The sequence below is a fragment of the Amblyomma maculatum genome, chromosome 9 (assembly GCF_055883805.1).
Source record: "Amblyomma maculatum isolate TAMU_Amacu chromosome 9, ASM5588380v1, whole genome shotgun sequence".
Taxonomy (NCBI): Eukaryota; Metazoa; Arthropoda; class Arachnida; order Ixodida; family Ixodidae; genus Amblyomma; species Amblyomma maculatum.
Genome location: NC_139352.1, coordinates 84,867,819 through 84,939,907, shown reverse-complemented (window position 1 = coordinate 84,939,907; position 72,089 = coordinate 84,867,819). Strand labels below are relative to the sequence as shown.

The following is a 72,089-nucleotide window of genomic DNA, read 5'->3' as shown; positions in this document are numbered from 1 at the left end:
ATGAAGTTCGCAAGAAGCAGATATGCCATGGCCATGCCGCCGCGGTTATATAAATTAATGTCAAGTGCGTTGTGTTTGTTATAATGACAGGAATACTTCTGAAGGAGGGAAAATACCCCTCTCCCTTTTCAAGGCGAAGGTCTTTCTAGGCTCATTTAACGAAATCTCGTGCGCGGGTGAGGTGCGCGAGATCTGTCATATTCCTCGATATGTGTTCTTGTCTAGCGTTGGTGCTATCTGCAGCCCCACACTAGAACGCTCGCCAATAAACGCCACGCAACAAGACCGACCGTGTGCCGTCCAAACGCACATTTGCAGGAGAATATCACGGAGACAGCACATTTACTTTCCTGCAAACGCATTCAATTATATGTAGCACTGCAACGAACGCAGATAAGAGGCAAATGATGAAACGCAAATTATAGGAGAGGAAGGGTAGACTTTCATCATTCTCCTCTTAAGATATACCTAAGAGACCCTCTAATTTTTAGAGCGCAGCACTTGGACATCCGTTCCTGCGTTTCACGTCATCGCCGTCGTCATTGCCGTTGCCCCTCGTAGCCAACTTCGCAGCCGGGGCGCGCTGCTCTAGCTGCACGCGCTCCTGGCGCCATTTCTCCCGAAATGTGTAGCCGCCCTGCCGTGGTGGGGCAGTGGTTAAGACGCCCGACTACTGTGCCGCAGTGCCCGGGTTCGCTCCCGACCGCTGGTGGCTGCGTTTCGATGGAAAGAAAACGGAGAGGCGTCCGTGGGTTGTATGATGTAAGTGAACGTTCAAGATCCCAAATGTGGCCAAACTTATGGCTACGCATTCTTATTAACTCCATTATGGCTACGCATTCTTTCTGTCCACTATTACAATCTCACCTTCCTCCCCTCCCTTACGGCTTACGGCGTTGTTGTGTTGAGGTGCCCGCAGAAACATTATGACAGCTAATGCGTCTTGCCTTTCCTGTGAACAAATTATTATTATTATTATTATTATTATTATTATTATTATTATTATTTGCCACTGCCTTTACCACGTTCCTCCTCGGCCTTTTCCTCCGCGACGGTGACCATGTGATAGTGCGCGGTGCTCTCTGGTTGCCGAATTGCCTGCTCGGCATTAGCGGATGGCAGTGCGTGCACTCCAAGCTGAAATGCAGAGCCATCTTCACTTTACTCGCCAGCAGCGTCAGCGGCCTCAGTCAGTCGCTGCTATCTCTTCACCGTTCAACGTTGCTATGCACACTCGCGCTGCCGCCCGTGACCTACCGATAACCTAATTGCTCTCTTCGTTCCTCGCACAATGCCGCCCCTATGCGGCGGTAATCAGAGCGCCAGAGCGGGTGGGGGGGGGGGGAACTTCTATTGCCCGGAAGGGGTGACACAGAGTTCCGGTACAGCTCACAGGCGTCTAGGGAGGCCGACGTCACCCTAAAGGGCAGGGGTTAGTAGAAGAAGCGGTTTCCCGCTTCGGATACCAGACAATGCATGAACCGCGGCCTTCTATGCTTCAGCATCTTTGAATAAACTGTAGCCCGGGGAGTGGCTGCACTCCAAGAGGATATGATTTAGAGTTCCTATGTCATTGCAAAATCTGCAGAGTTGGTCTTCCGGATTTCCTGTTTGCGTGAGATATATCCAACTGGGAGACATGTAATTCTTGGCTTGCAGGCGGCGCCAGCTGACTGCCTCTGCGGACGGGAGGGACATATTTGGGGGCTGATATTTCCGCCCTCCTAACTTGTAGTGCTCGATGACCTCGTTATATAAAGCATGTCGCCAAGGGTACGGTTAATGCTTTCGGTGAATCCGTTAGCTAGCAGATAATAGGCGATAGAGGTTCGATGAATTGTATGGCACTTGCTGAACCGCGCTTTAAAAACGTTAGATAAAAAAAGTCACAGTGTCTTAGCCGCAGTTAAGCTTAGGAGATTGCGAAAGCAATCTATGGAACCGGCGTGTGACAGAATCAAATTGACTTACTCTCCGGGCATAGACTGTGCACCTTTGGTCCTGTACATCTCCGTTGAAAGCAGTGAAGCCGGGCTTTGCAAGTGACCCTGCCCGCCTCTTCTTACGACGTTCACCTTTCTCTTGAGGTGATTCTACCGCACGCCGTTTCTTCCTGGCCTCGTTACTTTTCACCCTAGACGCACGCAGCTTTTCAGGTCGCTTTTGCCGTTCCTCTTAACTTTCTTGAGCACCTTGTAACAGTCTAGTTGCATTTTTGCGCTCCGCACTGGTTAGAAAGTACCTTGATAAGCATGTAGATACAGAGTCCTCACCATTCAGTGCAGACATTAAGTACCACCCCGTAAGTCTTAATCTGCTTCAGTGGCTTGAGAAGAAGCACACATTCACCCAGCCGCATCTTGAGCACGACGTCTGGCTTGACGCTCTTCACGTTGTTCCTCCGTCTCCGTAGCTCTCTGTCGCTTCCTGGCTTCCCACTGGCTAGCCGTCTTCTCCCTCTGCTTCTCAGACAGTATGGCGAACTGTCTTACAAGCGCTGAAATTGCAAGCTTTATACAGCGCAGCCTCCCCTCCTCTACTTACCGAAGAGAGAAGAGAGGCGAAGTGTCTCTAATGGAAGACGACACCACCTGTTAGATCACAGCGCATCTAGTCGGAGAAGCGCGAAACGCCAGGCGTGGCTACGAGCCACGCTACGCTAAAGAGCCGATTTGGTAGCCAATCTTCACCTCGTTTATGACGTCACACCACCTGTTAGACTACAGCGCACCTAGTGGGACAAGAGCGAAACAGAGCCGACTTGGTAGCGCAGCTTTCGCGCTGGTATGACGTCAGTTGTCACGTGGTGTAAAGCGTAACTACCGGACCGCGATACGCTGAAGGTTCGAAACCTGGCGTAGTATTGTTTTCGCAATAAAAGACACGTCCTCTGTCCGTGAGTAGTTCACAAGGTGCGCGTGGCGATGGACGAATCGCTGCAAAATTAATGAAGCTACATCGAACGCCGTGGATGATGGAAAGGCAACGCTTTAGCATGTCTCCTCAGGTTGTCAACCGCGACGATGGCCCACCAGTTTTCAGTGGCATGTACGGAAGCAGGGTCGTACAAATACTAACACGATCAAAAGGGCGTGGTCGGCATGGCAAACGGCTGCAACTCGCCAGCAGAACGATTAGGAGGGGGCTTCCGACGTTGACAGGCGAGGCGAACGTATGTGAGGACGAATTTGTACATGCCCCTCCAGTAGGCGTAGGCGATGGTATGTCTTGAACAGTCCCACACTGCAGTATGTGGGTCAGCGTGGAAAGAGTCTCAGACTTGCTAGCATAGGTGGCGGGGAATAAACAAAACCCATTTGCGGCCATAAGCACTGTAGTTGCGGCTATAAGGAAGGTTGTCGCGAATGGCGAAGTGTGATGCTTTGCAGAAAAGCTCACTCGATGGAGAAGCAGCCGATGGATCGGAGAGAAGATCGATAATAGTAGCGAGCCAGGGGTCTCTTCGCTGCGCAGAAGGCATGTCCCTGATGTGAAGTGACGGTGGCGAGTCGTCCGAGGTTGAAAGGCTGAGCAGTGAGGAAGAGCATCGGCGTTTTGCAGCTTGTGGCCAGAGTGGTAGACTACGTTGGCATCAAATTCCTGTACATGAACAGCCCACCTGGCAAGACGGCCGGATGGGTATTTCAAGGAGCAAAGCCAGCACAGTGCATGGTGGGCTGTCACACCTTCATAAAGGGCGGCCATAGAGGTGAGGGCAGAATTTGGTCAGAGCCCAAACTATTGCCCAACACTCTTTGTCAGTGACCGAGTAATTTTACTCTGCCTTCTTAAGCGTTCGGCTGGCACAGGCGACGACGTATTCAGCAAATACAGATTTCTTCTGAGCGAGTACAGTGCCGAGACCGACACCACTGGTGTTGTGTGTACTTCAGTAGGGGATGTCGGGTCGAAGTTACGCAGGACGAGCGGTGTGGTGAGGATGCGGCGCAACCTATTCAAGGCGTTGTCGCAAGACGGAACCAGGGCGAAACGTCGGTCTGCCCGACAGAAGCTCTGTCAAAGGGGCAGCAATGGAGGCCAAGTTTCGAATTAGCTATGAAAGTAGGAGCACAAGCCTAGGAAGCTGCGCAGGTCTTTGACAGATCTTGGTTTGGGAAAGGTAGCGATAGCACGAAGTTAAGCTGAGTCTGGAGAAACCCCTTCATTGGAGATAAAGTATCCTAAAATGGTCTGTGGACGGGCGACAAAACGACACTTCTTTAAGTTGAGCTTCAAGCCGGCATTATAAAGCCAGGTCAAGACGTGCTTCAGGTGGTAGAGAAGAGCGTCAAGTCAGAACAAAAAACGACAATGTCGTCTAGACAGCAGACGAAGGTCTGCCGTTTAAGTCCGCACAAAATGGCGTCCATCATTTCTGCAAATGTCGCATAAGCATTGCAAGTACAGAAATACATTACAGTAAGTTCGTACAGGTCGTCTGGAGCATCAAAAGCGGTTTTAGAGCCATCGGCGGCTTGGATGGAACAAACCTTGTTTTTAACTAGCACAACAGGCAAAGCTCAAGGGCTGATGGAGGGCTGAATGACGCTGTTTTGGAGCATCTGGTCTACTTGTTCTTCAATACCCTGTCTCTCTGTGGCAGAGACACAGTAGGGTCGCTGTCGCAGTGGCGCGTGGTCTTCAGTGTCGCTCCGAGGAGAGTTGAACTTTGGCCAAGGAAATTTTGATGGGAGTCGAAGGAGAAGCTGAAGTGCTGGAGTAGGGCAAGAAGTTGGGCTCGCTGCGGCGTAGGAAGACTGGCGCCGACGAAGTGGCAGAACAGGTCTGTGGAAGAGGCAGTTGGTACAGAAAGTGGAGGGCTGAGCGCAGTCATGGCGAGGCGCGGCGTGTTGTCATTCTCTTCACGAAGAAGGGATGCAATGGGTTGTAGGCTTCCGAGACGCAGATCGCAGAGGAACCAGCAACGGAAGACATCACTAGAAGGAGCGTTGTCTCACACGGGCTCGGGCAGAGAAGAACACCTGACTTCAGCGCGACCGCAATCAATCATAGCTTAATGTCGCGACAAGAAATCCCAGCCTAAAATCACAATGTGTGAACAACTTGGCAGCACGATCTACTCAATTGTATAAAGGCAATTCTGGCTCACTACTCAAGCGATGCACACTGCTAACGGCTTGATTTGCTAAGCGCTGGCCGTTCGCAGCGAACGTCCTGCAATTGGCGTCTTCACTTTCTTTAGAGCTTCAAAGTTTTGCGTCCATTACCGTAATTACAGCACCTGCGTCAGTTAGGGCCATGGCAGAAAAACCCTCGACTAAATGTTCAATAAGGTTGGCTGGTAATAGATGAGGACTTCGAAAGTTCGACGGTGTCGCAGTTCTCGCCTCAAGAACTGCGGCCTCTTATTCTCCCCAAGTGAAGTGTTCGGTCGATGTCCCGTCGGAGAGGTAGAGCGGCTTCGCAGCGGTGGTGAACGGCGGTCGGAGATGGCTGAGAGGTCGGAAGAAAAATGACGGCTTGCTGGAGGCTCAGTAGGCGCGTAATACTGAGGCGTCGATGGCCATTACCTAGAACTTTGGATAGGTGGTGCTGACACTGAGAGACGGTTTCGGCAATAGCGGAAAAAATGTTCAGCCAGCCCGCATGTGTAGCAAATTGGCCGTTTATCTGTCGTGCGCCAGATGTTGCGTGGTCTTGGCGCCGGTCGAAAATAGGGTGCTGGCGCTTGCACAGGCACTGGCGGTAGAGTGTAAGTTGGCGACCAAGGTCGTGCAGTGATGTCGTCGTAAGTCAAAGAACCAGCGACAGGGCTTGGGGTGACATTGTCATAGGTCACAGGAGCGGCGACAGGTCTTGGAATGGCGTCGGCGCAAGTCAGAGGAGCAGCACCGACAACCTATGGCGGATGGGCAGATGGAAGCGCCTCCACAACCTGCTCCTGGATAGCCAACCGCATCGTCGGGGCAAAATGGTATGACTGCACTTGAGGACAAGGAAGCAAGAAACGTTGACGCGCCACATCTTCAAGAATAAAGGCTTTAATTCGCTTCAGCAATGATGGATTGTCTGCTGCAGGCGTCAGTCCGGCAAGCTTGGGGCTGACGCGTCAACACCCTCTGTCTGCGCTGCTCCTCGAAGTTCTGGCAAAGCGTGAAGACGTCATTGACGGTACGCATATCGAGAGCTGACATCTGGAAGGCGTCGTCGTCGATACCCTTCAAGATGTGAGATTTTTGCAGCCTGTGACATGTTGGCGTCGAAGACTTCTTCAATATAGCTTGTAAAGCTTTTGCCGTCCAGCTGCGACCATTCACGCAAGCGCTGCTCGGTGCGCAATAGCGATGTCACTGGAGACAGCTCACGGAATCTTCTATCGTCTTTATCAGATTTTAAATTTTATTCAATGCCGACCCTGACTCTCCATTGTGAGTGTTTTACCTATTGGAAGCATTTTGAGTCTTCAGTAATATCAATTATAATAATTCACCAGTTACATACAGTTAACCTTCTTAATTAGCATATCAGACACTGCCTTTTCATTCTGATCATTTTGCTCCTTTCAATCACCCTTTATCTAATTTTCAATTCTTTAATTCTCAATTAACTAATTGCAATAATATAAATAACTCATCATTGCCTATCACACACCAATCAGTCATCAATCATAACAAATACAAATGACCATGATATGGTCATTTTAACGCATCCCCCGATAATTTCTGACGCGCGCGGTGTCGACAACTACAACTTCATCATCATCATCTGCCTAATTCCATATTCTGCAACTTGGAAGGGACTGCTTTGCAGACCCTACTAGATATATTCAATGACGTACAGAATTCTGGTGTCATGCCGGGCGAGTGGAAGCATTCTAATGTTCTTCCAATAGCGAAGTCATGTCATCCTCCAGTATCTCTCTCGGCCTTTCTTCCGATTTTCCTTACGTCTACAATCTGCAAGATTTACGAAAATATTCTCGCTGCTTGCTTATCGGGGGTTTAGAAGAACTTCTTGTTGGGCGAGTTGGTGCATACTATTGTAGAAACAAGTTGCGCACAGGACACACACAGGAAAAATAAACACAGGTAAGCAGAAAGAGCGCAAACTATCAACTGGTTTATTACTCGTTTAAGCCTTCTATTGGCTACGCATTCTCTGTTGATATTGAGGATTTGTTTTATTCAGTGCCTCATGAAGATTTGTTTATTGCAGTTAGAGAATGCATTGAAGTGAATGGCGAAGTCATATTTCAAAACTCAGCCGGTGTGTCAGCATACAGCTTCATTTCCTTGCTAGAATTTTATTTGCAAGCCGTCTTTATTTCTTTTAACGATGATTTTTATATTCAATGACAAGGCATTTGCATTGGATCCTGCGTTGCACCGACCCTTTTGCAACATATTTTTAGCCGCTATTGACCAATCCCTGAATCAGGGGCTTACTAACCAGGGGGTACTTAGGGTGTTCAGATACGTTGACGATTTTTTAATTGTTTTATCTAAACAAAAAACTTTGACTCGCTCTCATACAGTGAATAGCATTTTAACTCTTTTTAAACGTTATGGGAAGGGTCTAAAGTTTACGCATGAACTTCCGACGAAAGGTGCGCTGCAGTTTTTAGATCTTAGCCAGGAGTTTAGTTTTTATCACGTCTGCTGGCACTACGCTCCAAGAGCGCAGAAAGGGCTCCTTCCTTATGATTCTGCTCATTCTAAGATGGTTAAGAGAACCATAGCCAGCTCGCGCTTATAATCTTCTCTCACGAAGTCATGCCCGCATGCAATGAAGACCAGTTTGGATAACCAGATAAAGACGCTGATTTCGGTCGGCTTCCCCTGTGAGGTCATCTCAGCTGTGGCTGAGAACCTTCTTAAGAAGGTGAAAAAAGAGAACAGCGCCAACAGTACGGAGCGATTGCCCCGAAGAAAGACTACGGTCGTCCCGTATATGCACAAGGTCACCCACAACATAAAAAAGTGGCAAACAGGCATGGCATCCCTGTGGTTTTTTCAGCTCCACGCAAGCTCGCAGGGTTATGCCCTAGGATCAGTGCGGAAGGCGCTCGACGAAGAGCATGCGATATTAAACATGACGAAAGATTTGTAGAATGTGCCACGGGCGTTGTGTACCAGATCCCACTCAAGTGCGGACGTGTGTATGTGGGACAGAAAGGACGCTGCGTCAATGAACGCGCAGGGGAGCACCAGCGTTCTATTAGAAATAGGGAAGGAGCAAATTTGCCTGCCCATTGCATTGCATGCGTCGGTTGTGAACTAGTGTTTAAAAGCATTAGAATTCTAGGCAGGAGCAATGATAAAGTAGCCCGTGAAATTCTAGAGGCGTATCATATCAAGAAAAAAAGGCGATAATTGTGTTAGTCACACTTATGTTTCCCTGTACAATTTGAAAAGGAATTTTTTGAGCGGTTTTGGATGATTGTCGCACAGGTTGTGATTTGCCCTCTTATTCTTTCCGCACGTATCTTTTTGTAGGTATTCGTGTACACTGCCTATAAATGCAGGCTTAAACGAGTAATAAACCAGTTGATAGTTTGCGCTCTTTCTGAATACCTGTGTTTATTTTTCCTGTGTGTGTCCTTCTGTGCGCAACTTGTTTCTACAATAATTGCTTATCGGGGTGGTTTGAATCCCATGATTGTTATCCAGAATTCCAAATCGGCTTCCGCCCGCAAATTAGAACGGAGGACGGCCTTACTACTTTGGCTGCTGATGTGCTTCACCACTCTCCGCACAGTCATCTTGTTAGAACAGTGATCACTACAGACATAACAAAAGCATATGATAACATCCTTCATACAGCCATTCTTGCTTCCCTTCAAGCTCTTGGTCTCCCTCACCGGTTCCTCTTCTCCACTAAAGTCTTTCTAACGAATGGAACGTTCAGTGGTCGTGTCAATAGAATGCCATTCTATCACTTCCTCTCCAACTGAGGAGTGCCCCAGGGCCCCGTTCTCGCCCCCATTTTATTTTATGCGGCCTTTATCCCACTTGTTCGAGCCCTAGAGACCATCCCTTCTATCCGCGGGCTTGCGTACGCCGATGATATAACCTTATAGTACTGTCACCCAGATACGTCTGTCCATCAGGCGGCCCTCCAGCATGCGCTGGATGCCTTGCCTTTCGCCTCCCTCCTTTGGGTCTAACTCTCTCGCATAATAAATCATGTTTCATTCGCATTGGAAATAAAGCTGGCTTACGGAAAGTTCCACTATAAACTTTTTGTTAGATGCTTCCCCGATTCCTCAGGCACAAACTGTTCGCAATCTAGACACCCCGTGGCTGACAGCCCCCGCAAATCCGCTCACGCTACTCTAAGTCTGATTCGTCATATAGCTATGCACTGCTTGTTCGCTCTGTCCTCCAGCCGCGGATAATCTACCGGGCACAATTTCAACGTATCACCCGCCCACAGTGGGATTCCCTTCAGGCTATCAATCGTGAGGCTATGCGTGCCATAGCATGTCTCCACCGTCTAAGACCTACACTAGTACTTTAGGAGTACGCCCAACTGCATACGCTCAGTGAACTCGTTCATCAGCGGATGGCGAACAGAGCTCGCAAACAGTCTTTACAACTCCATCGTTTAAAGACACTACCTCCATGGTCGTACTGCCAGCTCACGGACAATCGCCCCACTGTTTCTTCGTTGGTATCATCCGCAGAACTGCCTGAAGGGTGCATATTATATACCGATACATCACATACTGCAGAGCGAGGAGGTACGTCTGCATATAGTCCCTCATCCGCATCTGAAATCTCACGCGACATATACCGTGGATACGTGCACCCCTCTAGCACTGGAACTTCAAGCCATTTACAATGCCATTTATTCCTTTCCGCCCGTTCCTACATTCAATATAGCTCATTTTTACACCGACCCTATCACTGCCCTTAAACAGCTTAAGTCCGTTCGACGCACATTCCAGATAACTGAGTCTATTCATCTGCTCTGTGCGAAGTACCGATGTCCTGTGCGCATACACCGGATTCGCGGTCATGCTCGTGATTCACATAACATTCAGGCGGACGCTATGACACACATTAACACATCAGACGACCCACCACATTCCCCTCTTCCCTTGGATCCGTTCCTGTCCCACGTTTCCGATTCACAAGTTCTGCGCCAGCGAACACGCGCTCTCATTCCTCCGTGGTCGCACCCTCTCCCCCGTAATCTTACTCGGCATGGCGAAGCATCAGTGCGCCGGATTCGAGCAGGGGCGGCTCTGACCCCATCTGCACGTCATCAGTGGCGTAAAAAAGATCTGCCAGTGACTGACAAGTGCCCTCACTGTGACGCTGCACCTTAGATTTGTGATGTGCGCCCCTTGTTGGGGACATGCCCAGCAAAGGCTCCGGTTAGAAAACGGCTACTCATGACGGTGGGCCTGCGGTGGAACCACGAATGTGATTATGAGAAGTGAACAATGGACAACCACTACACCGCCAACCTCTGCGACTACCTAAGTGAAACTGGACTTCACTCCTTCTAACGTTCTATATCCTGCTTTCCATTCACCAATTCTCAACTTAAGCCTTGTGGCAATCTTCTCGAATACAAATAGAATATCCACTGCAAGGCGAAGGCCTCTCCCATATTGCTCCATTTGACCCGGCCCTGTGCTGACTCCGTCCACTTGAGCCCTGCGAATTTCTTAGACCTCATCCGCCCGCCTAACTTACGGCCACCTTCTGCTACGCTTTCCTTCTCTCGGAATCCAGTTATCCAGTTTCTTACCCTAAGGGAACATCGGTTATCCTCTCTTCGCACACATGTCCTGCCCATGCCCATTTCTTCATCTTGATTTCCACTAGCACGGCCGCTCGATGGAAGCGCACTGGGTGCGGCCTGCTGCGTCGCGCCGCCGTCAATGGGCAAGCGCGTCCTTGGGAAGTTTACAGTTGCGCCCGCTATTTCTGCTGAGGGCGCCATTGTTCGGGGACACGTCACCGCCAGGGTCGCCGGCTTTGAGTGCGCGGTTTGCTTCCTTTCTGAACGCGTTCGCCTCGCGTCTGCGTGGTAAACGCAAACTTTTTTGTGTGCGCGTGTGCAAGCGCGGTAACGATGAGACGGGATGCGTTTGTTTTTTAAGGCGAAAGCCGTTCTAGGCTCATGGAGCGAAAATTTGTGCACAGAAGCTGTGCCTGTAATCTGTGCGTCGCATCTGTGCACTGGTGTGTCAGTCGCAAAAGCGGACGTGCAAGGAGGGAGATTAAGAATGAAAATGATTGATGATAGGTAATCATTAAAAGTTATAATTAGACATTGATAGAGGTAATGACTAATGATAATGACTAATAATGGTTAATAATGACTAAAATGATTTGTAATGACAAGCATATCAAACTATGACATGTAATGACCGCAATTGATTAGAAATGAGTAAAAGTGCTTAGCGATGTGTGGTAAAGACTATAATAGCTAGGCATGACTCATCATTACTGCTAATGACTACGAAATGACCAATGTGTGAAACGACGACATATAATGACCACTGCTGATTCTAAATGAGTAACCTGCTTAGTTATGACTTGTAAAGGTTGCAATGACTACGCAGGCAGACTCATCATGAATGGGAAACGACCAATATATCAAACGACGACTTGAAATGACGAACTGTGGCAAACAATGAGAGGCAAATGATAAGAGAAGGGTAGGCTTTCGCCGTCCTCCACTTAAGAGACATCTAATAAGAGACCCTCTAATTTTATCTGTTGAGCACGCTTCAGACAAAGGCAGCAGCGAGGAGTGGAAATGCACTCGCTTCCTCTGAAATGAAAGCGGCGCTGAGGTTAAAAATTCCAGATGCTGAAGCATAATGCCCTATCGGCTGCCATTGAATTTGCTACAATGGACAGCAGAGTGGACTTGTTGGTGATTAATTATAGGTTAACCGTGCAAACAACGTGACGGGAACACAGGAGAAGACGGCACAACCGCGCTAGTTGTGTCGTCCTCTTTTCCTGTGCTCCCGTCACGTTGTTTAATCTATTTAGTTACCAAGGAGCTGACCAGCGAACTAGGATTTTTAACGATGTGTTGTGAAGCAAATGAACACGATGAGGTAGCACCAGAAGCTTTTCTTGCAGGTTATGTTGCGAGGACATATCAGAAAAAGTTACGAAGGTTTTTTTTTTATATAAGCATGCAATTTGTTCTAAATTTTGCAGCGCTAGTCTAAGTGGCCTTGCAAGTAAAGGAGCCTGTGCATACAACATTTGCTTATACTGTTGAGACTATTTGAGGCGATGCGATAAAATGAAAATCCGGCGCCCGCTCTGTAGCGGAAAGTTGGAAAAAGACCTCTCTGGTAAGAGGCACCTTAGTTGGTGATATGACCAGACACCTTTGGCGCAATGAGAACACATGACATGTTCAATGTGGGAGGAGCTGCCAAACCAGAGAGAGTCAGTAAGATGTAAGGGTGAAATGGGAACTACTGAAAGCGGGACCCTTAGATCCCAAGTCAAGCACACTATACTCCCATAGGGCACGTTCGTACGGCTTCGGTAAAGAGGGGCTTTATATAGCTATGTGTAGGGTGCTATTTCATATATTGCGGTGGCTTAAGGCTGCATTCTAATGATATGCGACAGAGGCAGCAATTACGGGATACGGTGAATAAGCAGGTAGCAAAGTGCAGGCACTCTAACGAAGCTCCTCAAGGAGACTTAAGAACTCCAAGTTTTGTTTATCACTACCAGGTTGTTGCTTAATGTACGCGATATTTGGTAATGGTTTTGAGGCGACATGTCAGTCGAGCAAGAGCCTGTTGAAGGAAATATAGCCAACTGGACCATTTACAGGTTAATAAAAACCAAGGACAATAGAGGCTTGATGTACCCCGCAAAGAAAGTAATCAAGCTTTGTCAGCTTACGAGCACCTTCATTAAGAGGATGATGAAGTCTGAAGAGGTCCGGCGAAGTAGCAAGCTGCGTAAACATTTGATTTCATCATTGTTTTCTCACTGTACACAGTACCTGCAGCTAATCTATGAAAACAGTGATCGTGCCTATGCTGAGGCGCTATGCAAGATATTGTTAAGTTGCGGCACCCACTGATAGCGAGCTGGGCTGGAAATGTCAACTCAACACTGGAGCGACATTTATGGCTATGACATAAACCTCTCTCATGAAAGGTTTGCAATCTGCGATTGGTAATTTTCTTCTTTTTTTGTGTGTGTGGCCATTTAATAAGCGTACTCGGCTGCTCGCTGAATCTCGGCTGCAGTTGCGCGCTGAAGCGTGAACAGTGTTGTGATCGCAGCTAAGAGTTTCACAACGGGAACACTCGATGCGCGCTCTTTCATTGAAAATTACTAACCAGCAAAAATTGTACGGGTTTGCGAGCAGCCAATAAAAATGGTAATAAAAACTTTCGGCGCATATACGTAGCACCTTGAGGCAGACCGGCTACTAAAGCGCGCTTAGTTCGGTCCTGCAAAATGCGGGAAGCCATGACAAATAGTTTCCTGGCGTAAAAAGTTTAAAGTCTCCAACTGAGTCGAAGAACCCAAGTTATCATGTAGGTTTAACCTAATAAACATCTTCATATTTCCAACGTAACATTTGTCAAAATAAGATAGAAAGGTTGGTTACATGTCGCATTTTCACAGAGGTTGCTCACAGTAGGACAATATATCTTTATTGGATAGCGCTGTCAGCTGAGAACAGGTTATCAATTTGTGTATAAAAGCTGTATGCAGGAATGAGTAAATGGTATGAAAATGACACACGGAATTCGCGACATAGTTAAGTGGTTATGCATTAGGCTACCATGGCAGCTGAACAGCTTCGAATTGTTCACAGCCGGGTCACATTTTAATGTGACGAACAACTGAATCCGATGCAACATCACGGTAATGCGAGCTCTCCAATCGAGTGGCCTTGACCCACCATCACATTAAGTTTTTCGGGGTACACTCCAGTATGCATCGTTGCCGAGCAAGCGCTAATTGCTGACACGGTCACGCTAGACATGACAGTATATACTAATTCGTGTTGCCAAATTGTGTGAAGCGGAGCCCTTATATACTTACAATAAAAGGCTTCTACCACGCCGACGCCTCCCTGAAAGCGCAGTCAGGCGCAGCTCTCCGCGCGCGGTTGTCCGCGAACGGTGGCGCCGCGGCGGTGGCGACGGGAAGTAGGCGCCTCCCGCCGGTTTCGGGCGACGTAGCAGGCCGCACCATGTGCGCTTCCATCGAGCGGCCGTGCCACTAGAATGTCAGTAACTTGAGTTATTTCTCTGACCTACTCTGTACGCTTGCTATCTCTTGAAGTTACCCCTACCATTATTGGTTCCATAGCCACCTGTGTTGTCCTTAACTTGTACCATTTTCGTTATCCACCACATTTCAGCCCCATAGGTGAGTACAGATAAGATGCAACTGTCGTATACTTTCCTCTTGAGCGATACCGGTAAGCTGCTAGTCATAATCTGAGAGTGCGTGCCAAATGCGCTCCATCCCAATCTTATTCTCCTTGTTACTTTCCTTTCATGGTCCGGATCTGCGGCTACTAACTGCCCTAGGTAGGCAAATTCGCCTACTACTTCCAGTGCTTCGCTATCTATCGTAAACTGCTGCTCCTTCCCAAGGCTGTTGCACATACCTTAGATTTTTGCATGTTGAATTTCAAGCCCACCTTTCTGCCTTGTATGTCTAGGTTATCAATTATTCTTATGCAGTTCATCCCCTGTATTACTTTGCAAGGCAATGTCAACAGCAAATCGCAGATTACTGAGATATTCTTCATCTACTCTTATCCCTAACTGCTCCCATTCCAAGTCTCTGAATTATTCCTCTAATAAAGCAGTGAACAGTACTTGGGAGATCGTGGCACCTTGCCTGAAACCTTACTTTATAGAAATTTTCTTACTTTCTTTATACAGAAGTATTGTTACTGGGCAGCCACAACATATATCTTTCAGTACTTTCACATACGGCTCGTCTACACCATGTTTTCGCAATGCCTGTATGACCGCTGAAGTTTATACCGAGTCAAATATTTTTTCGTAATCAATGAATGCAATGTGTAAGGGCTGGTTATGTTCCGAGCATTTTTTATCCCTTGGTTGATGGTAGGGATATGATCGATAGTATAATACCTTTTCCGAAAACCTGCCTGATCCTCTGCTTGATTGAAGTCTAAGGTTGTCCTAATTCTATCTTTGATTACCTTAGCAAATACCTTATATGTTACATATAGTAGACTAACTGGTCCGTAATATATCATGTCCTTAGCGTCCCCTTTCTTATGAATTAATATAATGATTGCATTCTCCCATGGTCCTGGTGCCGTCGATGACACCAGACATTGCGTATACGGGGTGGCCATATTTCCTAGCACAATATCCTCCCGTCCTTCAATAAATCTGCATTTACCTGATATTCTCCAGCTCCTTTTCCACGTTAAAGAACACCAGGAGGTCGAAATTTCTGGAGTCCTCCAGTGCGTCGTCTCTCGTAGCCTGAGCGGCTTTAGGACGTTAAACCCCACAATCCAAACCAAACCAAACCTTTCCATAGGTTCTAACGATTTCTTAACCTCGTCGTTCGTCACTGGTGGGACGTCTGACTACTTTTCCCTACTTGCAATCTCATTATTGTCCTGACTATTTTGGCTACTGTAAAGATGAGTATAAACCTTCTCGCCTACTTTCACCATCTCGTCCATATTCGTGATGACATTTCTCGCCTTGTCCCTTAGCGCATACATCTGATTTTCGCCTTTGCCCAATTACATCTTTACCGCTTTAAGACTAACCCTGTTCTTTGCAAGGGTGGAAGAACGGGCTAAAATTTCTCCATGTTATACTTTTTTATATCGTCCACTTTACGGTTATCGATTAGCTTTGATATATCTGCCAGTTCTATCAGATCTGTTGGGTCGGAAGCTTTCATACTTGGGTTTCTTTTAATCAAATCTTTCATCTCTTTACACAGCTTACCGGTATTGTCAACTATCCTACCACCTACTACTACTGTGCGCTCAATAATTACATCACTGAAATTGTTCATTCCTTCTAGGATATTGTCGTCATGCTTTGTTAGAGCTGAATATCTATTCTGTAGCGAGATTCTGAACTCCTCTGTCCTCCCCCTCACCGCTAATTCTTTGATGGACTTTTTTATTACTAACCTGATTCGTTCGCTTTTTCAAATTTAGACTAAGTTGATAACCTAACCATCCTGTGGTTACTGCATCGCCCTTTCCTGCTTCCCTCCACGGTCTGCATAATGGCGGGGATAAAAGACAGTATGGTGTCAATTTTATTTTTAGTCTTGCCATTAGGACTTTTTCATGTCTCGGGTTCTAAGTTAAGTTAAATTGGTTCACAGGAAGGGAAAGGCGCAGTAACTGTCACACTTGCTCTGTGGACACCCGAACCGCGCCGTAAGGGAAGGGAGGAAGGTGGGAATGAAAGTGGACAGAGAGAAAGAGGAGCCGTAGTGGAGGGCTACGGAGTAATTTCGACCACCTGGGGATCTTTAACGTGCGCTGACATCGCACAGCACACGACGCCTCTTCGTTTCGCCTCCATCGAAACGCAGCCGCCGCGGTCGGGTTCGAACCCGGGAACTACGGCACAGTAGTCGGGCGTCTTACCACTGCACCACCCCGGCGGGGCTCTCGGGTTCTTCCGTTTGCTGAAAGTATTCATTACTCTTAAGGTATTGCGTTATGCAAACTCAACTAGTAACTCCCCCCAGCTATTCCTAGAATCAAAGCCATAGTTACCCACTGCCTGGTCTCCTGCCCGCTTCTTCCCTACCTTGGCATTGAATTCGCCCATTAGTACAGTAGACTGCGTCTTTACTCTTCGCATTGCCGATTCTACATCTTCGTAGAAGCTTTCAACTGCCTGGTCATCATAACTACAGGTGGGTGCATAGGTCTTTACAACCTTCAGTTTATACCGCTTATTAGGCCTAATTACGAAGCCTTCCACTCTCTCAATAATACTATAGAATTCGTCTATATTACCGGCTATATACTTATTGACAAGGAAACCTACTCCTAGTTCTCGCCTCTCCGGTAAACCTCGATAACACAGTACATGCCCATCCTTCAGTACACTATATGCCTCATTCGGCCTAACCTGACTAAGCCCTATGATATCCCATTCCATACCCTCTAGTTCCTCCAACAGCACTGCTAAATTGGCTTCATATACTAGCGTTCTCGCATTAAACGTTGCCAAGGTCAGTTTCCAATGGCGGCCTGTCCAGAGGAGGCAGAAATTCTTAGCACCCCCCGCTGCGTCAGAGGTCTGACAGCAGCCGTGGTCTGTTGCTCCGCAGCCGCTGGTGACTGAGGGCCTGGGACTCAGGACTATTCATGGTAGGTGTCGGCCAAGTACTGCATTAGGATGGCCAACTCCTTTTCTGCTTAGGGTGTGCGTTGCCGGACGTGTTCACAGGCATCAGGTCGCACCCCAACATGTTTATGCAATTCAATTGACGCGCGTTTTTTTTATCCGCTGGAGAATTGCGCGACAACGGGATTCGAACCACGGTCCTCTTGCATGCGAGGCTGATGTTCTTCTTATATGCCACCGCTGCCGTTCCACAACTATTTAGTGTTCCTCTATGCAGCGCACTACGTACGGTGGCGCGCTTTACATCAAGGAACCCTTTAACTCTTTAAGGGGCTGTATACGCACCGGACACCTGAACGGGTGGCGCCGCCTCTCGGCGCATCACTCAAGTGCTGGCATGCCAGCGAGTTGGAGTGTGGTGATGTTTGTCGTTGGTTTGTCTGTTCGAAAGTGCGGGTGCCAACTTCCTGACGAATTCGGTTCTCCGTCGGCAAACGTCAGCGTGTTTCGCTACCTGGGCATCGCACTGAGAGCTGTCAAGACAGTGCGGGATGATCATGTACAACCTACACGAGGGCTCCTGCGTATGAAGCAAGAACGGCGAAAATTGGCAGGTATTCAAGGACAACCCGTCCGCGGGCGAAGAATAATTTTATCTTTCGAAGCGTGACTGTGGGCTTGAGAGCTAACTCGGGGAGGCGTTGTCCGGCATGCGGCGCCTGCAGCTGACGGGCGTCCAGCCGACGGTGTCAGCGACAGGCATCCTTAGCACGGATGTTCAGAAGCCGTTGGCGCATGCTTCACCGAGGAGGTGCTCGGTGTAGAAAGGAGCTCGACCCCCGCAGGCGTGCGATTAAGAGCGTTAGCTCGAGTTTTACAAAATTTAATCCTAGGTATTCCATTTTCGTACCAACGTCTACATCATGAAACCACGATTCATTTTGTACCACTCGTTGTTGCTGTGGAAGAAGGAAGAAGAAAAAGAAAATACACGGGCCTGCTACTGGCTCTGTAGCTGAGCCACCTCCGCTGCCTCGTGCAGACAGAAGAGAAAAAAGAGAAGAAAGAAAAGAAAGACGCGCGCCGCAACAGCCGCCGTCGTCCATCACCGAAGCGGTGGCGGGTGCAATGACGGCCTACAAATGATAAACATTCGGTGGCAGGCTAGTCCCCGCCGCAAGCGGCGGTGACTTACCTGCCCCAGCCCCCTGTACCACTCGTGCCTATCTACGGCCACTGGTTTACCGGCCACAACCCCCAAATGTCGCACCCTACCATGGTTTCGAGCAAAAAAGGGCGTCTGTCGGAGTCTCTCACGCATGTTAGGAATCAGATCGAAACACAGATATGCGCGTCATATGTTGGAATTTCGTTTGACACCATTCGAACCCTGTACGTAAAAAGGGTGGATCCCAGTTTAGCCACTATTGTTCAATGTAAGTGACCACGCACACATCACTTTCAGCTGGAGTATATAAGGCCTGTCGATATATTAATAGGTAAAGCAGCGGGAGTGGAGTTGTGGGGAGCTCTATCACGTGGTTTTGGGGAGTCATGAATTCGCACATGGTGTACTAGGAGGCAGACTCCACTATGGGCGGTAACGTACAGTACGCGGTAGGTAAGAAATTATCAAGGCGAAAACCTTTAACGGCCCATACGGTCGGCCACGATTCTGTCACGTACTTCTGTCTCACTAAGCTAATGTGACCTTAAATCAAGTTGAAGCTGAAAGTTTATTTTCAAACAAAAAATAACTTACAGAATTATACAGAGATAGGTCCCATGATACAAGACCGCAGGTGGGACCTCCCATGGTAATATATCTCGATAGGCAACCTAAATAATAATATTATTGTAAGAAAATTTCTACTATGAAGCAACACTGAAAATAAATAACGAAATACATAGTAAAGAGTGCATTGCCAACAGATTTAATTACAAAAATCGAGTACAGAAAAAGGCAAAAAAAAACTTCCGCAACACGAAAGATAAATCACAAAGAAATCACAAATTAAAAATAAAAGCTTTTAATTTGATATGAACAAAGAAAGTGCACCAGTTTTCTTAATGTCGAAATTCAAAGACTTCCATGGTGGCAATTTCGAAAATTTAGTTAGGAGGAGTCTGGTCAATCAAATTGATGACGTTATCGACGTAACTTAGTAGTAATGTTAACAGAACATAAATTGTTTAATAATTATTAAATAATTATCAAAATACTATCTGCACCAGGGATCGAACATCCATCTCTCGGACCCTGCTATGCCGCAGTGGTGCAGTGATTAAATATCCAACTGTTCGGTCGGAGTACCCGGGTTCGATCCCAACCTATGGCGGCTGCGTTTCGATGGAGGCGAAACGGAGCTTTTTGTTGTTGTGGCTGTAGGAAGAAGGAAAAAAGGAAAAAAAAGAAAAAAAAGGAAGGAAGGAAAAAAGGCTCCCCTATGGTCCTGGCTGTAGCCGACAATCAAACAAAGCTGCTTACTTCCAGCTCCATAATCACCAATTCCACCACAGAGGCAGAGGAGGCAGCCATTGCACTTGCTCTCATCTCTATATCTGCCACAAAAATTATCTCAGACTCAAAATCTGCTATTCTAAATCCCGCACCGCTGCTCGCATATTACGCTTCTGGCAGCCCCGGCACCCCATAACCCTTATCTGGACGCCAGCACATGCTGGCCTCTCTGGCAACGAGGAGGTTAATTCCCTACCCGAGGTCTTACTTTCCGGTCTAGAGGAATGGAACCCCCTCTACAGGCGGAGGAGTGCCTGCTCTCCTTCCGCGATATTCTCTAGTACTACCGAGACAAACGAAGGGAATATACATCCCCAGCCCCCTCTCTCACCATAGCGCAGGCCGTACACTGGCAAAGCTTGCAGACTCGGACTGCTCCATACCTTACACTACTACATGCCAGATACCCAGACCAGTTTCCCTCATCCTGCAGACTCTGTGGCAAACCAGGACACTTCCTACACATCCTTCTTACATGCCCTACCTTTCCTCACCCCCATCACCGAACTTAGCAGAGTCCTACTGGGAGTCTCTCATGAAAAGCGCCTCAAGTCAAGACCAACGGAAGCTCATTTCCAGTGCTATGAGGAGGATTGCTCTTCAAGGATTTTCTTTTTTCCTTATGAGGGTGTCTCCCATGTAGTAAGGGAGCACCCAAGTGTCATGCATTGGGCTTCGCCCCCAATATTTGTTCCAAATGGCAATAAAATGTTTCTACCACCACCCGCCTCGTGCAGACAGAAGAGAAAATAGAGAAGAAAGAAAAGGAAGAGGGAGAGAAAGACGCGCGCCGCAACAACGGCCGTCGTCCACCATCGAAGTGATGGCGGGCGCAATGGCGGCCTACAACAGATAAAAATTCGGTGACAGGCTAGCCCTCGCCGCAAGCGACGGTGCCCTACCTGTTCCAGCCAGCCCCATCAGGAGAGTAGCGGCGTCCGTGTGCTGTGGCAGGTGTTGTGGCAATAAGAAGAAGGAAAAGAAAATGTACGGTTCTGCTACTGGCTCTGTAGCTGAGCCACCTACGCTGCCAGGGGGTGAAGGGTGGTAGCTCCTGGCCCTTAGGGGCTGGTACCCCTATTGCAATAACCTGTGCCACTGGGTCCCAGCGCCCCAGCCCCATACCTGATTATGCTCCCAGTATGACGCTGGAAACTGGGCGCACTGGGACGCGGCATACTGGGATGCTCCACACTGGCGGCACTGTTCGCCCGGAGAAAAAAACGCGAGGGATAAAAATTAAAACGTAACGAAACAAGTTAGGTACATAAAAAACGCCCAAAAAAGTAAAAAAAAAAGAAAGAAAAAAAAGTGCACCAAGCGCGTTTCGAACTTGCTGCATACTGCTACTGGCTCTGTAGCTGAGCCACCTCCGCTGCCTGATTGATTGATTTATAGGAAGGGAAAGGCGCGGTAACTGTCTCACTTGTTTTCTGTGGACACCTCAACCGCGTGGGAGTGAATGTGGAAAGGGAGAAAGGGGAGCCGTAGAGGAGGGCTACGGAGTACTTTCAACCACCTGGGAATCTTTGACGTGCGCTGACATCACACAGCACACGGACGCCTCTTAGTTTCGCCTCGATCGAAACGCTGCCGCCGAGGTCGGGTTCGAACCCGGGTACTCCGGCACAGTAGTCGGACGTCTAACTACTGCACCTTCCCGGCGGAGCGTACTACTGCGACGGGGTTGCAAGGGAAGAAAGTAAGTGAGAGTGAAAAGGCGGTGCCCCGTTACTCCAGTTTCGACGCACGCTGTTGTGGGTAAGTTTCGTGGTGTCATGAACGCTCGGAAGTCATGTCTGACGAATGCCAGCTTAGGGGGGGGGGGGGGTTACTTCTGGTCGGTGTCACTAACGCGCTCACGTTCTTGCTCACTCACACGTGAACGTATCCCAGGTACACTATCATGTCCAAACACAAGCACAGCATAAATTTGCGAGTTTAAATAGATCCACTTTTGACACGAAAATTTCCATTTGCCTGTTTGATATAACAACAGACGGGACCGGCCGAGTGCAATATATCACTTAGTAAAGACATAAAACTCACCAAAATCCTTAGTCGTAGTAGCGCTACAGTTCCGAGGAAATTAGTACGTTATAGAACGCTGATCAGCAGTACATGGAAATTTTTTCGCGTTGGGCTGTCGACTTCACTATCGATCTAGTGGGTTAGGCGGCTGTAGCGCAGCTCAACACGACGAAATTTTTGGAAGGGAGCTCCCGATAAGGTAAAGCTAGCCATTGAATGCCTGCCCAGATTCAAAGGTGGCCTGGGGCTGACCGATCTGGATATTCTCGCAAGGGCTCTGCACATCACGTGGACATTCAGAGCCGTCGAATGTGACATGCCGCTAACAAAAAATTGGCTTTGACTTAGCTTGGTTAAGCCTGGTAATTGCGAAGCAATACGCGAGTCCTGCTATTGTAGCGCTTTTGGTGATGCTCTGGTTATGCTTATGCTATTATGGCTATGGTGATACTCTTGGCTGTGCTATGTTTCTGCTATATTTGGCATGGGTAAACACACACAGACAAGAAGGACGACACTCACATGTTTCTCGTTTTCATCTTTTATTTTATTTTTTATTTTCCGAACTAGTAGGGGTGGCGCAGTGGTAAGACGCCCGACTACTGTCCGGAATACCCGGGTTCGAACCCGATCTCGGCGGCTGCGTTTCGATGGAGGCGAAACGAAAAGGCGTCCGTGTGCTGTGCGATGTCAGCGCACGTTAAAGATCCCCAGGTGGTCGAAATTTCTCCGTAGCCCTCCACTACGGCTCCTCTTTCTCTCTTTCCACTTTAACTCCCACCTTCCTCCCTTCCCCCACGGCGCTTTTCAGGTGTCCACAGACACAAGCGTCACAGATACTGCGCCTTTCCACTCCTGTGATCCAATTATTATTAAGTAGTGCTGGAACGAGGTGCACATTCCACACTGTCGGCCAAACTTATCAGATTATCCCAGTCATGGTCAACTTCCATCCAATCCTGCTGATTATTCATTCAACTGAACGCCGCAAGCAGCCAGTTTCGCCGACAGTTAGCGCTATATCCGACAGTGGGAGGAGAGGCGAAGAGCCTAGAAAATCTGATAGTTGAGAAGGTGATTCGGGCTCTTAAATTTTTAAATTGATTCACAGGAAGGGAAAGGCGCAGTAACTGTGGACACCCAAACCGCGCCGTAACGGAAGGGAGGAAGGTGGGAATGAAAGTTGAAAGAGAGAAAGAGGAGCCGTAGTGGAGGGCTACGGAGTAATTTCGACCACCTGGGGATCTTTAACGTGCGCTGACATCGCACAGCACACGGACGCCACTTCGTTTCGCCTCCATCGAAACGCAGCCGCCGCGGTCGGGTTCGAACCCGGGAACTCCGGCACAGTAGTCGGGCGTCTTACCACTGCACCACCCCGGCGGGGCTGATTCGGGCTCTTCTATTGCACTTTTGGGGGATTATGGAGAGGGCTTATAACTTCCTCACTTGCTTAGGTGTTGACACTCTCCTCCCGCCGCGTGCAAAAGCGCGGCCCGCTCGCGGTCAGAAAATGTTCGGGGGCGTGGCCAGGCGTGGCCATGGCAACCGGTCGCTAACTTGGAGGGCGCTGCAAAACGCGGGCCCACGCTAGCCCGGCGTGGCGCGGCGGCGCGGCACTTCGCACGTGGTTTTGCATATTTCAGTGTGCGGCTGCACTTCCGTGCTGTTTTAAACGTGTTCTTTTATTTTTCTTAAACACCGTCTGTTTGCCTACCGTCAGCAGAGTAGCCCACAACGGTGAGTGTTGCGCAAAGTGATGCGCAATGGGAAGAAAGTGCTTCGTGCCGAACTGTAATTCGGGCTACCGGACTTGTGCGGAGCGTGTGACGTTGTTCAAAGGTCCGTCCGACAATGTTCGCTTGGAGAAGTGGCGCCGTGCAATTCCGATTTCAGGGCTCTGATAAGCACAAACAATGCCAAAGCGTCATCAGCCGACATTGTAGATGATGTGAAGCAGAAACTAGAGAACCTTATCTGCGTAGACGACTGGGAATGTGATGACATCATCAGGCAAATGAAAGGGGCAACAGAAACTGAAGTTGAAGACTGCATTGTCTTTTATTTAGCAGGATTCATAAGCAGAAAAATGAAAAAGATCACCAACTGTCCGACATGCAAATCAGCGTTCAGTTCAGAAACGAGCATTACTCCTGAGGCAGCACTGACAAATGCAAAGAACAGAGGAGGCCTTACGCTTCCAAATATGCACCTTTATAATTTACTGAAGCAAACTGAACGTTTGTTTGCAGCATATGCAGACACCCAGACCGTGTACTGGGACACAATTGATGGTGTTTTTGACACCTACCCCATTACTTTTCCATGTGATGAGCACAAGGAAGAAACAGTGGCTCAGTTGCTTCACTGTTATGTTAGCATGCGGATGAGGCAGCATTGCAGGCATGTTAACATGACCATGAAAAAGGAGGCTCAAGAAAAAAAGAAAATGGCTAAGCTTTGTTCCTCTTAGTCGCAATTTTTATTTATATGCTCCTATGTGCCACAGTTCTTGCGACTTTTCTTGAGTACATTAGATAAAATACTGCTGCTATCGCCCAGTGACGCTGTGTATATTTTGAACATTTCGCCCAGTGACTGCATTTTTTTTTTGCACTGGGCATATGGTGTGTAATAAAGTTCTGTAAGTTTTCATGTCGTTTCTTTTAATTGTGGGAGTACATGACAGTTTAATCTTGTGAAGTGGTGCTTCCCTTGTATTTTTTCACTCCATTGTTCGTTTTGAAAACGTACTTAAGTAGTTCCGAAAATTGGGCGAGTTGGTGTAGGTTATTAAGGAAAAAAGAAAAGAGCACCCGCCTCTCATTCGGGAGGTACCGGATTCGATCCCCGGTGCCGCCGGGTATCCACCGGTTTCGAATGGGTACAAGATTTCCCCCGGCCTGGTTGTCGGCTGTTTTGGGGTGAAATGCTTGGGAAAAGGGGCCATGGATAAAAAATGTTGGTTCAAGAATAAAAAAGGGCCACATAACGGGCGTTTGCCGCGCAAGGCGGACTCATTGTTGTCCGATGGAGGAACGGATCTCTGTCACAACGGCGCAACTATTTGGGCCTTTCCCAAGCATTTCACACCTAAGAGCCTAGCACCAGCCCAGGGCAAAGCTTGTACCCAATAAAAACCGGTGGGTATCCGGCGGCAACGGGGATCGAACCTGGTACCTCCCGAATGCGAGGCGGATGCTCTACCGCAAGGCCACCACTTTTGTTTCTTGTTCGGTTTTTTTTTTTCATCAAGAAAGCGCTCTTGGCTGAATACTGAGCCCTGCACACTTGAGTCCTTCAAAATACATTTAGCCTCCAGTAGAAACGAGCTTATTGAAAATTATGCCCGTTCTATGATAATTTGCATCCGAATAAAAATGCCGTTTAAGATTTCGTGTTGGGTCCATCCGACGCGCCCTTTCATCCCTGTGACAGATTTCCCGCGTGAGAAAGTTTTTACCTAATACGCAGCCTTTTCACAACTTAAGTCGTAAAAAGCCGCTCTATACTAGTGCGCTGCGCCTTGAATATTGTCCCACTCAACGAAACGATGTTTGAACGGTCTTCATACAGAGTGAAGAATCAACGATAAGCGTGAAGCAAAACATTTCCTGTGCAATAATTGTCTACCATTTTGAGCGGAAGGAAGGGAACACGAGGACCCCCATTTATATTTATTACGCATAAATGTGTGATTAAATTGTTGGAAACAAGAATTGAGCGCGGAAGAGAAACTTGAATGGGATTCAAGTGCTGCTTGACCGTGTTCATATCATTAACTGCTTTACAAAGATAATTTCCAACAAAGTTTTAAGACTGGCACACTGCTGATTTTAATTTCAAGCAACGAATTTCCTTAGCGTTTTGAATTCAAACTACGCCAGCAAAGCGAAAATCAAGCTTGGGCACCGGAATCACAAGCCGCCAGCCCCGCTCAACTAGGCCCGCTGGCATCCGCGCCATCTGTCGGCTTGCAGCCGAACTGCAAGGCGCGCTCCGCCGCGGCCGAGCATTATCTGGACGCTCCCGCGGGCGCAGTGTCAACACCTCAGTATTCTTGCACCGTGCTTGCTTCTGCCGTTGATTCTGCTGCCGAAGACGCTGAGCGTTTTTTTCGCCTGGCTGCATCTTGAGCTCGTCTTTTGGATAGCCGTTCTTCTCGTTCTTCTCTGTCTCCGTAGCTCGCTGATGCTTTCTCTTTGCAACCTGCCGAAGCGTATATGCTGGAGGCGGCATCTCATGGGCTTGACGAGAAGAGCGGGAGTCAGGCCGCGGCCGTGGCTATGCACCGCGCAAGGCGACGGCGTGAGATGGGGCCCCGTTTTTAAGCAGATGGTATGGCGTCACATAACGTGCAGCGCCCCTGGTGAGAGGAGCGGGAGTCAGGCTGCGGCCGTGGTAAAGTGCTCTAGCCGTGGCTATGCGCCGCGTAGGCGACGGCCTGTGATGGGGCCCCGTTTTTACATAGATGGTATGACGTCATATAGCGCGCAGCCCCCTGGTGAGAGGAGCGGGAGTCAGGCCACGGCAGTGGCTATGCGCCGCGCAAGGCGACGGCCTGAGATGGGGCCCCGTTTTTACACAGATGGTATGACGTCACGCAGCGAGGTCACGCGAAAGGTCAAGCGTGGCTATGCGGCTGCGGCATGGCACGGGCTGAGGCGGTAGCTAAAGTAGTATTGCTTCGCAATAAAACGATGGCTTCGTACTATCTGTCGACACGGCTCCGAACATTCACTGAGAAGGCCCTACACCACAGCACCCCGCATGCAGGGTCACCCCTATCATTTTACGGAACCTCAGCCACGGACGTAGAGTACCTGAAAGAAAACTCGTCTGACGTTGACCCATGAACCATGTCCCTGAAAGATATTATCAATGTGATCACCCCTCCGCTCCCTGCCCACCTATCAAGCTACATGCTACGCGCAAAGCCTCAGTTGGCAGTACATAACCGCCCACTTCCTCGATGCACGCCGAGCCTCCCTGATGTGGAGGTTCGCAAGAGGCATCTTACCAATTAATCGGCGCGCCTTCGTCCCTGCGACATCGGGAAATATTGACCTGTGTCCCTTCTGCTTGGCCCGAGAGACAGCGGAGCACATGTTTCTGGACTGCCTAATTCCCGCAGCACTCTTAGAGCGTGTGAGAGATATGTTCGGCCTCCCCGGGATCCCATACCCCACCGTGCGCTACTTTAACCCGCTTCCAAAGGAAGGGCGCAAGAAGTTTGTCTTGACACTGGCAGAGGTCAACTATCAGGAGTGGTTGTCCCGCTGCAAAGCGGCCTACTCGAACAAGGCTACGAGCCTCCATGAAGTGAAGGCCAAAATCAGAAAAGAACTATGGTTCCACCAAGAGAGAGAGAGACGCCACTTGCGGGGAAAGAAGTTTTTTGAAGAATGGGGACACCTCATGGCGATCTTTAATGAAGAGAACGGAAAACTAGAAGTGAGTATTAGAATACTTGCTCGCGTCAGGCTTAGACCCAACGGGATAGTGCGGACGTGGTGCATATGCACTGCGACCCCGCCCCAGTGGGAACAGGCCCAATTGCATGAGCCCTTTGGCTGGGAAAAGCCCGCTCCCAAAATCAAAAACCCCCCAAACCTTATGGTACAGGAGGCCGTGCCTGGGGTAGCTGTAGGATGATGATGGTCGCAGGTTGAGGTTTGTACCCTCACAGGAGGATCGCACCTAGTGCATCCTTCCTTCCATCTGACAAGGCAAGTAAAGCACTCCGCTTCGGTCTGTTCAGGCGCCCTTAAGGCGCCGGCGTTCCGTTTGTGGACGCATTGTGTGTACATGGCTTGCTGTTTGAGTCAAGCGGGGTTTCTCCCCGTACCTGGGACATAGTTCTCTCGCGAGCAATGCACGCCCTTTCTGACACAGCGCGTTTCAACCTCACGATCAATGCTAATTCAGTGTCATCAAGACACGAGCGTGCGCTTTCACCCTTTATGTGGGGCGTATCGCGACAATCCCGCGCCGTGTGACGAACAGACTCGCGTCCCTTATAGGGAGTTTTGTTTAGAATATGGCAGTGCAGCGCTAGTCGCCCGTCACATTCTTCACCTTCCGAGGAGCAGGGGAGGCCTTGGCTTGCCGTGCATCCCGACAGTGGCTCAATTGGTCGCGTTAAGGCTGGTGGAGAGGCTATTGGCTGATAGGTCTTACCCTGGTCGCTCGCGCATCCTGTACTGGATAAGCACGGCGCGTCGTGTGCTTACACCCGAACACTATCTCGGTCCACAGGCGGACAGACCTCTGCCTTTTTACCGCGAGGTTTCCGAGACAAAGTCCACTCTTGATGCGGACCTGTCAGATGTTAATGTAGGTGACCTACCAGCCATACGCATCAGCGAACTAGTTGCCGTTCGTAGGCTTTCAGCTGATGAGCAGCGAGAGATCGCTGTCCCTAAATGGCGAGCGTGAGCAGCTTCTCGGTTGCCAAATGAAGTGCGAGATTTTGACTGGTTTAGGCGCTGGGGCGTCCTCCCCACGGGACAGCGCCTTGAAAGATGGGGTATTGTGCCAAATGACCAGTTTGCCAAGTGCGGTGCTCCCGAGAGCCTCTCGCATGTTTGTTTCGAATGTGTAGAGTCGAGAACAATGTGGCGGCTCGTATATAGGATGTTTAACGTCGGCATGAACCCCGGTGTCAGGCACCGGCGCAACGCTTTTGAACACCTTTTGCTCACTGTGGTTCTCTTTGTGTTGTGGTGTCGCAGGTGCCTGGCTGAGGTGCGCCGCACTCCCGCCCGCGCAAGGTACCCAGCCTTGCAGAGGCTGCGCCTCGTCGTCTGGAAGTATCAGTCTGGATAGTTAGAAACGGACGGCGAGACGCGCTTTCTTCGGCGCTGGCATATGCGCTTCTATGTTGTACGGGGGAGCAGATTTGAGATTCCTGTCGTCTTTTATTAGAACCTCCCCCCCTTCTATTGTTTTCCGCTCTCTGGGAAGTCATTTTTCAGTTTATTACGTATATGTACCATACAGCATTTTGTATAGTGCTTTGGTCTGTCAGTAATGTGCGTTTTTGTATGTATGTATGCACCCAATAAATTCTCTTTTCAATGCTTCTCTCTTGTTTTCCCCTCTCGGGGGAAATATGTTTTTGAGTTTATTATGTATATTGCCCTATATTGTTTTGTATAGTGCTTTAGTCTGTGAGTAATGTGCGTTTTTGTACGTATGTATGTACACAATAAATTCTCTTTATATGCTTCTCTATCACGGCTCTGCATCTTAGACCTTAGAAAGGTTAATCATCTGCTCCCTCTGGCAGGGCGCGGCTGACAATGTGAAACTCACTGCCATCAGACAGCAAAGGCACATGGAAGTGTTGGCCATCCCAGACCTCGCAGTCCTGGCAGCGGAAGGACAATCGCACCTAACAAAAAATTTAACCAAGGTTCGCTAAGACATGGAGACAAATAAACCTCTAGACATCTCGTACCGCCCTCTCCCAAATCACCTTCAGAGGGACGTGATGATAACTGGACCCGGCTTGAAATCTGAGCATGCTCGATCTGATTGTCGATTATATCACTGAATACCTTGGAGGCAACTAGAAGCTAACTGTTCGGCTTGTAATTTTTGCAGTCAGAGACTAAATGTTTTATCGGCTGAGATGCATAAACGAAGTTATTTCCGAAGCAGGGACCGAAGTGCGCGAGCATGGGTGAGTGTTGTGAGGCTCTGATAACATTGTGAAATGCAATAAAGAACTGCACTAGGAACTGAGATAACTTCAGCATTCCTGCAAAATTCCTCTGCCTTGAAAACCACGTGGCATAGAGCATACAGGGCGACAGATTTTCTTGCCTAATATCTCTCCACTGCCCTTCAACGGGTCTAAAAATACCTAACTGTCACGCGCTGCTTTCCTTTTTGCTTTGCTTCGATGCTTTCTTTGTTTTCTCCCAAGTAAGTGCCAGAAAGTCCAATTGCTCTCCACCACGTCTCTCATTATTGCCATGATTGTTTCGTCTACTGTGTAGATATGTGTAGGGCGCTTGTGCTACATTATCAAAATAAGTTAAAATTAATAAATAAGTATTATATTAATAAATAAGGATTTATTTATTAAATAAATAAATTACTATATGGGCACTGATACTGCCCGCTTATCTCTAAACTCGTATATAAATTTTTTCCTGTGTCTAATTACTTACTGACCGATTTTAGACTAGGTGTGATTTTGAGAGCTTGCTCGCAGAATTAAGGGGCCTGACGGATAAAAATTTGAGCATGGAAATAACATTTATCACTAATAATTTATTTGTCAGTGTCGGGCAAGGGTTTTAGTTCGTTTGTTTCTGCGAAGTGGTAGTCTTTTAATCGTGTTCAGCAGTGCAGTTTAAAAAGCATAACGCTGCACTTCTCCGGCAATCAACTGGCATACTAAAATTTTCATCATTGACGTCATTAATTTTGAACACCCTGAAAAGTGTGTCAACCATTTACTGCGGCTCTTTCGGTTTTGTTAGAGCAGACAACGATTACTTACTTCGCTGTGCCATTTATTCCCTGACACTCTAGAGGAAAGGAAGATATCGGTTACCCGAGGTGTCGCCATCGACGAAGTAGGTTGAGTTTTATTGGAATTATTTAAACAAGCGCGTTTTCACCAATACTGCACAGGAGTTACCTAATCACCACCTTATTGAATTACTATAGGCAACCCATTTACAGGTCGTGAAAATTGTCAGTATCCGAGCTCTTATGCTGAAGTATTGCAATCCGAATTCCGTTCTACTAATAGCTGTCGTTTCAAAATATAAGAAAAGGAAACAAAAGAGCGAATAAAAGGAACAAAAAACTGCAAACGTTTATCTTGGCTAAACCTAGCATAACCTGCAAAAGCCCAGACGAAGACAAGTCGTCCCCTTGTTAAAACGTTGGTTTCGCTTGCGAACTGAAGCCCCCCTCTTAACCCTAGCTCGGTTCTCTTTTATACAGCGCAGTCGTTTTCTTTCCCTTGTTCTACCCCGAATTTGCGGAACCTCTTGTTTGGCGTAGCTGACGTTCTAGCAGTCTTCCCGGCATGCATGATGTACGCTCGTAATATCACAGTCTGGGTGTGAAACCAGTGAAATATCATTTTATCCTCAGCTGGACATGACCACATTTGTGATGTGGCTGCGTTGATACGTTTGGACCTACGCGGCTGCCTCTGTGTTCCCGCATATTCTGCCTCGACAGTTCAAACACATTCAGTAACCTCCCTGCAGCGGCCGTCCGCATACTACGTGCCTGAGTTGGCGTGTGCGTGCACGCATATCCTCCACAGGAGCGGCCTCTAAGCTGTGTTGCAATGCACGCGTACAGATCGTATACTCCGCAGAGCACTCAGAAATATGCGCGCTCTCAGGATGCACAGAATTGTACTGTTGCAGTGCCACTTAGCAAGAGCTCGCATAAAGCTTCCATAAAAGCCGACCTGTCCGCCTTGTGCAACGTTCAGCGTTGATACAGTTACGGCGGTCCATTTTCCGTTCTTTTTCTTTTAGCGGCATCAAATAGAATTTTCCTGCGGCATCCGGAGGGCGCGCCGCATATATGTATGCGCTTACCTGTCTTAAAGGAGGGAGCGAATGTTTCATAACACTGCATGTTACTGCAGCCTAATTTGATATTTCCCTGCGCAGAATTCAATGACGCCCTTCATGTAATATGAATTTTGTTTCATCCGCCGCGGCGAAGAAGAGACGGGTCCTTGAGACTACGGGAGACGAAATTAGGACGTGTGACCTGGCGCCGGCGCGCACACTTTGAGCACGTACAGTGAGATGGCGGAGTGCGTCTTGTAGGATACGCGTAACGGCGCCAGATTATTCAGAAATGGTTGCGGAATGCACATGTATGTGGAGCAGTGCAGCATGCGTGCACAGCTACACGATTGCATAGGCCACTGCGGCTTGCACTTACTGTACAAGTGACACGCTGCTACTTTCATTCTCAGCTGTGTCCTTCAAGGCTCCAGCAAATCGAGCTGTGTTTATTTTAAGCAATATATTCATTAACATTGAATTCATTCACCCCATTTTGCCCGCCGAAAAAGTACATGCAACGTCAAGCTCGCCGTAATACAAGACTCCAGACCAAATCCGCATGACTCCACCGCCAGCGTCAAAGCAAAGGACAGCAAAGCTCGGTGCGTGCGAGCTCTGGGTAACCCTTACCTTCTTCACCCGTGTATTCCCTGTACGTTCTTCTCGTGCTTCAGTATAAGGTGACTGCTCTATGCCCTTAATAATTAAGAAAACGTGATGTACGAAACCGATTAGTTCAACATCTGATGCGGTTGTAAAGGTGAGGATGTTTTAAAAGGGGAGCTTTATGACCTTCGTTGAAGTGTCAAATACACATAAATCGGCGGACTAGTGAATGTCACCTCAAGAATGGAAAGAGGAAAGGCATTACGCGTGCAAAGGCGCAAAGAGGACTATGTATTGGAGGCGCCCGGGGAAAAGTTCTTTTGGGTTCGCTTTCGTGTTGAAAGCGCGTTCAAGGCGCTCACCAAGTAGTGAGAATTTTTCGCCTTCAATTTTTGCGCTCTACAATACCGACACGGAGTAAAGGAAGACGCTTATTTACGCATACGCAACTTGAAGGTTGTTGTTGTTGTGGCTGTAGGAAGAAGTAAAAGAAAATGCACTGGCCTGCTACTGGCTCTGTAGCTGAGCCACCTCCGCTGCCTCGTGCAGACAGAAGAGAAAATAGAGAAGAAATAAAAGGAAGAGGGAAAGAAAGACGCACGCCAAAACAGCCGTCGTCCACCACCTAAGCGGTGACGGGTGCAATGACGGCTTACAACAGATAAAAATTCTGTGGCAGGCTAGCCCCCGCCGCAAGCGGTGGTGACCCACCTGTCCCAGCATCATCAGGGGAGTACCAATCAACAACTTGAAGGGCAGCGCAGCGTGTAGACACCATGAAGTGACCCGCAGAAGTTTGTTGGTTTGTTGTTTAGGTTGGCCTTTTGGCCTTCGGTTCGCCTCTCGGTTCTCCTGCGGTTAGGCACCCTGCTTCTTGCAGGCGCGCCCACAACGGGCGCTAAAAGGATTTCAGTCTTAATATGCACTTGCTGGTCTTATCGTCCTTGTCGATTGCATCCGACAGATAAAGCTTACTTTCCAGGAAATTTGACAGAAGCAAGACCGAAGACGTGATTAAGTCGAGTATGCACGTTAGCACAAGACGCTAAAACGAGCCTGCTACACCTGTCGGCTTTGTGGGGATGTGCAATTTCCACAAATTTTGAAGGGCGAAAAAATGGACGAGGAAAAAAAAGTTTTTTTTTCCGGAAATATGGAAACATTCGAAAAGTATCAATTATTTATATTAATCAAGATGTATAGCTGCATTCAAGTAGCAGACAGTCCTTTTTCCTAGCAGTTTGTGGCTCGAGCATATATTGTGCCCCTTTTTACGTGGTTATAAAAAGACGCAAATGACACTTTCCACGGTTCTATAAGGTTCCTGCTTTATGCGTTGCAGCCTTCATTGCTGCGTGTGAGAGGGTGCAGTGAATGTTCGCCTGCCTTCCCAACAAGAGCAAGATTAGGCTCAAGGCGCATAGTGCACAGAAGGTAGACATTTGTTCTAGCATACAACTTAAGGTTTTGGTGTTATGAGCTGTACCAGAAATGAGAGCATAAACGATTCGGAGTAGTCCGAGTGAACAAAGTTCTGGTCTTGCATCCAAGCCTCCTTTTCCCCTAGCACGTTTTTTTTTTCAACTCATACAATTTTCAATTCAGATATATTTTTTCTTGTGGAATGTTAAGTGCAGTACACCCTACCCTAATCTCCAGACTGTTATAGCCCGCAAATGGTCTATATTTCACCGGGAGGGCTTTTATGGCTCAAAATTCCAATTCCACACTCTGTTTCTTTTCCATCAATTTATCCAATTTTTACCTTCTGTGTTTTTCACCTGTTGCTTAATGCTATTTATTTCTCTGTCCTTGTGACTAGCATACTTACTAGTTAGTTTCCTAGTTCTTTTCCTCCATTGTGAGTCCACACTTTTTAAGTACAGGTATTTAAATACTGTAGCTGCCCATCTGTTACTGTCCAATTTCCTCAGGCGTTCCTCATATAATATTTTACTCTGAGCTTCCTGTACTTCGAAAGATGCCCAGCCCCTATCTCCCTGTACCGCCTCATTTGTAGTTTTGCCGTGGGCACCTAGTGCTAATCGTCCAACGGATCTCTGATTTGTTTCTAATGTCGACTGTACCTCTGATTTTAGGCACGAACCGCATTTCCGAAAGTAAGTCCGGGCACCATAATTCCTTTCCAAATACCCCTCAAAACCTCATACCTATTGTATCCCCACAATGCCTTATGCTTCATTATCCCGGCATTCCTTCGCCCTTTGGCCTTAAGTGATTGCTCATCGACGCATAGGCCCACACTGCTGCCTGGTGGCGCCTGGAGGAACTAACAAACAACATTTGGCTGGGGCGCGCGCCGATTGGAACGGCCGGAGAGAAACACGCGCGCGGAGGTGATCTCGGAGGCCATGCCAGCCGCGGCCTAACTCCCGCTCCCTCCGTGAGGAAGCGCTACAGCTGCAGTGACGTCATCCCTGAGACTGTTGTGAGACCGTTTAGAACGACGTTTGGAGCGCCGGTTCGGGTACGCCCTTACACACCGAGAGTTAAACGCAACGTTGACCTACGGCCGGGTGGAGCTGCATTTGTGCCACATGCTTCTAAAGCTAAGAAGAATTATGTGGCTGCTGCCGCAGCTACCGCCGGGGGTGCGACGGATGCTATAGGAGGTGGCCTAGCGGCAGGTGGAACCAACGTAGTCTCCAGGGGTGCTTTCACTTCTGCTGATGTAAAGAATGCCGTTGCAGCCGGTGCCGGAGCGGCAGTTGTACATTCTGCCTTAACCTCACCCACAACCAAGTATATCGTTGCAGCCACGGCACTCCTTGCCTCGCTACTAGTTATACATAGAATAACCAGGTAGCACCCTGCAATAAACAATAGTTGAGCCATATGCCGTGGCCAGAGTGAATCACTACATAACCGTAAGCATAACCACAAGCACCAAAACCAGCTACACCACCAGTTGAACCTAGACGTAGCCATAGCTATTGCTTTCGCAAATACCAGGCTTAACCAAGGTAAGCCACTGCCATTTTTTTTACATGCAACATGTTATCGGGGCGTGGTACACAATGTTCAGCAAAAAAAAAAAAAAGCCGCTTGATCGTCTTGTCTCCTAGACACGGGGGTTCATCTGAAAACACGCCGCACATATTTATTGATAAATATGCTTTATAGAGATGTCAGACGCGAAATGTTGTTGCATACGTAATTACATGGTCTTAAAATAATGCACCGGCTCTTAACAAATGACTCCTTTCGTAGGCACAAAGTCAGCTTCTTTGAGAACCATTCTTTACAGATATTTTTGGGGGGACCGCGCTACCCCAATTCTTTTCTAACTCGGATTCCAACGAGGGATAGACGTTGATTTGCTACCGCATTGACGCAGCACAGTTTGTCACGCACTTCATCAAAGCGCTGGCCAACGTTTAACGACTGGCCAGCACTTCTGGTGTTCTGCGAAACCAGAAAAATGGGACGAAATGTGTGTTTACATATGTTTCTATGAGTCGCCCCCCCTCCCCCCCCCCCTCCGCCCAACTCGCACCCCGATACGTTTTGCGTTTTTTTTAAATACTTTGCCTCTGTAATGAGATTTCATACTTTCACGACCTGTTCGGATGTTCATGGTTGCTCTATACCGAATAAAAACATCATAGGTGTCCCGTGGAATAAGAAAACTGCTTTGTAATCTTTCGGTTTCATATATTCATATGCGCGCTAAGTCTACTTTTCCCCCCCAGTCGGCCCAGCCTTACCAGCCTGGCGACAGAAGTTCCACCGCATCGTGCTTGCGTCACAGATCGGTGTTTGTCTATACGAAGTTGACACCGCCGGGACACTTCCTAGAACGCCGCACCACAAAGCATATAGAAGCCGACTCAGTGCAACAGGCATCAGCTGGGAGGAAGGTGGGAGTTAAATCAGAAAGAGATAAATTGGTGCCGTAGTAGAGGGCTCCGGAAGAATTTCGACCACCTGGGGATCACTACCGCGCACTGATTGACTGATTGATTTATAGGAAGGGAAAGGCGCGGTAACTTTCTCACTTGTTTTCTATGGACACCTCAACCGCGCCGTAAGGGAAGGGAGGAAGGGGGGAGTGAAAGTGGTAAGAGAGAAAGAGGAGCCGTAGGGGAGGGCTACGAAGTAATTTCGGCCCCCTGGGGATCTTTAACGTGCGCTGACATCGCACAGCACACGGATGCCTCTTCGTTTCGCCCCCATCGAAACGCAGCCGCCGAGGTCGGGTTCGAACTCGGGTACTCTGGCCCAGTAGACAGGCGTCTTACCACTGCACCACCGCGACAGGCCATCAGCGGCGTTTCAAAATGGATTACAGGAAAGAAAAGGCGCAGTATATCTGTCACAATTCTCCGCGGACACCTTAACCGAGTTGTAAGAAAAGGTGGGAGTGAAAATAGAGAGAAAGGGGTGAAGTAGTGCAGGGCTTCAGACCACCGCGAAACATGCTTTCGCTTCATCGCACTTCAAAGCGAGTCGGGGAGCCTAAAACAAGCCAGGCTTAGCCGTCGGAATAAAACAGGCGAAGACAGGCTGAAGAGACTGAGGAAGATTGCGCAGAACGTCTCGATAAGCAACGGCGTGAAAATACAGCTGTGACGGGGACAAGGTGCATCTGCGACGGGGACAAGGAGGTCTAATGCGTCTCCCGCTACGTATATGCTGGCATAGCTGAGCTAGGCTACAACCAATTCAATGAAGGCGAAAAGCAAGGCGCCCTTGTGCCGGGCGATGTCAGTGCACGTTGAACAACCCCAGTTAGTCGAAATTTCCGGAGTCGTCCACTACAGCGTGTCTCATAGCCTGAGTTGCTTTGAGACGTTGAACTCCACAAATTAAACCAACCTTTAATGTACAGGGTCCTTCAAAATATGTGCGAACACGGCGAAGCGTGCCCGCGCTCCGTGGGCGTCAGCGCATCCGGCGCGGTCGCGCATCGAAACAATGTGGCGCATGCGCACGCTATGTGCGCATGCGAACGCTTCGAATATGTGCGAATATGCGAATATGTGCGAACGCTTCGCCGTGTTCGCACATATTTTGAAGGACCCTGTACATTACGATTACCTAAATTTCTGTGCATCACATCGATTTGCGAGACATGTAAATGCTTTCTGGACAAGTACCGCCAAATTTTGTGGGGATGTTTTTAATAAAAGAAAAAAGAGGGAAAGAAATGAAACGAGTTTTTGATGCAGTATTATTATTATTATTATTTTGTTTTTTGAGCGTGCGATTACTTTTCAACTGCGTTTCTGGCGGTACGTTTGCTCCATCGTTCAGTTTTTCTGTTCATTTGAATATGTGACATGTCATTCATGGTTTGGTTTCGTTTATAAGGTTTAACGTCCCAAAGCGACTCAGGCTATGAGAGACTCCGCAATGGCTCAGCTACAGAGCCAGTAGCAGGCCCGTGCATTTTCTTTTCCTTCTTCCTACAGCCACAACAACAACAACCACAACAACAACTCCATAATGCAGGTCTCTGTAAGGGGCTAATCTTATTTACAATGCTTCGTGCATTGAAAGACACAGGCATAAAAACTTTGGTCATCTGTTGTCAACATGGGAGCTGCTGTGCGCATGCAGACAGCAATGTACTATGTAACCCTTTCATTTAATTTTTCGTCACGAGCAAAGCCCTGCCTTCGACCTTGAGCTTACTCAATATCAAACCTTGGAGCTGCCGGCCTTCTCTGTGGCAAGAAAGCGCCGAAGGTTATAGTAATGATACCTGGCATTTGACAATAAACCCTCAGAAATCGTAAAAGAATTAACCTCAAGTTAGTAGTAGCTTGATAAAATATATTTTTCGTTGTCAAAAATAATAGTATAACCGGACAGTCGCAACTGTTTTGCTGTTGCGGTTAACGACCGGTGAATGCGCTCCGGATAGATGACTTTCAGACAAATGTTTATTGAAATATGTACCGTCGAACTTTGTGTTCTAGCGGTTTGCCATCGTCATTTGTTGCCTTTTTTATGCCATAAATCATAATGTCGTTGCAGCGACTCCGGGTTTCGAGGTCATCAGCTTTTTCTGCTAACTGTAGAATTTCCCATCACCGTTCGAATTTTGCCATGCGCTGCTCCAGGACTTAAAACTTTGGAATAATATTATCTACCAACGATACTATTTGCTCTACATTGTTACAGAAGTTTCAACGTGCTTTATATTAAGAAGCAGTGTCCAATATTTTATTCGTATCCAGTTGCTCTTTTTGTATTCTCATTTACAGATCTTTATTCAAAACGGTCTCAGTATGTGTCAGACGGAGCTGCAGGTTTTGCTTTCATCTCCTGATTGCAAACAACATTCTCATGATTCCGGTGCAATCATAAAACAGCCATAAGGCAAAGCAGTGCTGGCAACACCGTGAAGGAACGCAGACCACGGTCCCTTTCTATTAGGCACGAGAGGTACACCACAGGGAGCGGTGCTATCCCCGCTTCTTTTCAACATGGCAATGAAAAATCTCCCGGTCCACCTGGAGAAAGTCTCGGGCGTGCAGTACGCGCTGTACGCGGACGACATCTCCATATGGGCCACGCAGGGCTCTCGGAGAAATGGAGGCCAGCTTGCAGGAAGCAGCCACCGCTGTAAATGAGTACGCGAAAAAATGCGGCCTTCAGTGCTCACCAAAAAAATCCGAATTCGTCCATATTCGTCCCTCCAAAAAATGCACAGACAAGATAGATCGCGACTTGGATCAGAACCGATACCCGAGAGAGAGGAAATTAGAGTACTGGGACTTTTCATTCACCAGCGTAAGCTAGCGACGACCACACTCGACAAGCTAAAAAAGGTGGGAGACCAGGTGGGCCGAATGGTCCGCAGAGTCTCAAACAAAAAAGGGGGACTGAGAAGCAAAGATGCTCTACGGCTGGCCAATGCCTTTGTAACAAGCAGAATCCTGTACTCGACCCCCTATCTCCACCTCAAGAAACACGGCGAGAACATCCTCGAGGTGATCACGCGCAAAATAGCGAAGAAGGCCCTCGACATCCCTATAACCACGTCGAACCTGAGACTCCAAGGTCTGGGTATGACGAACTCGTTCGAGGAGCTGAGAGAAGCCCACCTAACGAGTCAATACACGCGACTATCGCAGACACCGTCGGGGCGTCGCCTATTAACCCGTCTACACATACAACACACGACTGTAACCGAGGAAAGAGTAATGCTTCCCCAGGAGTGGCGATACGCCCTGCACGTAAAACCACTCCCCACTAATATGTCCAAGGACGACCACGAGGGTAAGCGCATGGCCGGGGCAGAGGCCTTAGCTCATCACTACGAAAGGAAACCCGGAGTGTACTATGTGGACGCGTCCGGCCCGCACCAAGGCGGGTGGTACACGGCGGCAGTGATCCACGAGTCCAAAACGGTAAACGGGCTCACATTTAAAGCCCGAAGCGTAACACAGGCAGAGGAGGTCGCCATCGCGTTAGCAGCAACACATTATGATTCCAAAACAATCATAACGGACTCGCGAGGGGCGTGTAGGAACTTTCAACAGGGCTGGGTCTCGTACCTGGCCTACCGGCTACTAAAAAACAGCTCGGACCTGACCAACCGACTACTGCAAAACAGCTCGTACGTGGAAAGTCCATCCCGCCGCTTCATAGTCTGGGCTCCGGCCCATTCTGGGCTAGAAGGAAACGAGGCAGCAGATGCCGCCGCCCGCGCGCTTTCTAACCGGGCAACCTCGTCTCCTTCCTCCTCAGAAGAATTTACACCAGCCTACACTTTCAGAGAAATTACGCAGCTGTACCAAAACAGGCACAATATTTACCCCCACCCGTGTAAAGGGTTAACAAGAGCGGAGGAACGCGCGTTTCTTCGCCTCCTTACGAATACTATGATGTGCCCGGCGTCACTTAAACACTTTGACAGTGCCTTCTCCGGGGAGTGCCCACACTGCGGGGAAATGTCCTCGGACCTTTTCCACATGGTGTGGGCGTGCCCCTCCGACCCTGCCTTTGCACCTAACCAAAACACCACCCGGGAGGACTGGGAGGCGACCCTACTCGCCTGCTCCGACCTGAAAGCCCAAAAGGCCTTGGTCAAAAGAGCAATGGCGGCAGCGGTAGCCACTGGGGTCCCGTACTAGGGACTCCACCTAGTGTTTGTGAGGGGAAGGGCACTAAGCCTGACCCCACAGCAACCTTCATGCAACCCCATATTTTATTAAACGTTTTCACCACCACCACCACCTTGACTAAATAGAGGATGTTTCATAAACCGGAGCAATAAAAAAACTGGATCATTAAAGATCTCCAGATGATCGAACATTCTTCGGAGCCCTCCACTACGGCCCACCTGCCTTTCTTTCCTTACGGCGTGGTCCAGGTGTCCACAAAAACAAGTGTGACAAATATCGCCCCTTACCCTTCGTGTGAACAAATTATTATTATCCTTCTCTATTCTCTCTTTCCACTTTCACTCCACCGGCCACCCTTTCCTTACAGCGTGGTGCAGGTGTCCCCTAACAAGTGTTAGAGACAGTGCCATTTCCCTCTGTGAAGCAGTTTAAAAATTATTCCCGATTCAGTGTCACCGAGCCTACAAGTTCGTTCGGCGTGTTGAATCCTTTTATGCACGGTGTAAAGGGCAGCCGATGTCGTCACCGATGTGGTCAGATGATACCGGAACAGTACACGTGGAACTGCGTCGAACGCATGTTGTGACGCGTCGATGATGAGGCAGTCAGGGGGCGTTGCGAGGCACAAGCATCAGGACATGCTTGGCAAGGCTGTCCTTCAGCGGTTACATTCGGCCATAGCGCTATCTGGACAATCAAGGCAAAACACAATCAGCATCCTTACTCCAAATGATCGGGCCCAGCTTCCGAACGCGACGTTGGGTCGATAGCGACAACCTTCCACGGTGGCATGTTTCCCTCCGCAGTGCCTGTGCTCAAAACGGCGCGTATCGCTCGTATGGCCATGCACAGCTGTGTGGGCACACCGATGAGCCGTACAAGGTGCTCCAAAATAAGATTGAGCCCCACGGCAGTCGAATGTTCCCATCATTCTTCGGTATTCTAGCATCACCGAGAAACCGCTCGCCGCGATGAAATCTTCACTGCGATTTTTGCATCTTCATCATAGCCAACTTTCCGCCAGTCTAGGCCCGGACGGGCGAAAGACGACGTATGAAACCGCATGTATTGTACCGAACAGGTTAAACAGATGTGCGAGAGGTTCATCGCTGACGATCGGTGGAAGGCGGTAAAGCATCACAAACGCCACTGCTCCCGAGGTATTTCAGTTGACCGGCTAGGGTGAGAGATTCGCTTGCACCTACTGCAAGGTGCTGGAGGCATTCGCTGAATCGGAGACTGCTCCTTTATCGGCAGCAGAGCAGGTAGAGGTAGGTCCTATCTCTGCATCCTAAGCAGTGGCGTTGTAAATATATCAGGCTAAAAGATGCGCGCGAAATTTATTGCTACTCCAAATAATTTAATCCACAAATGTAAAAGCGCACAGGTCTGATTCAGTGGAGAAATGTAGCTGCTAATAACCTGTATCACCAGGTACATTGCCACAAAACTAAGTCAAAAAGAGAATTTATTGGGTACATACATACATACAAAAACACACATTACTCACAAAACAAAGCACTATACAAAACACTATAGGTTGCATATGCATAATAAACTAAATATATCATGATTCCCCTGAGAGGATGGAAAACAGTATCAACGAGGAAGGCTCTAATAAAGGACGACAGGCATCTCAAGTCTGCTTCCTCGTACAACAAAGAAGCGCGTGTGCCAGAGCCGCAGCAACCGCGTCTCGCTGTCAGTTTCTAACTGTCCAGACAAATACTTCCAGACGACGAGGCGCAGTCTTTGCAAGGCTGGGTACATTGCACGGGCGGAAGTTCGGCACGCCTCAGCGAAGCACCTGCGACGCTACAACACAAACAAAAACACACTGATCACAAGGTGTTCAAAAGGGGTGCGCCGGCGCCTGACGCTGGGGTTCATGCGGACGTTAAACATCCTATATGCGAGCCGCCACATTGTTCTAGCACCTACGCATTCGAAAAAAAAAATGAGCGAGGCTCTCGGGAGCACCGCAGTTGGCACACTGGTCCTTGGGTACAACACCCCGTCTGGCAAGGCCCTGTCTTGTGGGGAGGACGCCCCAGCGCCTAAGCCAGTCAATATCTCGCACTTCATTTGGCAGCCGACAACTGCCCACGCTCGCTATGTGCGTACATCGGTCTCTCGTTGCTCATCAGCTGAAAGCCTGCGAACGGCTACTAATTCGCTGATGCGTATGGCTGGTAGGTCGCCTATATTAACATCTGACAGGTCTGCATCTAGAGTTGACTTTATCTGGGCAACCTCGCGGTAAAAAGGCAGAGGTCTGTCCGCTTGTGGACCGAGGTATTGCTCGGGTGTAAGCATACGACGCGCCGTGCTCATCCAGTACAGGATGAGCGAGCGACCAGCAAAGACTCGTCATCTAATAGCCTCTCCACCAGCTTTAACTCGAGCACTTGAGACGCTGTCGGGATGCACGGCAGGCCAAGGCCTCCCATGCTTCTCGGCAGGTGAAGGATGTGACGGGCGACTTGCGCTGCCTTCCCATTCCAAAGAAAAGTTCCTAAAAGGAACGCGAGTCTGTTCGTCACACGGCGCGGGATTGTCGCGATACGCGCCACATAAAGGGTGAAAGCGCACGCTCGTGTCTTGACGACACTAAATTTAGCATTGAGCGCGACGTTGAAACGCGCTGCATCAGACAGCGCGTGCGTGGCGCACGAGACAACTACGTCACATGTCAGGGGGAAGACCCCGCTTGGCTCAAACAGCACGCCGAGTACACGCACTGCGTACACAAACGGTATGGCTGCGGCTAAAGGACCCCTCCACTGTCCGAAGTGGAGAGCATTACTTTTTTTCGGGTTGAGCTGCGCTCCAGATGCAGCTGCGTATTCTCAAAAGATGTTCAAAAAAGAAACAATGAAGCTGTCATTGTCACGCACGAAGAGTGAAATGTCGTACGCGTATGCAGATAGAACGACAGTCTCCTGCCCTACTGATGGAAAACCTCGAATACGCCTGTCCGCGGAGACACTACGCAGCAGCGAGTCGAGCGAAAGTATGAAAAGTACCGGCGAGAGCTGGCTCCCCTGACGCACTCCCGGCGTAATCGGAAAGCTGCCGGCAATTTGGCCATTCAATACTAGTTCACTGCTAACATCTGTGTAAAGGCCGCGTAGGAGCTGAACGAATCCGTCAGGAAAACCAAAAGAGCGGAGCATGGCGAACAAGTAACCATGTTCTACGCATTCGAAGGTCTTTGCCTGGTCCAAGGAAACAAAAGCTCCAGTGATCCGTTTGGCACAGGCGAAGACGTCTCTCGTCAATGTCAGCGAAGCGAACACCGATCGTCCAAGTACCGAACAGGACTGGTATGGGCTAACCAAGTCCTGAAGGTAGATTCGCACCCTACGGACTAGAAAAGGGGCTACGAGTTTATAGTCGATGTTAAGGAGGGTAATCGGTCGCCACGATGAGGGACTCGACGGCGTCATGCCCTCCTTCTGTATTAGAACGATACGGCGGACACTGAACGAGGGTGGCTTGGTGCCGCTCTGGAGGAAACATTTACGAGCTGAAGTAAAGAAGGACCGAGGATGTCAACGAAAGTAGAATAAAAATCGGTTACAAGTCCGTCAGGACCGGGAGCGGTCGACTATTTCATGGGGCCTAAGGCACAACACACCTCCTCTAAAGTTACCGGCTCCTCAAGTGCCGAACATGCGTCTTCTGAGCCAACAGCTTCTTAAATACTGAAGAGATTGCGGGTAAAAAGTTGACTGTGCTGCTACTCTTCACGACGATATAGATCAAAACACGTGAACAAGATGTGCTATCTTCGCATCAGCACGGCATTTTACATGGATGTGGCCGGAAACTGAAATCACTCATTGTTCCTCACTGCTAGGGTGCCTCAATACATTAAGGCTTTACATGTTTGCATCGCGCCATCTAGAGTGATGGCAAATAGTATCCACATGTCTGTTTCGGGAAGCTGTTTGGCGCGCTTAAAAAAAAAAAAAACAAGATTGCCGACGATTACGGTTCTTCCTAATGAGAAGTTTGAGCGCAATTCATCAGCTGTTTCACCATTTTCGGTAGAATGAGCCATATATTTCTAGCAAGACATGTATATAGAATTACAGACAACTATTTTATTTTTCACACATATTACTTTAAGAGACTTGAAAACGCTGTGGCCAAAGTTATCAAGCGTCTCATCAAATGTCTAGCAATATGTTTTAAAGGAAAATGCGGGCGGGCTATATCCGGGCTAGGCCTTCCTCAAAAGCCAAGGAACGATCGGCTAGAGATCCGGACTACCAAGCCAGCTGTGTATATGCAAACTACATCAAAATATGATGCTTTCCTCTGTGAGGGTGTAAATTCTCGGTTACTGCACGTATTACCCTGCAGTTCGGTGCGGGCGCTCGCATAATTTATGAATTATTTTTGCAGTGTGTACCATGCGTGGTCATGTTGAAATGTGAGGCGTGACTTTCATAATTGGCTCGCAGGAATGCAAAGGCGCAGCATCTGTAACTCTTGTTTCTGTGTACACCTGAATCGCGCTCTAAGGGAAGGAAGGAAGGTGGGAGCGGAAGGTGGGAGCTGGTGGTGGTAGAAACATTTTATTGCCATTGGAACAAATATGTGGGCGCGACGCCCCCTGCATGACGCTTGAGTGCCCCCTTACTACATGGGAGACACCATTATAAGACAAAAGAATGTCTTTGGAGAGCAATCCTCCTCATAGCACTGGAAATTATCTTCCGTTGGGCATGACTTGAGGTGCTGTTCATGAGAGACTCCCTTTATTATAAACTCTCTCAAAATGATAAAAACCAAATAAATGTTAGGGAAAGCCTGCCCCGAACCAGGGGTTATCACAGGCAAGAACGAATTGAAAATAAAAGAAAATGGGAAACTCCCAAGGGAAAATTTAAAGAAAGCCAATCATAAGAAAAAGAAAACTATGGCACAAATGTCGGGCGGCAAAAGTGGTTTTTAGGGCAGAAATGCCCCGAGACAAAATGGCTTACATACATACATACATACATACATACATACATACATACATACATACATACATACATACATACATACATACATACATACATACATACATACATACATACATACATACATACATACATACATACATACATACATACATACATACATACATACATACATACATACATACATACATACATACATACATACATACATACATACATACATACATACATACATACATACATACATACATACATACATACATACATACATACATACATACATACATACATACATACATACATACATACATACATACATACATACATACATACATACATACATACATACATACATACATACATACATACATACATACATACATACATACATACATACATACATACATACATACATACATACATACATACATACATACATACATACATACATACATACATACATACATACATACATACATACATACATACATACATACATACATACATACATTACTCACAAAACAAAGCACTATACAAAACACTATAGGTTACATATGCCTAATAAACTAAATATAACATGATTACCCTGAGAGGGGGAAAAGAGTATAAACGAGGAGGGTTCTAATAAAGGACGACAGGCATCTCAAGTCGGCTGCCTCGTACAACATAAAAGCGCGTGTGCCAGCGCCGCAGAAACCACGTCTCGCCGTCAGTACTGTCCAGACAGATTCTTAGAGACGACGAGGCGAAACCTCTGCAAGGCTGGGTACATTGTTCGGGCGGGAGTTCGGCGCGCCTCAGCGAGCCACCTGCGACGCCGCTACACAAACAGAACCACAGGGAACACAAGATGTTCAAAAGTGGTGCGCCGGCACCTGACGCCAGGGTTCATGCGGACGATAAACATCCTATATGCGAACCGCCACATTGTTCTCGCAACTACACATTCGAAAAAAACATGCGCGATGCTCTCGGGAGCACCGCAGTTGGCACACTGGTCATTGGGTACAACACCCCATCTGGCAAGGCGCTGTCTCGTGGGGAGGACGCCCTAGCGCCTAAGGCAGTCAAAATCTCGCACTTCATTTGGCAGCCGACAAGCTGCTCACGCTCGCCATTTGCGTACATCGGTCTCACGTTGCTAATCAGCTGAAAGCCTGCGAACGGCTACTAATTCGCTGATGCGTATTGCTGGTAGGTCGCCTACATTAACATCTGACAGGTCTGCATCTAGAGTCGACTTTATCTCGGCAACCTCGCGGTAAAAAGGCAGAGGTCTGTCCGCTTGTGGACCGAGGTATTGTTCGGGTGTAAGCACACGACGCGCCATGCTCATCCAGTACAGGATGAGCGAGCGACCAGGGTAAGACTCGTCAGCTAATAGCCTCTCCACCAGCCTTAACGCGAGCACTCGAGTCACTGTCGGGATGCACGGAAGGCCAAGGCCTCCCCTGCTCCTCGGAAGGTGTAGGATGTCACGGGCGACTCTCCTGCCATCCCAAACAAAAGTCCCTATAAGGGACGTGAGTCTGTTCACCACCCGGTGCGGGATTGTCGCGATACGTGCCACAAAAAAAGGTGAAAGCGCACGCTCGTGTCTTGACGACACTAACTTTAGCATCGAGGGCGAGGTTGAAACGCGCTGCGTTAGAAAGGGCGTGCGTGGCTCGGGTGAGAACTACGTCGCATGTCCGGGGGGAGACTCCGCTTGGCTTAAACAGCACGCCAAGTACACGCACTGAGTCCACAAACGGTACGGCGGCGGCTAAAGGGCCCCTGAACTGACCGAAGCGGAGAGCGTTACTTTTCTTTGGGTTGAGCTGCGCTCCTGATACAGCTGCGTATTCTAAAAAGATGTTCAAAAAAACAATGAAGCTGTCATTGTCACACACGAAGAGTGAAATGTCGTCCGCGTATGCGGATAAAATGACAGTCTCCTGTCCAACTGACGGAAAACCTCGAATACGCCTGTCCGCGGCGACCCTACGCAGCAGCGGGTCGAGCGAAAGTATGAAGACTACCGGCGAGAGCGGGCACCCCTGATGCACTCCCCGCGCAATCGGAAAGCTGGCGGCAATTTGGCCATTCACTGCTAAGATCTGTGTAAAGGGCGCGTAGGAGCTGAACGAATTCGTCAGGAAAACCAAATGAGGGGAGCACAGCGAACAAGTAACCATGTTCTACGCGGTCGAAGGCCTTTGCCTGATCTAAGGAAACAAAAGCTGAAGTGACCTGTTTGGCAGAGGCGTATTCGAAGGCGTCTCTCGTCAGTGTCAGCGAAGCGAACACCGATCGTCCAGGTACCGAACAGGACTGGTATGGGCTAACCAAGTCCTGAAGGTAGATTCGCACCCTACGGACTAGAAAAGTGACTACGAGTTTATAGTCGGTGTTAAGGAGGGTAATCGGTCGCCACGATGAGGGACTCGACGCCGTCATGCCCTCCTTCGGTATTAGAACGATACGGCTGACAGTGAACGAGGGTGGCTTGGCGCCCCGTTCGAGTAAACAGTTTATGAGCCTAAGTAAACAAGGACCGAGGATGTCAAAGGAAGTAGAATAAAAACCCGTTACAAGTCCGTCAGGACTGGGAGCGGTCGAGTGGTTCATGGCGCCTAAGGCATAACGCACCTCCTCCAAAGTTGCCGGCTTCTTAAGTGCCGAACATGCGTCTTCTGGAAGTTGAGGGAGAGGCCCACAGAAAGAGCCGACAGCTTCTTAAAAATGCTCCTTCTAGTCGAGGCCTTGTGACGAAAAGAAGGCCGCGAAATGCTCTTTAAGCGAGTTGCGGATGTCCGCGGGTTCCGAAGACGTCGTACCGTCCGCAAACGTGACGCTCTCCACGCCCGTTAGCCTGTTACAGCGCTTGCCAACGGCTCCAGCGTGTGCGAGGTCCGCGTATCCTCAAGCGGCACGTTTCGTGGTCCCGCTGAGAGTGATGCGCGAGAACTGTCTTCGAGGATGCGGTGATAACGCTCGCGCAGCGTCTCGAGATATTCGCGCATCGGGAACGTAAGCGTTTCGCCGCCCCGTACGATGCGCATACGGCGCAAAACTTCATTCACCATGGTCGTAATGCGGATGCGCCGCGCCTTCCCCGCACACACAAGAACATCGCGCCAGTATGTTTTCAGCACGTCCCACGTAACAGGTGTTATGTCACTAACTGCTGCCACAGAGAAGCACAACTCTCGGCGTATATCAGTGAAGCATTGTTCATTGCGTAGTACCGCTGCATCCATGCGCCACATCAGGGGGCTGTTTCCACGGCCCGGGGCTGCTCGCAGGGTAACCGTGACCGGGAGGGGATCACTTAGTTAAAGGCCTGGTGGGAAAGGCAATACCTCGCACTGTAGTAAGTCAGGGCCATGGCGGAGGGAATGTAAACTCGATCTATTCGGCTCGCGCTCTGGCCCCAGACTCGTGTTGCCTCGAAATGGTCTCTGTGAAGAGTGACCCACGCGTCCTCTAAGGGTAATGATCGCACTAGTTTTCCAAGTTCTTTCGCGTGGTAAATTGAGGCGCCCAGACCAGGTCCCCTGATGTCGCGCACTATGTCTAAAATACAATTGAAATCCCCGAGCAGAAAGTGGGGCGCGTCGTCGAGAAAGTATGTATGGCCCTAGCTGCAGCTCTTGAATGCCTTGCAGGATAGCACTGTGCGTGACCTTATCAAATGCTTTGGTGAGGTCAATTGCCAGTATTGCTCTGGTGTGGTGTGGCATATCATTGAGGATAGCATTTGAAATCTGTAGTAGGGCGTCCTGCGCCGATAAATGAGTTTGAAAACCTAGCATGCTATGGGGATACAGTCCGTGGGATTCCATGTGTTGCGTAAGACAGGTGAGGATGACATGCTCAAAGAGTTTCCCCAGACATGATGTCAGGGAGATGGGACGGAGATTTTGGGCATTCATGGGCTTGTTTGGTTTAGGAATGAATATTATTTTACCGCGCTTCCATTCATCCGACAGCAGCCCCGCTTCCCACCACTCGTTAAGGTATTCAGTGAGCAGGGAAATAGAACGGTCATCTAGGTTTCTGAGCATGACATTGGTGATTTTGTCCTCTCCAGGGGTTGAGTTGCGTAGCTTAAGGAGGGCTGATCTAACTTCGATCTCCATAATGGCGGCATCTAGGGAGGGTTGATCAGGGCCTATGTAATCTGGATAGGATATTGCTTGGCCCACAGTAGTATAATTTGATTGCAGTTGGGCTAAAAGCGATTGCTGACTACATCGATGTTTATGGATAAGCCTTTTGAGGGTAAGCCGAGTTTCCTTTTTATTTTGTGCGGGGTCTATCATGTGTCGAAGAAGATGCCTGGCCCTGGAGGAGGAGAGATTACCTCGCAACCTATCGCATATTTGGTGCCAGTTATGTTTACTGAGGGCGGCGCTGTACTCCTCTATTTGCTTTTGAATTTGCGCCAGCTTAAGTTTAAGCTTTCGATTATGCTTATGTTTTTTCCAGCGCGCAAGGATACTCTTCTGTGCTTCGAGAAGGTGCATTAACCTACTATCTGCAATGGGAGTCTCGGTGGTGGTGTCTAAAGTTTGCGTGAAAGCCTGGACATCCTCCTTGAGCTGTGTCATCCATGTGTGGAGGTTAAAGGGGGTCTTTAATGTTCTGGCCTCTCTGTGCTTACGCAGAATATCCCAGCTAGTTTGCCGGACATGGTAGATTTCAGCTTTTTTGGCAAAGTCAAGCTCTATAGTTATTATGTAATGGTCACTGCCCAGGGTCTCATTCGAGTTGCTCCATACCAGTGTTGGAAGGTTTCGGCCGAATGTAAGGTCAGGGCTAGTATCGGTGGTGACACTATTGCCGATTCTTGTAGGTGTGCTGAGATCATTATATATAGAGAGGCCCTGCATCTGAAGGGTGTTGTGTAATTCCGCTCCTCTCTTGTTGGTGCGCATGTAGCCCCAGTCTACATGTGCGCAGTTAAAGTCGCCTATAATAATGAGGGGGTTCTTTTTTGCCACTGTGGATGCAGCTTTAATGAGAGCAATTAATTCGGCGACCGGCTGTCTCGGAAGGAGGTAACAGTTAAGGATGAATAGGGGATAGGATTTCTGAGTAGACGGGATTAATTCTAAATATGTGTGAGCCACCGGGGAGTGTAATTCGTGACAAGTGTATGGAATTAAGTGTTGAACATACGTGGTAACCCTAGGGTTGGGAGTGATGTCAGAGGGTACCAGAGCGCATCCTGGCAGTGATACATTTGTTCCAGCATCCTGGAACGCTAATATATCGGGGTGTGTGGAGGAAGCAGAGAGTAGTTGCTGCAGGGGGTCTCGTTTGCGGCGAAACCCCCTGCAGTTCCATTGCAAAATGCGTAGTCAGGGGTTACTGCCTCCTGTCGACAGGGCCATGCTGGAGGGTAAGAGGGCGAAGGATGGAAGTTGTTGTAGGGTTGTCAGCTGGGGTGTTCGAAGGCATTCCAGAAATCATTTTTGGAATCTGTTGCATAATGGCTGTGGTTACTTGTCTGATAATTGTTTCTGTGCGCCTAGCCATGGCGGTTTCAATGTACGTTTGAGTCTGAGCCAAAATCTTGGCTTCTAGGTTTTGGGCAAAGTCTTTGAATTTGGAGTCAATGTCTGGAACGTCTTCTCGTCTCCGTTTTTTTTTTTTTTGGGACGGGTGTAAACGATTGGGGTGTTGGCGATTGAGGGGGTTGGTTGGATGTGGAAGGAATAGAGCTAACAGCTGCCCTTAAATGCCTTACCTCTTCCCGCAGGAGTGCTATCTCTTCCTCCCGCCGTGATGTTTGGGGTGTACTGCTGGCTTTGGTCCAGGCTGGCTGGTGATCCTGACGAGGCACTAGGGGTGGAAAGTCTTTTGCCGTGGGCACTGCTGTTTTGGGTTTCGGCGCTGTCCGTCGTCGAGGCTGGGGGGTCCTGGCTTTGCATGAGCCTGTACCAGTAAGGTGGTTCCCACCACAAAGAATGCATTTCGGCGTGCAAGTGTCTTCTTGCCTGTCGTGATTCTCTCCACATCGGGGGCAGAGTCCGCTTCTTGGGAGAGGGCACACATTGTACCTGTGACTAGGTTTCCGGCAGTTTGTACAAGCTTCAGGGCTGCCCTTGAATTTGGTGCATCGATGTACAACATACATGTACTTGATGGTGTGGGGTACCGGACCAGAAGCAAATGTTATTAGAATTGACGACGTTTTCCCCATGCGTCGAGCCGCTATGATATTGGCCTCCGGGTTGCGATACTGCAAGTCCTTTAGTATTTCATCTGGTGCTTCATTCCAGTATGCATTTGAAATAACACCCTTGACTGCCGCTGGAGGTGCCGCGATATACGCGGCTACCGGGAATTTCTTGCCATCTATAGTGATTTCCTGCATGTTCACTAAGGCGAGAGCTGTTGCCTCCGCCACCGTCGCTACCATGAAGGTATTGTTTGTAGGATGAACTCTGATGTGCAGTTCGCCCATCACTGAGCAGCTCGGAGTTGCATGCAGTGCCTGCAAGAGACTTGGAGCTGGAAGCTTTTCCAGGGAGAGCCCGCCTCTCGGGCAAAATACGACTCGGATCGTGCCTGCCGGCAGCGCGGCAAGTTGTTTACTTTTGTGCACAACCGCGCGCGTCATGCGTAGTAAGTGCGGCGTCTCCTGGAGCGGGGCTCGAGAGGTTCCAGGTGCAGCGTCCGACGGCGCGCCGGCGTTCCTTCCGTTAGGGTTGACGTGAACTGAGGACGTTAATGGGTTTTTTGAGGGCGCGTTTGAATCTGAGGTTTGAGCTCGATAAGCACGTAGGACAGTTTTCCACTCACCAGGGCGATAGTCTTGTGGGTTGGGTATCTCTGCATCCACTGGTTCCTCCATGGTTGTTGGGGACTGAGGAACGCGGCGCGCCGGACAAGGTCGCCTCGATGAGGCGAGGCCTAGTGTGGCGGCGTGGCTGTCAGAGGCGTTTTCACTGGCTGATTCTCAAAGATCACGGGGCACATCCAAAAGATGGCAGCGGTTAGGGTCTGTGTACCTTCCTGGATCCGTTGATCGTTTTGACGTGTCACAGGAAAGATTGGCTGGGCAGAAGAGCCAGAAATTGGCTGAGCTGTTGCGAACCGCACCCGCTCCACAGGACACGGACGCCACTCTCTCGACTTGGCAGCCGCTGCATAAGAGCGCGGTAGAACACAATCCACCGTTGGATGTTCGCCGCACAGCGCTTGCACGCGGAGCGGCAACTCGCACTATCATGGCCGTAAGCGCCGCAACGACCGCAGCGCACCGCCGAACAAGCAGCGCCAATGTGGCCCTCAACGCCGCACCTGAAATACACATGTTTCATTACTCGATCCTCCAGCATCACGCGGGTCCCAGTGACCATCAGGAAGTTGGGAGGTGACCGCGTCATTTCCGACTTGACCAGCCGCATCCCGTTCCGGACGTGGCTCCTAGACTGGAACGCTACTTCTGTGACTGATCGGACTTTTCCGTACGGGGAAAGCGCTGCAGCGAGAGCCTCGTCGCTGACGCACGGGAGAAGACGGTCAACCGTCACATAAACCACTGGAGCTCCCATCTGCTCCAGCGGCACTTCTTTTCCGGCACTCGACACCATTTTGGTCGCTTGCGCCATGGAGGACACGACGGCCAGGAAACGAAGACCTCCAAGGTGCTGCAGGTACTGCAGTCCCCCCACTCCCACAACCTCCTCGATAGTTTCGATGAGGCTGTCCACCGGAACAGGTTCCGGCACCGTGAATGTGAACGACTGCGCCTTGGTTGGTTGTGCCATGACTCGATCCGGGGCTTGGGCAGCCGCGATAGGAACGCGGCGCCGGACAGGCGGGTCCTCCGAGGGGAGCGCAGGAAAACTTTGGTGCGCAGCAGCCTCCTCAGCAAACGCGGAACATAACAATGCTGGAAGGCAATCACGTCAATGACGACCAGAATGATGACGAATATTTATATAGTCTAACGTACTGCTAATCCGCTAGTGCCATCCCACAGGAGTCGGACATAAATACGATTGCTGCGTTCGTGGCATAAAACGGCGCGAACAAATAGATGAAGCAAGAAGAATAAAATAGGTAATTTGAATGGTTAAATCTGCATCTACGAAGAAGACACAAGAGAATTGGATTTCCTTGCTTTGCCTGTACAGAACTGCTAATAAGTTTCTGGTTCAAAAATAGATCTGAGCACAAAACATTCTAGAGGGAGCTTTGGACCACTGTAGAGGCGAAAGCCATTATAGCGCAGTGCGCCGTAGCCCTCCAATACGATACCTCTATCTCCCCTTCTTCCTTCACACTGTTTCCTTCCTATAGGCACTGTGCGCATGTAAGTCCGGAGAGAAGCGGGACTGGAGAGAAGGGAGTCTCCCCTGTGGGGCTGGGACAGGTAGGTCACCGCCGCTTGCGGCGGGGGCTAGCCTGCCACAGATGTTCTATCTGTTGTAGTCCGTCATTGCACCCGCCACCGTTTCAGTGCGGAGCAATGGGAGAGCCGGCTCACCAGCTCCAAGCCAGAGGCCCAAAGGGCACTCATAGCACGCGCAAGCGAGGTGGCCCGACTCAGTGGAGCCCTGGACTAGGGGCCCACCCACAGCCAAGGAGGACACAGACTTCAAGACGAAGATTCCGTCCTCTTCCGCTACTACTTCTTAAGAACCAATAAAGTTTTCATTCATTCATTCGGTGTTGGACGACCGCTGTTGTTGCGGCGCGTGTCTTTCTCTCCCTCTTCCTTTTCTTCTCTATTTTCTCTTCTCTTCTCTCTGCCCCGCCGGGATGGTGCAGTGGTAAGACGCCCGACTACTGTGCCTGAGTACCCGGGTTCGAACCCGACCTCGGCGGCTGCGTTTCGATGGAGGCGAAACGAACAGGCGTCCGTGTGCTGTGCGATGTCAGCGCACATTAAAGATCCTCAGATGTTCGAAATTGCTCCGTAACCCTCCACTACGGCTCCTCTTTCTCTCTTTTCACTTTCACTCCCACCTTCCTTCCTTCCCTTACGGCGCGGTTGAGGTGTCCACAGAAAACAAGTGAGACAGTTACCGTGCCTTTCCTTTCTTATATGGATGGATGGAAAATCTTTATTTTCGTCAGACAGCATGTGTGCACGATTCCGTCTTAGATGGCCATCAACCCATGGCTGACGGCAACCTGGGGGGCCCACTCCACGGCCCTGGTCTTGACGACCGGGTCTGAGCTGGCCAACACGGCCTCCCACTGCTCGAGGGAAGGATCACGCATAATATGAATCAATCATCATCTCTTCTGTCTGCACGAGGCAGCGGAGGTGGCTCAGCTACAGAGCCAGTAGCAGCCCCATGCATTTTTTTATGCGAAGCATATTACTAGAGCTAAGCCTCAGCTCTTCGAGCGCGGCGGGGTCGCCACCTTTCATGACCTGCCACGTGATGCGTGACGTCAGAGCAGAGAAGAGACCGGGCTGCATCTCGCGCGGTCGAGCGCGGCGTCGCTATCAAGAAGTACCACGTGATGCGTGACGTCAGAGCAGAAGAGAGATGGGCAGTCGGCTCGCGCGGTCGAGCGCGGCGTCGCTACCAATGTGCTTCCCACTTCTACCGTTAGGTGCGCTGTAGTGAACACGTGATGCCGGAGCGACGGTATATAAGGGGGGTGCGTCTGGATAGTGCTCTCCCCTGATGGGGTTGGTACAGGTGGGTCACCGCCGCTTGCGGCGGGGGCTAGCCTGGCGTCGAATTTTTATCTGTTCTAGGCCGTCATTGCACACGCCACCGCTGGTGGTGGACGACGGCTGTTGTTGCGGCGCGCGTCTTTCTTTCCCTCTTCCTTTTCTTTCTTCTCTATATTCTCTTTTGTCTGCACGAGGCAGCGGAGGTGGCTCAGCTACAGAGCCAGTAGCAGGCCCGTGTATTTTCTTTTCCTTCTTCCTACAGCCACAACAACACCTTCTGCTAGGCACACACGGAGTTGAGATGCCTCCTGAAGACAGGGCTGCCCGTTGGAATGAGAAGCGAAACTGCGGCGTGCTACAGAGACCGATGAAGAGCGTCAAGAACGTCTAGCCAAGCGGCGTGCTCAATATGCGACTCTATAAACATCATGGCAGATGGACTGCCACAACGAACAGACAAAAGGATGTTGATCTGCACGGGAGACTTTAATAAGGACCCAGTGAGGGACAAAGGATTTCTGCAAGATGTTGAAAAACGATATGGCGTCAACTTGTGTGAACTGCAACCAGGGTTTACAACCCAGTGGGGTAACAGTCTAGATTTGGTTTTGTACAGGAATAGTGGGCAACACTACCGAATAAGTGATGTACAAACTAAGAGTCATAGTTTTACGGATGACAAGAGTGTGTTTATTGGTTTGGAGAAAATAAAGGAAGCAGAGTAACACGTGTGTTTGTCTCTAACTATTCGTCGAATCGGTGAGGTACTGGGTAGTGTCAATCATCGAAACCGTGTATAGAGACAAATAATTCCCTTACGAGAGTACCCATCACAAAATCTTTCGATATTGCTTGCCCCACCGTTCGGTAACACTCCATGTTTTCCGGGTCGTATGATATGCCTACCCGGTGCTTGCAATACCGTTCGTTGAAGTGAGGTAGCGTTACGCCGTAATAAATGCTTGAATTATTGTCTCAGTTCAAAATATGATAAAGCTTGTCGTACGTTTCGGAGTCACTATCGAGATGAACCAGGGGTAACTTGTACATTGCAGCCAAGTTGTAAATAGCCGGGTTGTCTGCGTAACACCTCCACCGTTCGTCGGTCATCTTCAGTTTGAACCAATTGTGCATCTGTGTATCGGGTATGTCATTGGTAGCGGTATCGTTTGCAGGCAGTTTCATCTTTCTCTCATAATGGCATTCTTATAGCGAGGCACGCGCTCGTATGCACTACTTACCGTTTCCTCGTCTAGGTAACAAAACAAATTGCGTGATTCGGTTTTGAACAGCTTTCGTAAGGACCGCTTTATGGGCTTCGGTGGTGTAATTGAAGGACCACCGTGGCGGTGATATGGCTCGAAGGGTATACATGACGTGACCTCACAACCATGCCTAGTGAAGACGAAACGACCGTTGCTGCATGCCAAGCCAGCTGGACATGGATAGTTTACGGGGAGGCTTTCCCATATGACCGTGTTGTTGCCGAAAAATTCATGATCATTGATCCCTTCACCACGTCGATGTTCTAACAGCTTTTGGTACGCGTACATATTCGCGTAGTGGTAATCGATCAGCGTTGGCCCGGGGTTCATCATGTTCGTTGTGTGTCGGTAACACAGTTATACTGCCGTATTTTCGAGATGAACGAGTCATGCTATTGCCGAGTTTAACCAAGGAAAACCGTGTATTTCCGAGGTTAACCAAGGAAAAACCGTGCATTTCCAAGCCAAGCCACCAATATGCTTCGCATCTGACTAGGCTTGACCTTAGCTAAGCCTCAGCATTTTTTTTCGTCTTCCTAACGCCACAACAACAATGGAGAGAAGCGCGCGCCATGAGCGGCGGCGCGCGCGTCCAGAGTGAGGATGTGACGCGAACTCGCTACACCGGCCGTATGGTGACTCCTCTGCTGCAGTAGGCCGGTGAGGACATTTCGGACAGCAATGGACCCTGTGAAAAGTTCAAAAAATTGTTGTGTCTTTGGTTGTCACCAAGGACCACTTTTTACAGCTTCCGGACTTGACATTGGGAGCAGGAACGACGCCTTACGTTGGATTTAACTCGTTCGCCGTCAGAAGCAAGCTTTATTTTTCCGCGATTACTTTCAGAGCATACGTTTGTTGCTCTCAGAACTATAAAAGGCTGCTTGCTTCTTACATGCAGAAATTTCTGCCTGCAAACAATATACCGTAATATCCTCGTTTCTTTTTTCTGGGGCTCATTTGCCAGCGGCCTGTGGAAAGGGACCATTCAGCTTTCCGTTTATGCCCTGCCGCTCCCCTTCTATGCTGCACGTATGTTCACATTGTCCCATGGCAACCGATGCATAGACGTTGAGGACTGGCTTACCAGCTACGAACGGGTCGCTGCGTTTAAAGCGTGGGAGGAGGAGCGCAAGCTGCAGAATGTTTATTTTGCTTTTGGAGACGCTGTTAGATGTAGTTCGAAAAGTGCAAGCCTACCATCACCACCTAACAAGATTTCCGGTGTGAACTGCTCGGAAACATTGGCAATGATTCAAGAAATACGATGGCAAGTGGGTTCAGAGTATTGTAATACTGCCGGGCACAGCAATGTTTTGGTGTAAAGGTGAGGCACTTACAGGTCTTAAGACGGATTGCATGGCTGGATTGATAGAATTGAAGTATGTCTTTGAAAGTTCAGTTTTGGGGAAATGAAGGAGCAGTATACAAAACCGCGAAATGGGACATCCACTTGTAGGTCAGTCACATGAAGGACAAATTTAGTGTCAAATGAAGACCTGCTATAACCTAGCGTAGTGACGCTTTCGCTATAATAAAATAAGTGGCTTATCTCTGGTTAACCCTAGTCGTATTGCGAGAGCAACGGCGGAAGCTTCTTTTTCTGCTACATTATTCCCATAGTTGCCTGCATGTCGTATGGGTAACGAGAATGCGAACGGTTCTGGCAGGCTGATTCTGATATCACCCTCCCATATGAAAGGAGCGACCCGAGTTGGCAGCTCCTGCCCGTGGACGAGGGGTAACGTGAATTCACTAGTCATGAGGGACCACGGACACAGACACGGCACCCAGCGACGAGGAGCTAGACCTTGCGTAGTATCGCTTTCACAATAATATACTGTTTCGCTGTAACAATACTTTTTTTTCATTCGTGTTGCTATTTCCGAGATGGAAGGCGTCGTACTAGGGCTCACCCCTGCTTTACCAACTGTGATAGTAAATTGTCAGCGTCAATAGCTCACGGCCGTTCGGTCATTACCAACGACCCGGAGGAAGCGGAGGAGACTGCCATCGCCCTCGCGATAAGCTCAACCTCAGCCCTTCATATTGTTACGGACGACAAGGAAGAAGAAGCGGGCAGTGGCGCGGGCAGGAGCGCTCGCGCTAGGCCCGCCGCGAACATTCATTAAACGTCATCTACCATCGTCATTGGTCATGTTCTGTCTCCTGTCTTCATCGGCTTGCCGCTTCGTAACATTTGGTTGGAGGTGCGGCGTACGACATCCCCATCCTCGCCTTGGAGCATCGAGGCCATCTTCAAGCCGGGGCCATCACCGAGGGCCCAGGGACATCGCCGAGCAGCTTCGCCCCAGCCCTTCAAGCCCAGACCTGAAGAACTACCACCGCCCAGCCCCCAGCCCGGACCTGAAGACAAGGAGAACAGACCAATCAGAACCGAGATGAAGGACCCGAAAGACCCGAATGACCCGAAGGAACCGATGGACACAAACACGCAACCCCCGCCCAAGCTGCCCGACGTGACCTCGAGCCATCGGTCCCATGGACTCTGGTGACGGATGGTTGACAACTCTAAGGGAGGCGGATCACCCACGCATCATACATCGTACCGGCAAGCCATTCTATTCTTCCTTCTTCCTCTTCTTCTTCAAGCATCCAGACACGCCCATCATCACGCCATAAAATCATTAACATCGCTATACTTCCTCGTCCACGATCGGGACGATCGCTCGGTGGCCCCGGGTCATGTTACGGACGACAAGGAAGAAGAAGCGGGCAGTGGCGCGGGCAGGAGCGCTCGCGCTAGGCCCGCCGCGAACATTCATTAAACGTCATCTACCATCGTCATCGGTCATGTTCTGTCTCCTGTCTTCATCGGCTTGCCGCTTCGTAACAATATAATTGGCGACCCCTAAACTGCAATAAGAAATAACAGCAAAGGCAGGATTCCCCTATAGATCTCAAATTACTGCTTGCCTCTCAAACAACTCGCCGCTGAATACTGCTAATCTGGACACCAGCCCATTCGTCCCATTCTGGTAGTGAGGATGCCCACAATTTCGCCCGAGGACTCGTCAGTCGGTTGACCGGACAACCCCTCATTAGGTTGGCGAGGGACCGTATAGCTCCCTATTTATAAATTACATTACACTTTCCTCTAAACGTACACTGTACGCTCCGGGACACATATCTCCCATAAAGGCACAGAAAGTCACCTGGCAAAAATTACGCCTTCCTTTCCAAATCCAGTCACCTACGCCCACGCATAGCCTGCATTATACACCCCTTACTGTCACTCATGATACCAAAGGGCCAACTTGCACCACATACTATGGGCATGCACACGAGATCCCCCTCAGCGGGATCTGCAGCTCTGCACCTTCCAGCAGCGGAGGCTGATATGCTCAACTAAGACTCGCTAATCCAACTGCGGGCCATCGAGCGTGCAACCCAGGTCACCAGAGCTCAAGGGCTCCTAGCCATCTAACGCGGAAGCTCCTGCCTCCCTAACTTCCTCAGTTAATAAAAGTTTATCCTCCTCCTCCTCCTCTGTTCCTTTGTAACGAATTTTTGTGATGGTTGCGTTATCGCGGTCACATGGCCGCCGACCTCTTATGTAATTCCATCTAATGAGGGTCTTTAAGGTATTAAAGTGAAGACCAACAAGTCAGGGGGAGCTGCAAAGCTTGAAAATCTCTAGAGTCTCGGTTATTTCGCTCGGGTGGGACAAATGATAGAATATACATACCTGACCTGCCTGTCGATCTTAATCTATACACTGATATGGCGTAAACTGGAAAAATGGACTCTCGTTAAATAATATTTCGCGTTAAAGGGGGGGTTAAGGTTGATTAGTGGGCCACACTGGTATATTTCGATGTGATAATCCAATGGGAGGGGCGCAAATATTATGATGTGTACCACTAATGAGTACTATATGACATTGCCACGTGTTTTGGGACTTCATGGGAAGGGAGAAGGAGGTGGAGTGTGAAGAGGAGGAAGCAGTAGATGACATGCTTTGGGTACTCTCACTGCCTAGACTAAACGATAGGCACCTCCGTTACGTACTGAGTACGTAACGGGAGTGCCACAACTGTTACGTACTGAGTACGTAACAGTTGTGGTAGAGGTAAGAGGTGGATCAATTCGAGTCTCCATTGTCTTTGACGAAACCGCGAAATTGCTTGTTTACCGCCCCTACCATCCAATATAGCTCAAGACGGAGACGCCTATCGAGCAATATCTGCACTGGGAAGCATGCAACATTACGCGAGCCGCGCATCTTTGGTACAAAATCTGACGTGGACGTCAACGAGTGTTTGACCAACTAGGAACACGTGGGCGAGTATAATCTTTGGGATTCAACCGGGAAAGTTGCGAACGTGATCTTCTTTGAAGGATCAGCGCTTATTTGGTTTGACAATCATGACGTTTCACTTACCGGCTGGGATCGTTTCACAGGAAAAATAAAGAAGTGATTTGCGACAGATCCGCGAAAAAGAAACTTGCAGAGCAAACATTGCGGCAGCAAGCCCAGGTATCAGGTGAGACGTGCACCGCATATATCGAGGGCATTGTGAAGTTGTGCAAGATCATAAACCCGACGAAGCTGTATTGGGACACTTACTCAAAGATATCACCGAAGTCTTGTACACGTTCCTTATTAGCAAAGGTAATTTGAACTCCCCTGCTCATGTGATCAGGCACTGCCGCACTTTCGAAAGCTTGAAGCTGCGCCACATCACACCTAAATTTGAGTGACTGGCTAACGTCACATCCATCGCAAGCATTGATGTAAGTGCTTCGGAGTGGATGGCTGATCTATGACACCGGATCGTCGGAGAACTGCTGCGCAACAAAAATCTGCCATCTGGAAAGAACACCAATATGAAGGTTGCGCGCTGTAGGTAGAACCCGCGACCGTATCAGCTTCCTGGACGCCGGCTCGAAATGCGCCTTACTTAGACAACAGCAGACAATATGCCGACGTAGACTAATCCCAGCAGTGGATTCGTCGAAGTACCGCCTACATAGGTGGGGTGGTTTTGTCAGCACACAGGTTCGACTACAATTGCCAGCCAGAACAAGTCTGCACCCGCTTTTAGTCTGACCGATGGCGCCCACAACATGTGTTTTACAGCTGTGGCATGAATGAACACATCTCTCGATACTGTCGTCAACGAGGCATGCTGCCTCAAGACCATCATCGCCTGTTGTTCAATGCTTCTGATCGCCTTACCCACGGCTGACGCGACTTATGATACCCACCGCCGGCAGAGATGTGAAATTCCTCTCCTGCTTCCGACTGCAGCCTGACACCACCAACCCAGTCGTTTGGGTCGTAAAGGTATGTTCAGCGTGAATCAAGCTGTGGTATTCCGTGTTGGCGGTGAATCGTCAGCGCACGTTAAAGATCCCCAGGGGGTCGAAATTACTCCGCAGCCCTCCACTACGGCTCCTCTTTCTCTCTTTCCACGTTCACTCCCACCTTCCTCCCTTCCCATACGGCACGGTTGAGGTGTGCACAGAAAACAAGTGAGACAGTTACCGCATCTTTTCCTTCCTATAAATCAATCAGTTTAAATCAATCAGTTCCCTCCTGTCGCGTGGCGCTTATTGGCGAGCGTTCTAGTGTGGGACTGCAGATGGCAGCAACGCTAGACCAGAACACATCTTGTGGAATATGACAGATTTCGAGCACACCTCCCGCGCACGGGATTTTGTTCAATGAGCCGGCTTTCGCCTTAAAAAAGGAGAAGGGTACGTTCACTCCTTCAGAATTATTCCTGTTATTATAACAAACAGAACACACTTGACAATAATTTATATAACCGCGGCGGCATGGCAATGGCACATCTACTTATATTGCGAACTTTTCATCTTTAACCTAGTGGTTCGTCATGATGCCCTTGAGGTAGTTTTATAAAACAAACCCACGGCATTTAGTTCAGCTTTAAGCCACGGTATTATGCGTCTCAGTGGCACTTGTCATCGCAGAACAACAGTTTACCATCCTCAGACAAATGGCCTAATTACTAAGCGTCTCATTAAGGCCATCGCCGATATGTTTTCTATGTACGTCGACGAACACTGTAAGAACTAAAACTAGATACTGTCGCATGCGCCATTCGCGTAAAACACTACAGTTCAGAAAATGACCGGCTTCACACCGTTTCGTTTGGTATACGGTCGCGAAGCCGTTACCAAGCTGGTCGGAATGCTACTGTCAAATGTTGCCCACCCATCAGAAGCCGGCGCTGACCAATTGATTCAGCATGATGACTGACCGCCAGCTGGCTAGAGTGAGAGTCCGTACAATGTAATCTAAAGATGTCCAACGCTACAACCTTCCTCACAGGGATGTATTTTGTCACCCTGGCGATCATTGCTGGGTGTGGACCCCTGTTTCCCTGCGAGGTCGTTCCAAGAAGCTTCTGAGCCGCTACGTCGGTCCGTAAGAAGTGCACGAAGTGCTGCGCAAACTCAGCGATGTCAGTTGCCAAGTGACACTCAAGGAACTGTTCGCTGCTCCCGACGGCAAGCACAATGAGAATTCGTACGCGTTGCCAGGATATAGCTCATCCGCGTCAGCTGAGATCGAGCCACGTATGTTTTTTTCGTATTACTCCTATGTCCGGCCGCTTCCGATATTTCCCCGTCAACGCGACATTCACGCCGCCTACGGTTCTGCTTGACCTCGTCACGCGGCATCGGGACGATGCCTTTTCCACCGAGAGGGGCAATGCAGCAATGTTAGTTACTTACTGGTGCCGCCATGTGGTCCAGCTCGGACGATTGGCATGCACTAGTCTTATAATAACAGCTTGAGGGGCTAGTTGGTGCTGCATAATACCCAGAAATGGGGCGCAACAAACACAAATACATGAGAAGAGACACAACACACGCGCACACTACCAACTGTAATATGGATCTGAACACACACTTCCTCCTCACCACTCCTCTACTTCTACACCCAAGTACATCTCATCATCCTCTTCTTTGCCAATGAGATAGTAGCACTTTCTTCCAGAACATAAACATCGTCCAAACATGACAGTCACCCATTCTTCACGTACGCCTCCACACACCTCTGCTTTACCCTGCAGCTAATACCACAATCGTCCCAGTTTATCACAACTCGTCCCAGTGTTCCCACGTGTGGAACGCGTCCTTTCTATTTTAGGATACAAGAAAAAGGAGTTACTTTTACTCATGAACTACCTGTGGACAACAAGTTGCAGTTTCTAGATTTAAATATGAAAATTTGTGCTGGGGAAGTTGTTGGAAGTATTTTCTCAGGGCTAAAAAAGAGCTACTTCCATATGGTTCAGCTCATTCAAAGACTGTTAAAAGAGGGATAGCTTCCCTCTGTTCGTAGTCAGCCCTGTTAAAACCATGTGAACATATGGCTGAGGATAGCTTCAATAACCAATTACAAAGGCTTCGGGTGGCTGGTTTCCCTGTTAGGATTATTTGTGGGGTAGCAGAGTCTCTGCTTCAGAAAATGAAAGAAAAAAAAAAAAGGACTGCAGGTAAGTTGAGAAATAAACGCCCACAAGTGATACCTTATATTCATAGAGTGGCGCACTGCCTGAAAAAGGTGGCAGCTAGATATGAGGTGTCAGTTGTGTTTTCTGCGCCAAAAAAAAAATGGGTGGGTTGCGTGCATTAATAGGGAGGCGAAAGAAACCACAATGCGATAAGAAGCATGCAAAGAGTTTTGTTGGATGTGTGGTGGGAGGTATTTACGAGACTCCACTGACGTGCGGTAAAGTATATATAGGGCAGACTGGAAGATGTATCAACGATAGAATAAGGGAACATGAGAAGTCCACAGAAAATGGGAAGGGGTCAAATTTCCCCCTGCAATGTCAGAAGTGCAAGTGTGAGCCATTGTTTAGCAGGCATAATATTTTAGGAAAAGTCGGGATAAAATGGCGCGCGAAATTTTAGAGGCGTCCTGGGTACAGAAGAAAGAAGACAGATGTATTAGTGAAGCCTCACTGAGTTTACGTAGAAAAAAAAATTACTTTTATTGAGGAATCTTTTTGAGCAATGGAATGAATCGAGTTTATTATCGGACATAAAGCTGTTATTTTAGACACCTCTCATGTATTGAGGCCATGTTTGTTTATTGATACTTTTCCCATGAAGTACATATACTTCTCATTCTCATGTACTTTGTTGCTTCGTGGACATATTGGGTATGTTACAGTTTTTCCATTACATAGGGACTTCACAAGTGATGCGTTTTGGATGGACATTTCTTACTGCACATGTATAGTGGTTGGTTGTTAGTGTGTGACTATGTGACTATGTGGTGGAGTTCGAATGTGGTATTAGCTGCTGGGAAAATCAGAGGTGTGTGGAGATGTACGTGAGTGTAGAATGGGTGACTGTCATGTTTGGACGATGTTTATGTTCTGGAAGAAAGTGCTACTACCTCCTTGGCAAAGAAGAGGATGATGAGAAGATGTACTTGGGTGTATAAAAAGAGGAATGGTGAAGAGGTAGTGTGTGTTCAGATCCACTTTACAGTTGGTAGTGTGCGCGTGTGTTGTGGCTCTTCTCACGTGTTTGTGTTTGTTACGCCCCATTTCTGGGTATTATGCACTCGTCGTCTTAGCTCGGGGAGCTCGCTGGCTATTCTCTTAGCCAGCCTTGCCTTCTTTTGTCGGGCTTGTCTGTTGGGGCAAGTACCTGCTTACTTAGTTCTGCCGGCTTCTGTGACATGTGCTGCAACTTGCTGGAGTGGGCATGATCAGGATAGAGCTATTCCTAAAACTGTCGTCTTTTGAAAAAAATTAAACAGCTCTGCATAATCTGCATTGGAGTAATGCAACAGCACCGTTGCTGCCTCTTGTTGCTTCTAGTTGATTACCCAGGTAGCACGAGGAGGGCTATAAAGGGTGGGCCCCGGTGGGTCCAATGTAGGCAGTGCAGGATAGCCCCGGTGAGCTCAATGTGGGTGCTGCAAGATGGGCCGACGCAGACCTGAAGGAGGCTGACGACAAAGCCCCGATCGGCCCCATTAGGGACCGATGCAGGTAGCCCTTCGGGGCTGCCCACATTTTCCCCGCATTGTCAAAAGGACATCCCGCCAACTCACTCCGATGGTCTTACTTTGGACAGATTCGGGCAGCTGCTCTGGATGAACATTTTTTTATTATTATTTCGGTTAGCCTTTCATATAAGGACATAGGACCGATGCGGGTTCAGTAGCGCAAGCCGCACTTGGGCTTGCCCACATTATTCTCATAGGGGTCCGACGCAGGAAACTGATGGGAAGAATTAGTCCAAGTTTTCCCAATCAATATTTATGCAAATAATTGGGCAATTATTTTATACATGCCTGTACTTTCTAAAAAGCCACAATATTAAATTTAACAATAATTCAAAACATTATTTAGTCCTAAATGACCTTATGTACGTCTTGTTCAGGCTATGGATATGTGTGTTCTGAACAGTAATATTGCTGTTGTTGTTGTAGTAAAAAGGAAAAGAAAATGCACGGGCCTGCTACTGGCTCTGTAGCGGAGCAATTTCCGCTGCCTAATGTAGACAGAAGAGAAACCAGAGAAGAAAGAAAAGGAAGAGGGAGAGAAAGACGCGCGCCCCAACAACAGCTGTCGTCCACCGCCGAAGCGGTGGCGGGGGCAATGACGGCCTACAACAAATAAAAATTCTGTGGCAGGCTAGCCCACGCCGCAAGCGGCTTTGACCTACCTGTCCCAGCCCCCCGCCGCCTCGTGCGGACAGAGAACATAGAGAAGAAAGGAAGAAGAAGAGGGACAGAAAGACGCACGCCGCAACAATAGCCGTGGTCCACCACCGATCTTGGCCTTGATGGGGCTAAGACAGGTAGGTCACCGCCGCTTGTGGTGGGGGCTAGCCTGCCACTGATTTGTATCTGTTGTAGGCCGTCATTGCACCCGCCACCACTTCAGTGGTGGTGGACGACGGCTGTTGTTGCGGCGCGCATCTTTCTCCTCTTCTTTCTTGTCTATTTTCTCTTCTGTACGCACGAGGCAGCGGGAGTGGAAATATCTTTTGAGGGCAATATCTAATAAAATAAAGGTAAGAAAGATAGATTACACAATTGCACGCACGCCTTCTAGCACCATTACGGCCGATGTGGGACCTACAGCCGTTTTGTGTGGGCAGCCCCAATTGGGCTGGGTGTTTTTTTTTTTTTTTTTGAACCTAAAGTCCACTTGCTTTCAATTTCCCCACAAGGGACCGATTTTGGTATCATGCGGGCCCTCCCGCCTTCCAGCTCTATTACGGCCCATGTGGGATATAAGGCAGCTTTGTGTGGGCAGCCGCAATTGTGCTGGGTGTTGTGTTTGAACCTAAAGCCCACCTGCTGTTGCACGTGCCTTCAAAGTGCCCACAAGGGAGCGAGTTTGGTACCATGCGGGCACGCCCGCCTTCCAGCCTCATTACAGCCTATGTGGGACCTAAGGCGGGTTAGCTAAGGCTGCCTCATTTGGGCTTCACGAGGGCTTGCCCAAATTGAGCTCTTATTCACATTTCACCTATCCTCAAGTAACCTACAAGGGGCCAATTGGGGCAGCATGTGAGCATGTCCGTTTTTTGTTTGCCCCAATACGGCCGATGTTGGTCCCACAAAGATTTATTGGGGGCGGCCTCATTTCAGATCTATGAGGGCTTTCCCATAAAGAGCCCACATTTAGTTGAAATTGTCCTCAAATATCCGACAAAGGACCCTTGTGGCCTGGATGCAGGAGTGTGCTCTGCATTAGCCCGAGCAACGCCGCTATGGGACCCTTGCAGGAGGAACATGGGCTTGCCAACTTTTGCCCCATGGGGGACCAATGCAGGTTTTATGATGGTTGCCCCAGCCCTACCTCCTGGACCGGACCTACTGGGCCCCCCCCCATTCTGTGCAGCGTGGGTAATTCAGCTCTCCTTCACCCTTTTTGGTCTTTGATACTTTGAAATTGAGCGCCAATCCTTCCTATGCACATTTTCGGATCGACGTCCGGTTGCGTGACGTCGTATTGTTGACGGCATATACACTATGGCACCCGTTTCTCTCTTTCCACTTCCACTCCAACCTTCCTTTTTCCCTTACGGCGCGCTCCAGGTGTCCACAGACCTAGTGTGGCAGATACTGCGCCTTTTCGTTTTTGTGAACGAGTTATTTTAAATAATTACCTAAATAACTTATTGGCGTAATTAATATTACGAACACAACAATACGTCACCCTCTATTGATTGACACCACTCATTAACCTCTACCATTTCTCAGTTACAACTGCTGCGGACATAATTTTGCGGACACGGTCCGCGGACACGGTCTGCGGACAAAGTCTGCGGACAGAAATCTGTGAACATACCGAAGTAATGCTGTCGCATTAAAAAAACCCGCGGTGGTGCAGCGGTAAAGATGCTGACTCCTGTGTCAGAGTACCTGGGTTCGACCCCGAGCGTCGGCGGATGCGTTTCGATGGAGGCGAAACGAAAAGGCGTCTATGTGCTGTTCTATGTCACTTGTTGTGGCTGTAGGAAGAAAATGCACGGGTATGCTACTGCCTCTGTAGCCGACCCACTTCCGCTGCCTGATGAGAGTGATTTATAGGAAGGGAAAGGCGCAGGAGCTGATTGACTTGTTTTTCTGTGGACACCTTAACCGCGCCTTAAGGGACGGGAGGAAGGTGGGGGTGAAAGTGGAAAGAGAGAAAGAGGAGTCGTAGTGGGGGGCTTCGGAGCAATTTCGACCACCTGGGGATCTTTAAGACATCGCACAGCACACGCCTCGTGCAGACAGAAGAAAAAATTGAGAAGAAAGAAAAAACGAATAGGGAGAGAAATACGCGCGCCGCTACAGCTGTCGTCCACCACCGAAGCAACGGCGGGTGCAATGACAGCCTACAACAGATAAAAATTCGGCGGCTGGCTAGCCCCCGTTCCAAGCGGCATTGACCTACCCTCCCAGCCCCGTAGGGCCAGGAACTGCTACCCTTCACCACCTACTACTATGTCACCTCATTTTAGATCCCCAGGTGGTCAAAACTACTCTGCAGCATCCATAAGGGCGCCAATTTTTATTTCTACTTTCAATCCAACCCTCCTTCTGCATTGGCTAAAGCTATGGCAGCCTCTTCGGCCGAAGAGGCTGCCATAGCTTTAGCCATTACCTCCACCACTGCCAAATACATCCTTAGCGACTCTAAAACCGCAATTCTAAATTTTGCAAAAGGAAGGGCCCACTCCGCAGCCATCAAAATCTTACAAAAATCTCCCATACCCGCCTTATCACATTGATCTGGGTCCCTGCCCATTCGGACCATCCTGGGAACGAGGCAGCGCACCAATTTGCCCGAGGATCCGTAGTTAACCGGGAGGTGCGCTGCCCTGAGCTCAGGTCGACCAGGGAGCGGATGACAACCTACAAAGAAATTACTACCCACTTCAAGAAAGAAAGACAAATCTTCCCAGAGCCACATCGATCTCTAAGTAAAACACAACAAGTCACCTGGCGGGAGCTTCAAACAGACACTTTCTTTAATCCGTAAATGTACTCCATATGGTTCCCAGAGCAGTTCAGCCCTGGCTGTTCTCTCTGTGGACATCAAAAGGCAGATACACCACACATCCTATACTCATGTAATCAAGACAAGCCATCACAGAGTCTGCAGCTCTCTACCCAATCTCAGTGGGAGGCCGCGCTGCTCAGCTCCGACCCGGAGGTTCAACTCCGAGTAACGGAGCGGGCCGAAGAGGTCGCCGAACGACATCGTCGGTCGGCCACCTGGCGTCCGGCCTAGAAGAGGAGCCTACCACGGGGACGGGAACGTCAACCCACCCCGCGCCTACGACCTCTTCTTTAAAGAAAGTTTACCTCCTCCTCCTCCTCCTTCTGCATTGTGCGGACTCCGCTGTTTGTTGCGCCGCTTGCCGTGAAGCCGGGCAAATTTTGACTGCTCGCCACGGAACGTGCTCAGTTTTACAGGATAAAGTAGCCCATGTTCGAGCCCAAACTAATTATCATGGGACACCTTAAGCACAAACTACAGACAAAAATTGCACCGCCGGCTCCTACCATTGTAGCATGACAGTGGAATCCCAGAGGCTTTCGTCAGAAAAAAAGGCAGGTCTGCAGCAATTCGTATAGTATTGCGGACACAAACCAGATGTTATCGCCCTCCAAGAAAGGAGCTGCACACCAACACTCGCAGGATATTCAACATTCACGCAACAAATATTGGACCCTACGAAACACCACGCGTAGCCATTTTGGTTACCAATGATATGACCGCGGTTAATGCTCAATGGCACAACACACACATTTCACACTTTTTGCTCGAGCTCCTGCCTCCAGAAAGAGGCCATGACAGAGTATTTGTGTTGAATGTTTACAGTTCTCCAAAACGGGCAACAGTGACGTACGCCCTCAAGGTTGTGAATCCAAGTGAGAATGCCTCTTCGCTTCGAAGGCGAAGCGAAAAGGCGTCCGTGAGCTGTGCGATGTCAGCGCACGTTAAAGATCCCCAGGTGGTCGAAATTACTCCGTAGCCCTTCACTACGGCTCCTCTTTCCACTCTCACTCCCACCTTCCTCCCTTCCCTTACGGCGCGGTTGCGGTGTCCACAGAAAACAAGTGAGACAGTTACCGTGCATTTCCCTTCTTATAAATAAATCAGTTTTTTTCTAATAATTATGGATGATTTCAACGCGTCCCTTCCTTCGTGGGGCTACAGAACCGAAACTCCCAAGGGCCGTGAGCTTTCCCTGGCTATTTCCCGCACCCAACTGACTCTTTTGACTGAAACAGACCATCCCACCCATATGGGTAACAACGTGAACCGGGACACACGCCTTGACCTGAAGCTAGTTCGCATGCAAATTCCGTGCACGTGGACCACCCTAGAACAGTCTTTGGGCAGCGACCATTTTGTCCTTGAGACGGCGATGCAAGTGAGAGTGGGCCGTGTGTATGGTCGTCAGCTGTGCCTCACGGACTGGGACGCCTTCCGAAAACAAAGACTTGCTTTGAAAGAAGGTGAGCTACTCTCTTTGGCTGAATGGGTGAGGCAGTTTCAGATGGATTTAAGGAATGTCACATCCGTAGGGAAGGCCACAGAAAAGACACCTGAGATGGACCCACACCTCCTCCATCTGTGGGAATCTCGAAGAGGACTTGTCCGCAGATGGAGGGAGCAAACTACGGAAACATACAGCGGAACGTACTATTGCGGCAGAGCGCTGTGCAGAAGAGCTCACGAGTTCCAACTGGCACAGGCTCTGCACAAGGCTGTAGGAAACACTCGGAACGGCCAAAATGTGGTCGCTCCTCTAAGGCCTTCTTGACCCGTCCAAGACCAAAGAGGAAACCTCTAAAGAGGTTGCGGAACTCCTCCATAAGGAAGCGTAAGATAGCACTGTACTGCTGCATGCCCTGGAGGCGCGCTTTATACTGACAGGGCCCAGACCGCAGTATAGACACTAGCCCCACCGAAATAAGTTTTCACCCCTGGATGACGACATCACAGAATCAGAGGTTCGAGCAGCACTCGCGAGCCTGAGAAGGAGCGCAGCGCCTTGGGCGGACGGTATTACTTATAAGATGCTCCAGAACCTTGACGACGAATCAATAACTTTCTTGACCCGTTATTATAATGACATATGGAGGACCGATACACTCCCGCAAGAATGGTGTCATATTTACATGAATTTAATTCCGAAACCAGGCAAGCAGCTCTCCCTTCAGAATCTTCGACCCATATCACTAACGTCGTGTGTTGGCAAACTGATGTAGCATGTAGTGCTCAGCCGGCTGTACACACACTTGGAAACCAACATCTTCCCTAACACGATGCTCGGGTTCCGGTCGCATCTCTCTACTCAAGATGTTCACATTCAGCTTGAGGAGGAAGTGACAGATCATCCGGGCAGGACCCAGGCCCGTGCTGTCCTGCCCTAGACCTGAAGGGGGCCTTTGACAACATATCGCACGATGCCATCTCGGCAGGCCTGGCGAGGCCACATTGTGGCTAACGAACTTATGATTACGTGAGGGCTTTCCTCATGGATCCAACTGCTACCCTGGGTATCGGAGACGTACGATCTGAACCGATACGTCTCACTGTAGAGGCACCCCACAAGTTTCGGTGTCGTCGCCCAGATTGTTCAACGTGGCGATGGCAGGGCTTCCTCCGCTGCTGTTAAGAATCCCTGATCTGCATCATGCGCTCTATGCTGACGACATCACGTTATAGATCACCAAAGGCTCTGAAGGTCACATCCAAGAGAGCCTTCAAAAAACAATTGAGATAACACAGCAATACGCAAAGGAGCGCGGGCCTACATGCGCGCCTGAGAAATCAGAACTGCTTGTGATTCGTGCGCGAGCGAGGGCCCATGTAGTCGACGGGAAATCGACTTGCATCTCGAAGGAATTCCCATCCCTAGAGTGGATCGGCTAAGGGTACTGGGCCTGTATCTGCAGAACAATGGTAGAGCGGTCTTCACTATAAAGCTGCTGAAGAAGCCATTCGCGCAGGTGGCGCACTTGATCCGCCATATTTCCAACAGACGTGTGGGTCTCAAAGAAAGGGATACCATGCGAATCATGCAGGCGTTATTAATCAGCCGTATGACGTTTTACGCTCCTTATCACAAGTTCAATCGAACTGAACCCAATCACCTGAACATCTTTCTACGATCGGCAGTAAAGACAGCCCTTGGAACTCCCCCGTACACCTCGACGCATCGCCTGCTTCAGCTTGGCCTCCACAACACCGCAGAAGAGCTAATAGAAGCGTGAAGGACTGGCCAGCTCACGCGCCTTCGAGACACTAGAGTGGGGCGGACTGTTCTCCGTAGACTGGGCTATCCGGAGCCGACAACATCGCTACAACAGAGGTACCACGCCATCTCGCCCAAACTGGCAGCTGCCCCGCCGGGGTGGCGCAGTGGTTACGGCGCTCGACTACTGTTCCCAAGGACGCGGGATCGAATCCCGGCCTCGGCGGCCGCTTTTCGATAGAGGCGAAAAGCAAGGCGCCCGTGTGCTGTGCGATGTCAGTGCACGTTAAAGAACCCCAGGTGGTCGAAATTTCCGGAGTCCTCCACTACGGCGTCTCTCATAGCCTG

At 49.2% G+C, this 72,089-nt stretch overlaps 1 protein-coding gene across 1 annotated transcript; it reads right to left on the bottom strand.

Annotated features, from left to right (window-relative positions):
- Positions 1–45,898: 45,898 nt before the first annotated feature.
- LOC146179658 (uncharacterized) lies at positions 45,899–51,948 on the bottom strand. The gene is made up of 3 exons (XM_084580233.1): positions 51,897–51,948; positions 50,892–51,812; positions 45,899–45,921 (listed from the first exon to the last, which is right to left on the bottom strand). The coding sequence occupies exons 1-3, from the start codon at positions 51,946–51,948 to the stop codon at positions 45,899–45,901; spliced, it is 996 nt and encodes a 331-aa protein (XP_084436359.1).
- Between the last annotated feature and the right edge of the window lie 20,141 nt (positions 51,949–72,089).

Bases quoted from the DNA above. Each gene is read 5' to 3' on its own strand.
- LOC146179658 (XM_084580233.1), bottom strand. From the start codon at position 51,948: ATGGAGGAACCAGTGGATGCAGAGATACCCAACCCACAAGACTATCGC. The intron at 51,813-51,896 runs GTGAGTGGAAAA...TAACGTCCTCAG, and splicing joins CCCACAAGACTATCGCCCTG to TTCACGTCAACCCTAACGGA. The intron at 45,922-50,891 runs GTACACCCCAAA...CTGTTTGTGTAG, and splicing joins AGCCTGGACCAAAGCCAGCA to CGGCGTCGCAGGTGGCTCGC.